The sequence below is a fragment of the Protopterus annectens genome, chromosome 4.part0, assembly GCF_019279795.1.
Source record: "Protopterus annectens isolate FY-2018-M chromosome 4.part0, PAN1.0, whole genome shotgun sequence".
Lineage (NCBI taxonomy): Eukaryota > Metazoa > Chordata > Ceratodontiformes > Protopteridae > Protopterus > Protopterus annectens.
In genome coordinates, this window is record NC_056733.1 from 1,869,459,010 (window position 1) to 1,869,531,098 (window position 72,089).

The following is a 72,089-nucleotide window of genomic DNA, read 5'->3' on the forward strand; positions in this document are numbered from 1 at the left end:
ACCACCACATTGCCACTGTGGTCAGAAAGTTCTTCTATGTGGAACATCTCATCAGTAAGGGTTTTGCATTCAGGAAGAAAGAGGTCATTGTCTCCATCTACTCTTTCCTCATAAGGCCAGTCATTGAGTACAATGCCCTGTTTGGCATGTATCTCACTAAACACCTGCAACAACTGAAGAGGCTGCAAAAGTACCTCACAAAGAGGATCCTAGGCCTTAAAAATGTGTCCTATATGGACAAACTAAAAAAACTCCAACTATTTTCTGTCTCATATCACCTACTCAGAGGCGATCTCTGCTTGACTTACAAAGCCATGTCTGACCGAGCTCTGTTAAAAATGCTACATCTGAAGAAATCCCAATCACTCCAGAGACCTCTACCTCATTACCACAATCAACAGAACATGCTGGAGGGACAGGTTCATAACCTAGAGACTGCCCATACTATGGAATAGACTTCCCGTACATGTCAAGCAGAGCACCTTACTGGCCCTCTTCAAGACAAATCTTGATGAGTGGATGAGAAATAGAAAATTCCCCCCAGAGATCACTCCAGTGGCTTTACTTGACAGAGGCTCTGGGAACTAAGGTCAGGTGGCACAATGCTAGGGTAATCCTATGGGCTAGGCTTGTAAAGGCCCCCAGGGCCATTAGCCTAGTACACAGCTATGAACTTATGTCTCAATAATATATACACAGTAAAAAGGTATACGATGAAGTAGGAAAGTCAATACACAAGTCAAACTAAGAGGTGTCATTTGATCTGCAGACAATTTATGCAAGAGCACTGGAATTATATAACATCAGCTTACAATAAAGTACAGAACAAGTTTAATTGAGAAAGAAATTTATAGCATTAGATTTTATGATATGCCAGTGTGTAAGTGTTAAACCAGCTAAGATAGAGGAGGGATGTAAGGAGGCAGGGAGATCAGTAGCAGCAGAAGACTGAGAGTCAGAGATAGAACAGACGAGGAAGATGAAATGGGTGAAGCATTACTGAAGAAGTTTGATTATAAAGACATAGTGGTTGTTGGGGGAAAGTGGGAAGGAGTTGCATTGTTAGTTGTTCTGGTTTAGCAAAGTTAGTATGCATAGGTAGGGATTACTTGTGAAAGCAGGAAGTAGTGTGTCGGTGGAGGAGGGTGGATGTACTTATCCAGGAGGTAGGCATGGGGCATAGCCATTTCAGTGTTAGATTTTTTTTTAGTTTCAATTTAAAAGATATTACATTATTTATTTATTTTAGCTGGTTGGGAAGGCTATTGCATTTTTTAAGATGTGGCTGGAGTGATGTGAGTAGCCTGCAGTATTTTTTTTTTATTTGGATAGGGTAAGTAAAGCTGCCTCTGTGGAGTGAAGGGGTCTGTTAGAAGAGTAATGCTGGATGATGTGATGTAGGTTTGGCTATTTGTCTGGTCAGTATGCTAGTCTGTGTATCGTTAGCAAATGAGATTGTTTGAGTGTGTGCCATAGTCCTAACAATTGCAATTGTTTAAGTGTCATGCAGTGGTGGGCTCAGTATGGCTGATGGCAAACTTGGCGACTTTATTGCTGCACTGCAATTTAGCAGATTTAAGATTAGTGAATAGTGGGAAAGCATAGAAAAAGCTTGGAAGTGGATAAGACCCTTGCAGTATTTACCCTATTAAGTCTAAAAGGTAGGGTTTAATTCTGTATAGAGTACCTAATTTCTGATGAGTTCTCTGTTACTTGAAAGATGTGTTGACTGAATGTCAAGTGTTCATGTATTATAATGCCAAGTAGTTTGTTATTATTTTTGATGCTATTGAGAAATGGGACTTTTGAGAACAGAATTGTTTATGGGTAAATAACATTAATTTAGTTATCTTTAAATTTAGGAAGAGATTATTGTTCTCAAGCCAGTTTTCAACAGATAAGAAGGATCGCTGAGTTAATTATTGGAGCGAGGATAATGTTTTTGAGGAGCAGATTAGTGAGGAGTCATCAGCATATTATCTGACTGAAGCATAATTGGTGGCTGTGTGCAGTTCTTCAAGGAATAGGTTGAAATGTAAGAGGCCTAATATGCATCCTTGTGGGACACCCATGGAGAAAGGTAGGAAGGGGGAATAGTCTTGTTGTTTTTTAATGGCTTCCTGTCTGTTGAATAAGTAGTTGTAGAACCAGTTAAGTGTGGGCTGGGTTAGACCTATTGAGGATAGTTTATATAGTAGCTTTTGGTGATGGATTGTACCAAAGTATTTTGAAGTCTAAAAACAAAGTGGATACCAAATATCCTGACTTTTTGTTCTGATTAACTGCTTCAGTGGATTTTTATAAAGCTGAACTACTATTATGGTTTGGGCAAAATCAGTGCCAAGTTGGAGCTAGGATATTATCAGAGATGCATATTATTAGCTATTTATGGATGCATTTCTCTAGGATTTTTGATAGTGGTGAAATTGTAGGTATACGTCTGTAATTTGCTAGGCCAGTGGATAAGCCACCTTTGTGTAAGGGTAAAACAAAGCATTTTTGCCATAATTCTGACACATTAACTGTAGCAGTTAATGAGGATAAAGATAGGATAGGCAATAGCTTCAGCTGCAGTTTTAATATATTCTATGAATAGGTTATCCAGAGCTATGGTGGTAAGTCTCAATTTCGTTGTGTTTTTTTTTTGGTGACAGAAGTTGTTACTGGTTTGACAGTAAAGTGAGACGGTGGGTGTAGCTTTGAAAGGCAGGGTGGAGTGGGTCATACCTCTCAACCTGTTAGAGCAAGAAATCTGGACAAAGCCATAAATAAAAGTGGGACAAAGGCCAAAAATAGGGACACTTTTTAAATATTGCTCTTAACAAACGTAGAAAATTGAAAGAATGACAGGTTTTGCATTAACATGAATTTTCTGGGGGGAGGGGGTATGAAGTCTGAAACTCAGATGTCTGTCATTATTTTCTAACTTCAATCTTTAATGATTTGCCACTAGTCTGCCAGAAAAACACAATTTTATAAAAAATGGACCAAAATATGAGGCAAAAATCTGGACATTCTTCAGAAATCTATACAGTTGAGAGGTATGGTAGTGGGTTTTGTAGGTTTTTATGAGTAAAGTGACTGGATGAAATGTTGGTTGAATCAGATTAACTATACTATCATTATTGAGGGGTTGGCTCTATGATTTTACTAAGGTTTAATAGATTATTTATTGAAGACCAGAAAAGTTTAGGGTTGTGTTTAGTCATGTGTTGTAGAGTGGTGCAGTATGTTCTCTTGTGCTTTTCGGTAAAAGTTTTGGCTAGGTTCCATAAATGTCTGTAGTGTTGAAAGCTATCTGGAGTTTTATTGTAGACCCATATTTCCCAAGCCTTATCCCTTGATTCTATGACCACCTTGGTGTTCTTACTTAGCTATGGGTCTGGTTTAGCTTTTACTCTTTTCGATCATATGGGGCATACTAGTTTAAGATGTTTAAGAAGGTTATATTGAATTGGTTAACAGCATCATCCAGTGGAAGGTATTTAAGTATGCTCTAGTTATAAGTGTGCAAGGGTATTATTGAAGGTTTCAGCATGGACTTGTGACTTCTGACTTTGCTGTAGTGGTATTTGTTGGGAGGTTGCCTGCTGCACCTGATAGCATATGTAGGAAGATGGTCGCTTACTGTGTAAGGTACAGTACACTGGAAGTTAGTGTATTAGGCAAAGATGTTAGGGCCCAATCTAATATAGTCACCCTGATGTTGTTTTACTGATACCAAGTTGGGGTATTGATCATCTGTGTGAATGTGTGCTGCTATCTAAAGCTAGTTGGATTGTTTGTGGTTAGTGTAAGGCAACCGATATTTATGAACCCCATGATGACTGTCTCCTGTTGTATGTGATGGGAGAACCAGTACAGGATAATCTCAAGAGCACAGACATTACAACCTGGTGGAATATATAATCCAGCTATGACTGTGGACTTACGGCTATTGATTTTAAATTATGAGGTAATTAGTTCTGAATGCTGGGGTAACTAAGTGGGATGGTGACATATCCAGGATGCTTTTGCATATTACTGCTACTCCACCTGCTTTCTTATTTTTCAGTCTAACTTTTGTATGTTGTAATATGGAAGTAGAATATGTTCATCTCTGATGGCTGGTTTTAGCCAGGTTTCTGTGGCTAGCAGGATATGAGGAGACTGTACAGATATCCAAGCATGTACTTCTGGGAATTTGTTTTAGATAGTCTGCATACTGATGTAGTAGAATTTTGGTTCACTATACTTGCTTAGTGCTGTTGGCAGATGGCATGGTAGTGGGAGTAGCTTGTTGCTTTGTTGTGGTGGGAGTGATTAGCTTAGGTTTGGATATATGTTCTCAAATAGTTTTATGCTGAGGAAAGTGTGCAGCTGGAGGGGTTAGAAATTTGCACTTATATTTTTGTTTTATCTGCATTTTTTTGGATATGTGGGTTACAATGTGTATAGTTCTTTTTAAGAAATGGAAATAAGAGGTACTAAAAAGATTTACTGAGATACGAAATATATGGATTTGAACCTAATGGGTGGAGGTTAGATTGTTGTACAATTTTAAGATTAGGCGTGGGTTTGTTTGGTAGGATGTGATGTGTGGCAATACGGAAATTGTGGCGAGTAGTAGGAGGTGTAGGAATGTCATGACTCTGGGTATGGGCTATAAGTAGAGTGGAGAGATTGTCTAGTTTCTTAATTTGGGACTGAAGGCAGTGAAGAAATGTTGGTTAACAGAAGAAGTGTAGGGATTGTAGTGTTTGATAAAATATTTATATCATGGTCATTTTTTTTATTTGTAGTTAAATATTATGTTTATTGACAATCTTATTTTTGTATGTAAGGGAGGATTAATGGAGGTTGAATTATTTTTTGAATGGTTACAAAATAGCAGATTTGGGTTTTCTTTTGATAGCCTACAGGTGGGTAGAAAAATTGCATTTCTGGACATTAATTTAACTTTAAGTGATGATAATAAACTATTGACATCGGTCCATAGAAAGTTAGAAGATGGTGGTAAATATTTAGAAGGCAGTAGCTGCCATCCTCCCCATACTATTGCATCGCTTCTATATGGTGAATGTTTAAGATTAAGAAGACTATATAATAATGACCATGATTTTAATATAGAAGTCAAAAGAATGTGTTTAATGCTTGAATGTAGGGATTATAACAAAGATGTGTTACAGTTAGCAGTGAATAAGGTCATTGCTAAATCTTGTGTTTCCCTCTTAAGAAATTTTGGGTCATTAAATATGGTAGAATCTGGTAATAAAATAATGAATGAAGAAGTCATGAGAAAATTTTATTTTGTCACTATATATAGTGTTTTTAGTGTTTTTAGTTCCATTATTATTAATTTAGTTAAATATTATTAGAGCTATTTATTTAAGTTTAGAGATTTAGCTAGTATACTAGGTACATCATATAAAAGGGGTAGAAATTTAAGGGACATTTTATTACATAACAATTTTCAGTTGCCTGTTTTGAATTCTATTTTACTGTGTACCTCTCTCATTTGAGGGGTACCTTTTCTTGTGGTCATTGTAATATGTGTGTTTATGTTCTCAGGACTTTTTCTTCGATCAATGGTCATACTTTTTGTCCCTTAGAGAGATTTAGTTGTGATACTGAAGGTATTATCTATGCCTTACAATGTCCATGTGGTCTTGTTGGGTCTATATTAGATAATCAAACTATCAAAAGTTCGACTGTCATATGGTCGACACCATATGATCGAACTGTTAAAAGTTTGAACATCTAATAAAAAAAATAAACTACACAAATAACCTACTTGCACATTTTAAGCAGGGGGCAAGCCTCCCTGCACCCCACATACCCCCTGCTCTTTAAATATACCAACTCTGAGATTGCACTACAGTGCAGAAAAGGGAAACCTTCCCATTCCACGCTGTATGGAGATCTCCATTAAAACGTTCAAACTTTCAAAAATTCGATCATATGGTGTTGACCATATGACACTCGAACTTTTGAAAGTTCGATTATCTAATATAGATCTTGTTTATATAGGTGAAAGCAAGATACATTTTAAAACTAGACTACAGGAACATGTAAGGAATATTAAAAAAGCAGAGAGATGAAAGTCCTGTGGTAAAGCACTTTATTGAATTTCATAACTCTAATCCTGATGGCTTTTTAAAAGCCACTATTTTAGAAAAGGTTCCTCTTGGTTTTCATTCTGAAAATGTCTATAAAAAAAGACTATTGTATAAAGAAAGTATTTTTATTTTAAGGTTGGGTATTCTGTCTCCCTCAGGTCTTAACTTGGAATGTAATTGGAAGCTGCTGATTTCGTTTTTTTAAGTTTTGATTGGATGATTGGTTAATTATTGTATACATTTAAGTAGATGTGCTGTTTGTTATTTTATACTACTTGAAGGCTTTGCAGAAGTGCTGGAGAGATTAAAGCATGTGCTTTACATGGTTCCTGCCTGTTTTTTTTTTTTTTTTGCCCATATATTTTTTATTTTTTTGTTTGTAGTTGTTTTGCATTTATTTGTTTCTATGGCAAGTGAGCCTTCATTAAACATACCGTGTATATTTAGAGAAGAAATGCTATATAATTCTCAATGGATGTTAGATAACTGTTATCCACAAAGATACTTCAGGTGCTGGTTTGTCTGCTGGTATGACTGGACATGGTAATGGTATTTCCAGCTTTCTTAGTTTTATGGATAGACTTGAACAAGAGTGGAGAGTAAGACTGAATAATACGTTTCTATCAGTTGGTGAGTGTACACACCTCTCCTTGCCTGGTGAATCAGGAGCTTTGATGGATAAACTGGAACATCTCCTCCATAAGGAAACGGCTACATACTTTAACATCCTAGGCTTACAAAGGTACGTGGATCTGGACATTTCACCCAGAGGTTTGAGGGCTTTCAAAACCCCTTCCACTCAGTTTAATATGACAGATGAAATTGATAAAAACTTTTCTAATAGATGATTGGCAGCCACACATCAGTGTGCGATAGAGTGGGTGTCTATTCTGCTTGAACGTGATCATATTAAGCAGAATAAGATTAGGGGTGATGTTAAAGCCATGTACAATGAATTATCCAAGTTATTAACACCAGGGAACTTGGAATTACAATTGTCAGATATCAATGAAAAATGTAAAAAGTATGAGAATGAACTGATTGACTGTAAGATCACTAAATTAAAATGTGACTTGAGAGATTATGAAGGGGGGTGTTTTCTGTGGCAGAAAAGGGATTGTACAAGTCAACAAGAGAACTCTTCCCCTTTAAAAAAATCATTTAACTCTTCTAGAGGCGTCTCCTTTGCATCTGATGTATCAGACATTTCTGTTGAATGGGAAAAAAATGACAAACAGCTTCCGCACTTACCAGCACCACAAGATCCTTCTAAATTAGCTAAAAATTTTCAGAGAGACCAAAGAAGACCAGAGAAAGTCTATAATGATCAAAAGAGAGGGTGATTTCAACCAGAGGCGAATAATTCAAGGGATGGTACATGACAATATAAAAGAAGTAAATGGTACTGATTTGTCTGTGGACTCTGTAGTATGTAATATTTCAGGCCTAGTTTTAACAGATATTCAGTTAAAAGTATTAAGTTATGGCCTGAAATATATTCCTACTGTTGTACCTCGTTTGTATGAACTGAAATGTGATGTTTTTAGATTATGTCATAAATTGCATTTCATACAATTTTTGCTAAAGATAGGGAAGTGTGTTCATATAGTGAATGTTTAGATGAACTTAATATTAATGAAAGTGATGATGATAGTTTTCATTCCTGCTTTTCTGACCCAAGGGAAGACATTGATGCAGATATTAATGTTAATGCTTACAGTCTTTTTGACACTAGCAAAATTGTTTATAAATGTGATTTTATCCCTCCATATAGACATGAAGGGATAAACCATTTTTTGCAGATATTAAATTTTGCAGTAGAATGTGCTTAGAATGATTTTATGTATAACAAACATAAAATTGAATATAATTTAACAGTGCTGGAGTGGAAGGAGATACAACGTTTGGCTAGAAATGATAAAATTGTAATTAAGACTTCAGATAAAGGGGGCAAGATAGTGATTATGAATGTCCAGCAATATCTTTATATGTGTATGTCAGATTTACATGATGATAAAACATACAAAAAAAAAGCTGTATGAGTGAGTATAAGAAAGCCATATCTGATTTTGAGATGTTGACTCATAAATGATTTAGATTAGGTTATTTTTCCTGTGTTGATTTGGATAAAATATTCAGTTGAAACAATGGTGAGCTGGCAACTTTCTACTGTTTACCCAAAATTCACAAGGATAAATTTAACCCTCCTGGTAGACCAACAGTTTCCACTCGAAAATATTTTTATCAAATTTGTTTAAGTTTCTGTTACCTCATGTGATTAAATTACCTTCATGTATTAGAGAAAGTACTGATTTTTTAGATAAACTGATTTTGAATGGTCTAATGATATATTTTTTATTACTGTAGATGTATGTAGTCTTTATACAAATATTCAATATAAATTTGGTCTAGAATCAGTTAAATATTTTGTGGGTGATACCCTAGATCTAATTATGTTTTGGAATTGTTGTATTTTTGTTTAACCAATATTGTTTTTTTATGTTTAACAATCAAGTTTATAAACAGATTCAAGGTAGGGCCATGGGGACATCCTTTGCCCCCATGTATGCTAATTTGACGATGGATTTACATGAGTTAGAATATTTATATCATGGTGATTTTTTTTAAATTTTGTAGTTAATATTATCAGTTTATTGACAATCTTATTTTTGTATGTAAGGGAGGATTAATGGAGGTTTATTTTTGAATGGTTACAAAACAGCAGATTTGGGTTTTCTTTTGATACCCTACAGGTGGGTAGAAAATTTGTATTTCTGGACATTAATTTAACTTTAAGTGATGATAATAAACCATTGACATTGGTCCATAGAAAATTAGAAGATGACAGTAAATATTTAGAAGGCAGTTGCTGCCATCCTCCCTGTACTATTGCATTTCTTCTGTATAGTAAATGTTTAAGATTAAGAAGACTACATAATAATGACCATGATTTTAATATAGAGGTCCAAAGAATGTGTTTATAATGTTTGAATCCAGGGGTTATAACAAAAATTTGCTACAGTTGGCAGTGAATAAGGTGATTGCCAAATCTTGTGTTTCCCTCTTAAGAAATTTTGGGTCATTAAATATGGTAGAATCTGGTAACAAAATAATGAAAGACCAAGTCATGAGAAAAATTTATTTTGTCACTATATATGCTGTTTTTAGTTCCATTATTATTAATTTAGTTAAATATTACTGAAGCTATTTATTCAAGTTTAGAGATTTAGCTAGTATACTTCCACCTTGTTTAGCTATATCATATAAAAGGGGTAGAAATTTAAGGGACATTTCAGTGCATAACTATTTTCAGTTACCTGTGTTGAATTCTACTTTAACTGTGTACCCCTCTCATTTGAGGGGTACTTTTTTCTTGTGGTCATTGCAATATGTGTTTTTACGTTGTCAGTACTTTTTCTTTGATCAATGGCCATACTTTTTGTCCCTTGGACATATTTAGTTGTGATACTGAAGGTATTATCTATGCCTTACAATGTCCATGTGGTCTTGTTTATATAGGTGAAAGCAAGAGAAAAATTAAACCTAGACTACAGGAACATGTAAGGAATATTAAAAACAGAAAGATGAAAGTCCTGTGGAAAAACACTTTATTGAATTTCATAACTCTATTCCAGATGGCTTAAAAGCCACTATTTTAGAAAAGGTTCCTGATGGTTTTCATTCTGAAAATGTATATAAAAAAGACTATTGTATAAAGAAAGTATTTTTATTTTAAAGTTTGGTACTCTGTATTCCTCGGGTCTTAATTTGGAATGTAATTGGAAGCTGCTGATTTGATTTTTTTTTTTAGTTCTGATTGGATGATTGGTTAAATATTGTATATATTTAAGTAGATGTACTCCTTGAATGCTTTGCTGAAGCACTGGAGAGATTAAAGCGTGTATTTTAGACGGTTCCTGTCTGTTGTTTTTTGCCTATATATATATATATATATATATATATATATATATATACATACATATCATCATCATGATATATATATATATATATATATATATATATATATATATATATATATATTTTTTTTTTTTGTAGTTGTTTTGCATTGTAGTGTTTGATGATGCTTTACAAGGAAGCAATTATTGAGCAGAGGTGTGAAGAGCATACCTCTCAAATGGCTAGAACGTCCAAATTTTTACCTCGCATTTTTGGTTTGTTCCTCATAGAATCTGTGGTTTTCTAACAAATCATTGAGGATTGAAGCTATTAATTAATAACAAACATTTGAGTTTCAGACTTCATAGCCTTCAGAAAAATGCATGTTAATGTAAAACCTGTCATCCTGTCACAGCAAAGTTTCAAATCTGTCCCTGATTTTTGGCCTTTGTCTCCGCATTATTTTTGATTTCGTCCAAAATTCTTGAAATTGATAGGTATGGTGAAGAGGAGGATGGGTGGAGCTAGTTAAGTATAAATAAGGTCATGTGAGGGTAGGTGGCACATAGGGCAGGGTAAAGGAATGGAGAGGGGCAACTCCAGAGTCAGCAAGATTAGTTGTTCTGAAAAAATCAATCTGTTAGCAGAAAACTACTGTCATGCATGCTCTTGGTTACATTCTTTTACAATGACAATTTAGAATGCATGATCTGGAAATGAAAGTTGTAACTACATCAGTAAACGTTTAGGGAAGCAAGTAGCTGCTATGCAAATGAAAAGGGCTCATTCAAAGCAGATTTAAAACTGCCCACTAGGGCACAATGTTTTTGTGAAGAATGTACTAATGAGAATTTATCTGAAGTAGATGCAGGCAAGAATTAAGATCTCAAATTTCTGAGAGGGTCAGGAAAACAAGTTTTGCTTTCGTATGGCTGTTTATCACGCTGCTTACCAGGGGTCAGGACTGGCCTGTTGCATAAGAACATGTCCCGGGAAACAGTGGGCTACTTGAAATAGATTTTGTTAAGGGAGATTTAGTCTTTCTCCTTCCAGCTGGACAGTTATGATCATTACATAAGTTACAAACCAAGACTGTAATAGCTTATGATACACAAACTGAATTGCCTTAACCCTACATTAACTTTGTTTTCTTTTTGCCATCAATCACCGTGATTGTTCAGACTTAAACTGGATAGGTTTCTTCTGAAGTGACTTTTTTGTATTATTTTAGTCACCATTCATTAGGACACTGTTCCTGCACTTGTGTATTAGTGTACTCTGGAGTTTCAACATTTAGAGGAAAGAGGAGGAAGAAAGCATGACTTGGCTACTAAAAGAATTAATCAAAATTAGGATGAAATTATAAATTCTGTTAAAACAGACAGAGGATAATCAATTGATAAGCCCAATAAAAAGAGAAGTGCAGCCTTAATACTGGACCCTGTCACCCCCAGTGGTTTTTAATATGTACCTTGTAGGTGGACAGGGGTATTGTTTGTAAGTGGTAACAGTCAATCAATCTGTTATCCTATGAAAACTTCAAGAACATCTGTGCTTTATTAAGTCTAAGCATTATAGTTTTATCTATAACAGCAAAAGCATGCATCCATAAGTCCTACTGAACTTGAAATAGCATCAGAATTAGGTGTTCCTTTACTGAAATACAGCCCAAACTAAACAATGCACTGCAAAATAATACAAAACAGAGATACAAACTGCACACCTTTGTGTGAAACTACATTCCTAAGCAGCACAATATCTAATTGAAAAAATAAACAGAAAGCAATGCAGAAGTAGTGACATACCAAACCTACCCAACTGCTTAACAACGTAGTACTGCATTACTATTAAACACACTGCTACTTGGTATGTGATTTCACCACATTTGTAGCAGGTTAGTTTTCATTCAACATGTACTTGACAATGAACAAAAGATTGCAGTGATAAGTCAGTAACAGCTACTCTGTCTCACTACCAGGTATCGGAAATTTACTATACTTCATATTTCATCAGAATTACTTCACATTAGAATAAATCAGAAACAGTGATTGTGCTTACATTATGGAGTGAAATCAGCTGGAAGGTAGAGACCCTTTAACCCCTATATGCCATGGTAATTTGAATATGGCACCTGTTCGAGTAAATGGGGCTACACACTGCTGAAAGAATAGAATAATTATCCTGCCACTTCCAATTCAGTCACTCAGCCATGCAGTATTTATTTGCAGGGGTGGATCACACCTTAAAAACTTTCAGAAGAGAGATGTTTCCATTTCCCTGCTCTAACGGCAGCAACAACCATGGACGCCTCCTCTCTGTGGTTGGGTGGGGTGCATTTCTAGTGGAGGATGGCCCAAGGCACTTGGAATCAGAGGACAATCTTCACATCCATGTTTGGTAAATGAGAGTGGATTTCCTAGTTTTGCAGGAAATTTCAGGGCCTTCTTCTTCTGGGTGAGATTTCTGCTCAACATATTGGGTACTTTGATATTTGAACAAACAAGTGTGAATCAAATCGTACCGACTTTGGCGAGAAGCCATGAAAGTTTGGCAATTGGCATCTGCCTCACTCAGTTTTCTGATAGCAACACACATTCAGGGAAAAACAACTATCTTGTGGACAGGCTCAGCAGATTCATAATGATGTTTTACAAGTGGGAGCAATGAGAATAACTTTGGCCTTGCACTCCTGGCTTTCTGAATTTTTGTTATCAGAGGAAATGGTCGAAAAAGCATAAAAGAGACGTATGGACCAATTGTGGATTAGAGTGTCTTTCACTGTCTCTGTGGAGGGATAAGGGCACAATAACTGCTACACTTTTTTTTGGGTAGAAAGCAGAAAGATCAGTGTAAGGTTGGCCCCAGTGACTGAAAATCTGCTTTGCCACTGTTTGATTGAGGAACTACTCATGGGGAAAAAATAGACCTACTCAGTTTGTCTGCCAGAACACTGGAAGTACCAAGGATGTGTGCTGTGATTGGAAAACATTGCCCACTGCCACACTGTCATGGCTTCCTGGCACAGTAGATATGAATGGACTCCTTTCTGCTTGCTGATGTACCTGAAAGGCCTGCAAGCTAGTAGGTCTGCCCTCATTTCCAAGAGACTGCTGAGAAGACTAGTCTTTGTCACTTAACAATATCCTTGAATAGTCTTCCCTTCAAAATGCCCCCATCCTAGAATGGAAGCTTCCGTGGTCACCGTGGCTACTGGGGGCAGTGGGAAGAAAGGTTGACTCCATGAAACTATAGGGGAGGTCAACCACCAACTGATGTTTCCTGCATATTGCTGTGAGACATATTGGTGCATGGGGGGATGAAACATCAAGGAAAATTGAGCAGAAAATGTCCACTGTAAGACTCTCATGAAATATCCTGCTTGAGGAACTAGTATGATCAAAGTAGCCATCAAGCCCAAAAGCTGGAAAATAGTCTCACTGGGGGGCATGGATGGTGAAAGACCTCTGATGCTACCTGATGCAGGGATGATATTCTGGATTGCAGGAGAGTTGCTATTTGAGTATTTGTGTCCAGGTCCCATCTGATAAACTCAATTGATTGTGTTGGTGTTCGCGGACTTTTGGAAAGATTGACAGTAATTTCCAAATGTGGAGCAAGACAGAGCAAGAGGTCCTGGCACTGGAGAAGTAGATCATTGGTTGGTGCAATAAGGAGATAATCATCCAAACAAGAAACCCTTGCAGCCTGAGGTACACTGGAACCACTACCATGAATTTGGGGAACACCCTGGGGACTGTGGTGAGGCCAAAAGGCAGTGTTCTGAATTAAAAGTAATTGGCTCCCAGATGGAAATGGAGAAATCTCCTGGGCTGCTTTGTTATCTTGATATAATAGTATGCACCCTGGAGATCCATGGAGTACATCCAGTCATCCTTCCTCAGGAGAAGACGAATGGACTGAACAGTGACCATCTGGAATTTTGTCATTTTTTTATGAACTGATTGAGATGGCTTAGGTCCAAAATAGGCCTTAGGTCCCTTGTTTTTTTCTGAACCAAAAAGAACCTCGAATAGACTCTGGACCCTGATTGTTCTTGGAATACCTGCTAAATGACTCTCTTTCTCGCAGCTATGCTATTTCTGCTGCTGCTAAATCCATTTGACTGAGTGGAATGTCAGTCATTTTTTTCTTTTCCTGAGGAGGGGAAGCAAAGGGAATAATGTGGTCTCTGGTGATGATCCTCTGCAACCAGGGATCTTGACTGATGGCCTGCCAGGCTTGGGGGTGCAGAGATAAGTGCCCCCGGCTGACTGCAGAGTGTGGCAGTTGGGCAACTGTTCAGGAGCACTGGTAGAGTTTCTCAATGAAAGGACAGCTAGACCCTGATTTTGAGGTTTGCCTGTCTCTCTGGAGTGACATTCATTAAAGTTACCCCCCCCCCCCCTCTGCCCTGGAGGAGGTGGAGTCTGTCTGCAGAAGCATCCTGACCATAACCCTGGGATTTTTGGAACCATAGCTTTTCCCCCTCCCTTTTGGTTTTGGGAAAAGGTCCTTTGTGGGTTGGAAAAGCATATGCTAATGACAGACATGATCTTCCCTTCCTGCTCATTTCTGGTAAGTGTTTCCTTCTTTAGATCTGAACAGTCAGACTGTCAAAGAGGGCATTAATGAAGGATGTCTTGAAGGCTTTTGCTAATTTGCATAGGTGCATACACAAATTTTGAGATATTGGGGATGGTTTGTTTACAGTTGTTTAAATATAACAAAAATCTGCAATGGACATGATATGTTGTTGCACCCAAACTTTGCCTGTATGAGTTAAATCTTGAATAATATGATAAAGAACAGTGGTTTAAGTGATAACGGACAAGGGACAACCTTGTCTAGTCCCACTTAGTATCTTAGTTGGAAGAGAAATATTCCTACTGACCTCTAGACAAGTAGATGCACATTCATATAGAGTGCTGAGGGCATTAAAATCATTTTCAGGAAAGACACACTTTGACTGTTTCATAAAAGGAAAATAGGAGGCATCTAGAGCAAATACTCCCTTAGTTATATTATTACTTTACATAAAGGTTCTAACAATTGTCTTGTTGGTTTCTTTCCTTAACTCTCAACTGAAATCATGAAATCCTTTGACCAACCACTCTCCTACTGTTGTACAGTGTTTATCAAATGGATCATTGCTGCCTGATGAGCATGCTATATAGGTAGATTACCATGGCTTAGACTGACTGGGAAAAGGAAGAATAAGGGTCCAGAAGCTCCTGGAGAATGGCCTTAACAAAAATTGTCCTAAACCTGGAAATGGATGTCTAGTTTACATTGCTTTGTAAAAGTGTGTGTGTACAGAGAACCAAGTTGCTGCTTCTAGAACACTTCTAGAAACCAAAACTTTCCAAAAAAACACAGATGAAGCCAAGGCCTTGATAGAATGAGCCTGCCTTGAATTTTTTGGTTGGGTGAATATAACAAAAGGTAAAGAAGCAATGAGGCAGCCACTTGGAAATAGACTGCTTTGCACAGGTTGCCATTTTTTTTATTTTCTCAAGAAATGAACAGCTTATCAAAGTTCCTATTTTTTTTTTTTTTTTTTATCAGAATAGCATCTGAGTTGTTTGTGGACTTCCAGGGTACATAGCCTTTCTCCCTCCCTTTTAGGTTCTGGGAAGATGACAGAAGTCTGAATGAAAAACACGGGACTAGATCTAGATACAAATCTTTTTTTTTTTCTGTTGACGAAAGCTCTTTGAACTGATGTCCAAGAAGCACTCCCAGGAAAACAATCCTGTGAGAAGGAGTCAGATAGGACTTCTGAAATGTTCTCTTAGAATCCCAGTCTGTGTGGGAGATAACTTACCCAAGCAAGTGGTTCATGTCACTTTTAAAAAGACTCTGCAAAGATAAGCAAGTCAACCTACTAAGGAAAAATGTGAATACCTTTCAGCCTGCAGTAAGCTATCACAAGAGCTTGACACTTTGTGAATACCCTTACAGCAGTCAATAGATCAACAGGCAATTCAGAGAACTGATAATGTGATCCAGACACATAAAACTTTAAAAAGACATCTGAAACATGGCTCTACAGGAATGTGATGATATGCATTTTTTAAATCTAAGGTAACCAGAAAACTCAAATGAGGAATATTGGGTAACAAGCTGAAGTGACAACAATATGAACTGGGGCACTATCTCACACAAGTTCATAAAGGAAAGATCCAGAACTAGTCTACAAGAATCTTATTTCTTTGGCACCAGAAACATCCTTGAATAAAACCCTTGTCCCAGGAGGGACAGCTTCTATCACCATCTGAGATAGGATATGCTGACTGAGGGAAAAGAAGAGTTTAGTTTGGCAGGTGAGGGGAAATTGCTTGGAAAGGAGGGAGAGACTCTCACTGTCATTGGTTGCCTTAATGGATTACTTTCAGAACTCATCTGGCTGACACTATATGTTTACCAAAGAGGGAAATGGAGGTTTAGACTTTCTGGAAGGATTACGGGATTTCCAGGATGGGAGTGGGAAGGGAAGTCTTGCAAATAGTCAGCCAGACTTATTAGACTGTCCTTTGTCATGGGGGTTCCAGATTTCTTTTTGGAACCACCCCGCCATTGCTCTTTTGTTTGCTTACCAGCAGCTTGCAGGGTCTATTTATTTTGCTTTTTTTTTTAAAGAAGGTTATAGAAGTAGCAGTATATCCCTTGAATAACTTTGAGAAGGAGGGCTTAAAAATATGAATGATCACTTGAATCAGCATACCTCTCTTATAACACTTTTAAGGACCTCTAGAGCAGAAGGTCCAAAAATGATGTTGCTATCCAAGGGAGAATTCATAGATTTGTTTTTGACATTATCTGAGAGGTTTTGAGAGCACAACCAGTAAATCTTGTCATAACGGTTTCAATGGTAGTAGCCCTGGAAGTGACATCAACAGAATTATATGCACAGTTCAAACTGTGGGTAGCCACTTGAGACAAAGAAGCAACCAAATTATACAAATCAGATTTCTCATCAGAATAGGATGCTGATGCCAAAATATTCCTCATATTCTCTAAAGAAAACTCTGTGATCCAAGGGTGAAGGGACTAACAAGAAACAGAGTACAAAAGATAAGTCCACACAAAATCACTAGCAAATCTAGAAGTCTCTCTCTCTCTGATGCATTCCCTCTGGGAGGAATAAAAATGCCTTGCTGAAGTTTCAAGTAGTTAATTCAGTTAAGCAGGTAGATGGATGTGTGTTTGGGCCTATAGTATCTTGCCGAAAGACATGTTCAGTGAACCCATCTTCAACGGCAAATAAACAGCAAATGCTGAAATCAGTGAAAGGCCACATCAGTGACTTTTTCCCAGAGGAAAAAAGTGTTTGGCCATCATCGGGGAGTTGCTGTTTTCCCCACTGTAGTGCGATCATGGAGTTGCTATATTTAGTTAGGGGGTGGGGGGGCACAGCCCCCCCATTTTGTAGGGTTCGAAGGTTTGTGTGGTGTTTAGTAGGCCAAGCATTTTTTTCCCTGGGAAAAAAGTCACTGATGTGGCCTTTTGTTGATTTCAGTGTTCGCTGTTTGCCGATGAAGACGCGTTCGCTTAACACGTCTTTTAGCAAGATAATATAGACTTGTGTGACCTTGTTATGCTACATGGATTATATCCTGCCAAGGATATATATCTTGCCAGCCAGTTTGCAAAGCTTCAGGGTACCTTTCACCCCCAAACTATTACTAAGCTTGAGGTGAGCTGAATAAAAAGATGGGTTTGGGTGCCAAGCCATTCTGACCTTTTATGCCAACAAAGGTAGGGAGGTTGAGTTTTAACAAAGGCTATCCTTTTTTCTTACCTTCACAATAAATGAAAAATTTTGTTTTGTCAAGACAGTACCTGAGTTGTCCATGTACCTTGTGACACTCGTGCACTGGCCCAGCAACCAAGGAGCTTCAATCCTCACCACTAACACCAGTGAGGGGCGTCCATATAGGGAAAGTATAATAAATACACACACAGTAAAGTACAATTTCCCTTAAGAGCACATAGACATCACAGTCAGTCTGGAGCTGGTTTCTCTCCTTCTCTCCAGGTCCCCAATAAGACTCCCCACTGGCACAGCTGTAGGGTCCAGATCTCAGCCTAGTGGGCAAGCAAAAATCTCCAGCACCCTCTCTGTCCAACCAGTGCTTTGTGTCCCTGCCCAAGTAGCTGACACACACAAACTTTGAGATAAGAGTTTATACAACCACACATACACTCCTGGGGAAGGCTGGCACAGGTTCTACAACTGTGCCCCTTTTCTGCCCAGTCTAAAAGGTAGTACCAGCTGCCACCACCCACTAATATTTATCAGCTACTCAAAGGCTCTTAAAAGGGTGTCCAATTATTACTGTGCAATATTATTATCCAAATGGTAAGTGTGACCTAACAGTCAAGACTTATTTGGAGTGACTTGATACAGCATCACTATATACATGCAATGTACTCTTAGAGCTTAAATTAACTCTACATAAAACAGCCACAGTTGAAAAGTTTAAAAATATTTAATAATAATAAATAAAAACACAAGACAATACTTCTTACTACACAGTGCTAGTCAAGAGTTCAGAGATCACAGATAAATACTTAAAATAACACAGTAGACAAGTTCTGACATCACAGAAAAACACTTCTAATCTTCCTAATCCCTAGCTATTTCTAAGAGAAAAAACACAGTTCTAAATAACTTACATCTAGAGCAAAGCAGTGCTGGTGATGTTGGATGTTCTCAAGACAAAATGCTCTGAGCTCTCTGATTCTCTCTCTTTAAATTGATAACAGCTGCTTCACATGACATCATTCTTCACACTTCTCTACTGTTCCCAGGCTAACAGAAACTACATTTACATTCTTTACACCTGGTCAGAAAACAGAGCAATAAGGGACATTTATACATGCAAATTCTAGCTATTAACTCCGGTCTTAAAACAATAGGCAGGATGCCTCCCTCTAGACATACTGGCTCCGAATTTTGACATCAAATAATTGACTTATCTCCTTTTTTACAGCAGAGTGCACTGTTGTTACATTTTTGCAGTTCAATATCCAATGCAGTCTTTTCACATTTAAGAGAACAAGCTTGTGGCTTACATTAATAATTACAAGTGACAGAATTATCTACAAAATTCTATCTGGCTAGGCTGGCAGTCTTCACCTATCTTTGCATACCTTCTCCCTAATTTTTTGCATTACTGAATGAAGCCAGGGAGATAAATGGCTTGGATCAAAGTAAACAGATACCACTTTTGGTATAAAAGAAGGATTAGTTCTCAAAGAAACCTTGTCGCCATGGAAAATGAGATAGGGTTTACTCACCATAAGAGCACACAACTCAGATACTCTTCTTGTAGAGGTCAGAGCAATTACTAAGAAAGTTTCCCATGTTAATAACCTTAAGTCAGCCAGATTAGCTGGTTCAAACAGAACAAATGCTGATTTCTCTAAAAAATTATGATCCCAAGGAGGGGCATGTGTTTTCTTGGAGGCCTCTTATGCAAAACGTCTTTCAAAAACATTTTGAAAAGAGAATGCGTTGAAGGAGGAGGAGTCATGGGCAGACATGCTGAAATGGCTGATAAATTAACCTTGAAGGAGGAGTTATAGAGGCTCTAGGATAGTAACTCACACAAATATTGTAAAACCAGACATATTAGTTCTGAATAGGTGCTGGTTATGTTTTTGACACCAACTAGAAAACCTTTTCCGTTTGCTAATATATGATTTTCTAGTAGCACATTCTCTTGCATCCATTAGTACCTGCAGCATGTCCTCAGAAAGCAGCTGCCTAAATAAGACCCTATCATCTAAGCAGTTAGTTCATTGGGGTTGGGGTGTATCAAACAACCTTGATCTTGTGTGCATCAATCCATTCTGTGAGGAAACTTGAGGTAATTGCCACTGACAATTTCCGAAAGAAGGGAGAACCACTGTTACATCGGCCAGAAGGGAGTTACCACAATGATCTTGGGAAAGTACTTCTGAATCTTCATCGATATCAGTGGAAAGGGTAGAAAAGCATACAGGGACATTCCTGTTCAAGGAAAGGAAAAGGCATCTTGTCTTCCAGGCATTCTTGCATGGAGTTGTGGAGCAGAATCTTGCCAGCTGATTGTTCAGAGAAGAAGCAAACAGGTTTACTGTGGCCTAATGGTTAAAGTGTTTGCCTTCCAAACACAAGGTGTAGGGTTTGAGTCTCACAAGGGACAATTGGCTAGGCTTAAAATGGCTCGCAAGGGCAGTTAGCTTAGTACTAATCTATGAACCTATGAACTTCTCACAGATGCTTCAAATCTTGGAAGATCCCATGATCTACTTTCCATTTGTGAGGGTCTGCCCTTATCTTACTCAAGCATATCTGCAACACAGGAATGTAGGATGCCTGTAGAATTAGACTGTGAAGCTAAATCCCAAGCTAACATGGCTAGTTTGTAAAGGGCTTACAACCTGGTCCCCCACTTGCCTGCTGATTGATAAAGTGCATTAAATAAATAAAATAACAGAGAGTTTTACCTTTTAGTCTTGAGTCAAGAATAATGCTTCAGGATGTGTAAAGTACTGGTTTATTCCATACAAACAGTGCTGGGAGACTGCATACTCAAAATTTCATATCAGTCTCAAAACAAAGAATAACATAACATTTATTAACCAGGTAGTGTCCGACTGGGCAAGTAGCCCATTTTCAGTGAAGACCCGGGGAGAAAAGCTTCAGTAAGAATGCATAGAAGTAAAACTACAACATTAATAAAAACTAAAAAAGAAACAGAAGAATACTACATACAATAAAATGAAATAAACATAGTACAATTAATTCAATTTAATTCAAGGGCATATTGATACAGAGGAAATTAAATAAGAAAATTTAGAACATTTGACCATAGGTTTTTGAATCAAGAATCGTTGAGCAGTAGGTCATCATTTCTTGGTTGGATGAGTATAAAAGTGAAACTGACTTGGAGCATTGTACAATTACATATGCTATACAATAAAGATGTGTCACTGAGTAACATAAATCTTTATAGAAGTGACATAGAAAATAAGTTGAATAGTAAAAACATCCTGAGCTGAGTTTATCCTGGTGAACAGCATGTGCAGAGCCAGTTATCTTTGAGATATTCCTTTAGCTTTATTTTGAAGGAAGAATAGCAGTGCGTGGTTTCTATGCTTAGAGGGAGAGCATTCTAGGACTTAGCTATTTTATTAGAGTGGAGGGAGTTTCCATGGTAGTTGTGAGACTGTGCAATTTTGAGCAGTGGCTTATCAGAAGACCTAAGGGACCTGGTGTTTACCTGTAGTTGGAGTAGGGTGAAAATTGCTGGGCAGTTATTTGGGTTATGAATGACTTTGTGGGTTGAAGAAAGTTGGTTGAGTGTTAGCAGGATGGGAAGTTCTAGCCATCAGAGTTGTTGAAGAGTGGTACAATGATGGGTTTTGTGGGAATGATTCACAGCAAACTTTGCTATTTTATTATAGCAGGACTCAAGATTATGAAGGTCAGTTTTGTGTAAGTTTGTGAATGTGTGCAAGCAGTAGAGAAGGGTAGACAGTAGTTGCGATCTAGCAGTGGCTAATCTGGCTTGGGGTGTTAGGTAGGGTTTGGCTCTATATTTTAGCATGGACATTTTTGATGGTTTGGGAGATGTAACCATCAAATTTTAGCCTGTTGTCTATTGTCATACCTAGAACCTTGGCCTGATTTGTAGTCTCAGTTATAGTACTGTTGGCTGATTGTATGCTCAGGGGAGGGCAGTTGTGTTTGTTAGGTTTGTTGGAGAAAATAAACTTAGTCTTATTTGGGTTTAGTATGAGCTGGTGTTTTGATAGATATGTTTCAATTTCCTGGAATGATTTTTGCATCTTATTCTGTAGCTCTAGTGAGGAAGGGGTAGAGCAGATAAGGGATGTGTCACCTGTGTACTGTATGATTGAGGCATGTTTGGTTGCTGAAATTAGATTATTAGTAAATAAGATGGAGAGCAGGGGGCCAAGTATGGATCCTTGGGGTACACCTGTTGATACTGACAGTAGTGGGGAGAGTGTTTTCCCATTTAGTAGCCTGTTGATGGTTAGATAAACAGCTGAGAAACCATGTTAGGAATGTTGAACTAAGATTGTGTGAGGGCAGTTTATTAAGTAGTAGTTGATGGGAGATGGTGTCAAAAGCTTTTGACATGTCCAAGAAAATAGCAGATACTAGTAGTCCTGTGTTCGTAAGGTGATGGATAGTGTTGGAGAAGGTTATTAAGGCTGTGTTTGTGCTGTGCTTGGGTCTAAAGCCATGCTGGGTTTCAGATAGAAGGTTATTAGTGGTAAGGTGGTTCAGCAGTTGCTGATGAATGCATTCCTCTAGGATTTTTGCTATGGGTGGGAGGATAGCAATGGGGTGGTAGTTTGAGATATCTCTAGAGGGGCCACCTTTGTGAAGGGGGATGATGTATCAGACTTTCCAAAGTTGAGGAACTTGTTCAGAGACTGAGTGATTGATTAGTATGGACACAGAGTAGGCAATGGATGGAGGTGCAACTTTTAGGAACTCATTTGGTAGTTGGTCGGCTGTGAGGCAGCATGGTTTTAGTTTGCCTAGGAGCTTTTTGACATAGGAAGTTTGAATAGCTTTAAATGAAGAGAATTTAGTAGGGCTAGAGTCTGTGGGGGGGTTGTGAGTGGTAAATTTTGGTGGCTATCTAGGAGGTTTGTGATTGAGTTAATGAAGTTTGTATTAACTCATTAACCCCGAGTACCTTCTCATGGCGCCTGTGTGCTTAACACCGAGCGCACCATGAGAAGTTACTCATTTCAAGCCGTTACCCCCGAGTGCTTCCTGAAGCGCGAGAAACTGTAGTGCACATTTGTAGTTGAACCTAATGTAAAACACACTGAAATTGTAACTGAACATGTAAATTACATTATATAGTTACAATTCAGTGTGTTTTCACATTAAGTTCACATTAAAGTTTTACTTGTAAATCTGTTTAAAAGGTTGTTTTTAAAGCAAGTGGTGGCAGCCAATCGGATTCTTGCAATCCGAACCACCACTTGCATACCAGCTCCACCCCCAACCTAATTTCTTTTTTATCCAAATAAATAGAGGGTCCAGCTACAGGTATTTATTTTCCTTTTTTTTTTTAGACTTTACTCGCTACTGGATCCCTCTAGTGTATTTGTGCACTCACGGAGATCGCCAGAGATAGCCATTGATGCTCACCGGTATGTGTGTGAAATGTGTTAGCCTTATGTCTAGATTGTTTAGTCAATTTATAACAGTTGTAATAGTTTATCGTTTGATACGGCGGGATGGGTGCTTGGTTAAAGTTAGAATGTTGGGGTAAGTTGTGTGGGTATACTTGTATTGTTTGTTAAAGTAGTAACTTTTGTAGAAAAGTAGCCTTGTTATGTTAGTTTTGTTCCCCTATACCAGGCACATAGTTTTGTAGTCACTGTAGGTATGTCTTTTTTAGAATGTGTCTAAGCGCTATAATGTCAAGTTAGTGTAAGTCCGTTTTCAAACCCGATGTAGCAACATAAAATAAGTTTAGTCTATTTCTTTGACTTGTTTATGGGAATGGAGCGAAACTGAGCGTGTTGCACAGTGTTATCCAAATAAATAGAGGGTCCAGCTACAGGTATTTATTTTCCTTTTTTTTTTTAGACTTTACTCGCTACTGGATCCCTCTAGTGTATTTGTGCACTCACGGAGATCGCCAGAGATAGCCATTGATGCTCACCGGTATGTGTGTGAAATGTGTTAGCCTTATGTCTAGATTGTTTAGTCAATTTATAACAGTTGTAATAGTTTATCGTTTGATACGGCGGGATGGGTGCTTGGTTACAGTTAGAATGTTGGGGTAAGTTGTGTGGGTATACTTGTATTGTTTGTTAAAGTAGTAACTTTTGTAGAAAAGTAGCCTTGTTATGTTAGTTTTGTTCCCCTATACCAGGCACATAGTTTTGTAGTCACTGTAGGTATGTCTTTTTTAGAATGTGTCTAAGCGCTATAATGTCAAGTTAGTGTAAGTCCGTTTTCAAACCTGATGTAGCAACATAAAATAAGTTTAGTCTATTTCTTTGACTTGTTTATGGGAATGGAGCGAAACTGAGCATGTTGCACAGATCGTAACCTTATGGCTGTAATTTTCTAGCTTCATTCCCTATTAATTCTGAATGAAGCACTTGTATTTATGATAAGTTAGGTCAGCAAACGTTATGCTATCCGCTTATATGTGGTATTTTTAAAAATGATTGCTAGACGTCGGCCGTGGTTCATCATGTGTGCGTACACCGTTTTCTTACTAAGTTAGGTCAGCAAACGTTATGCTATCCGCTTATATGTGGTATTTTTAAAAATGATTGCTAGACGTCGGCCGTGGTTCATCATGTGTGCGTACACCATTTTCTTACAATCACACTTAATCTCTCTGGACAAAAACGGAAATCGTAGCATAAAGGTACAACATTGGAGACAGGTTTTAAATATTTAATTTTATAGACATAGGAAGTGGCCACAGTAATGAATATTACACAAGTGCGCATTTTCTGAGAAGTATGAAATCCGAACCGTAAATGTATCTAATGTAATGACTTCATTCTTAATGATTTTCCAGGAAACAATATTCATGAGGTACAGACCAAACATGACTAAACCAGGGTAGTTTAGGTATGTAGAGACTGTGCTTTTTAATTGCTGTAGTGCAGTACTTTGTTTCAGCAAGTCAAAGTCTACAAAGGGGTCAATTGTTTAGCTCTCTGCACTTTTGAAGGCGACCGTCGGTTTTGTCACGGGCTAGAATGATCAAGTCATATTCCGGTGGCGGTGATGTAATGTAGCGGAGGGAAGCAACTGAATGGCCAATAAGAACAGACAAACAGTAAGTTGCTATACACAATTTTAACAGCCTGCCAACTGTAATAGAACCATGCCACCTTTAAAAAACACATGGTTGTTTACAGATGTGCCCATGTGTGGCACAGCAGATATCATTGTTATCAGTCTTCCAGAAAGGTTGCATATGCCAGCAAGGGCTTAGGAAGTTCGAGTTTTAAAATAATTGCCCTGAGGGTACCCTTGTGAATGGAAAACACATCTGCTACCCATTGCAAAGAACAACTTGAAACGAGATCTGTGCTTCAATTTAAAGCAAAACAATTTCAAAACCAATCTTAAGCAGTATTGGCTGTTTGAAATGGGCACCAAACCGCCAAGTCAGTTCGAAATTGGTAAATCTGTTTTGCTTGAGTAAGTTATGAATGAAATTTGTCCTTCCATAAATACAGTGTAAGGGATTTAATATGTGGGACCTACTTGATGCATACAAGATATGATTTTCCCACATCCCATTCTTCTTATAAAACACTGTTCTAACATGTTGTTCTTCTGGGCTTGTGGCATTCATGTGTTACTACTCAGCTAACTGCCCTTGCGGGCAATTTTAATCCCAGCCAGTTATCCCATTTGAATCAACTAAGCCCATTGGAGTTTAGAGTCACCTACAGCTTTCCAACATATATTTATATGTATATATGTGTGTGTTTAATTTAATTTAATGAAGAGGGCTCCAGCATTCTGTGTACTGCTCTTCTTTTAGCCAATAATCTCTTCCTTTTATTGTAAAGCTTGTTGATATTAAAGCTTTACAGGGGTGGGGGGTTATTTTTTGGTATGCCCTTCTCTTGTACCCTTTCTTTCCGTTTCCTCCAAGAATGTATACCTAGTTCCAGTTCCCGTTTTGCTAAGTCATTCAGCTGTAGTCTTTGGTCTTTGTACAATTTTGCTAGCCTTTCTCTGGACACCTGCAACTCTAGTTCCCCCTTGTAGAGATGTAAGCCCCAAAGTTATGCCCAACATTACTGACACAATCCCACCAGTTATTTCTTGGGGGGGGGTAATAACTTCTTTACTTCATAGAGAATGTACCTAGCTTTATAGAAGTTAAAGGCAAGGTAGTATAATGCAAACGGTGAAATATGAAGAGAGAAAAGCTGGCTTGTATATTCAGAGAGAAAGCGGAGGGGGTGGGATAGAAGTAAGGAAGTGAGTGGAAGAGACAGTAAGGAGATGTAAGATATGAAGAGGTATTTGTTAACGTTAGGGATCATAGGAGGTTATTAGGCTAATGGTCCTGGGGCCCTTACAAGCCTAGCCAAGAGTTTGTTATCTAAAAATGAACCTTTCTCAGCACCTGTCACTCCTGTCAATGGGGGACAAAAGTGAAACCCCTGGGACAAGTTTGTGGTTTCCCATCCACTCATCAAGGTTGTACTTGAGGTACTATGACATGTATGGCAAGTCTATTGCAGAGATGGGGCAGCCGCTGGGAGATGAACCTCTCTCTCCTGTAGGTTTTGTTGATGTCTCACATTAGATTTAGGCCTATGGAGTGGGTAATGTGAGAGTAGTTAGACTTATGGATATGGAGCATCTCTAGTAGGCAGGGTCCGATACTGCCTTATAGGTGAGACATGGATCACCTCTGAGCAATCTGTATGATACCGCTGGAGGCCATGGATTCTCCTTGTGGGGTATTTCTGTGGCCTTTACAGTTGGTGCATGTGTTTGGAGAGGTGTACAACAAACAGGACATTATACTACATTATAGGTCTAATGAGGGTGGAGTACAGAGAGGTAGTATTTTTTTATTATTTTTTCACTGGATGCAATCCCTTTTACTTATGATATGAACCAAGTAGTAGGCTTTGCTGCCCGCAGCTGCCACATGATGGTTGAATGTGAGATTGTTGTCAACCTGAGTACCCAGGTCTCTCACCACAGGTTGTGTGCTTAGGGGATTCTGCTGATGTGGTAATCAGTAGGGGTGTGTTTTTGCCAAATGGTATGACTATGCATTTTTTTTTTGCCTTTATAACTTTGTAGCTGTGAGACTCTCTTTGCAGTATGTGTCATTTGGGGAGTCAGGGACCGCACCCAACATAGTCGTCTGCAAACTTGGTCAGTCACAGGCCCTTGGTCATTGACTCGACTTCTGAAAAGTAGATGCCAAACAGTAGGTGTCCAGGTGGCGGTGCCTATTTTGACCTTGTGGGTCCTATTTGTGAACCACCCATCTGACAAGATGCGTATCAACACCAAGTTGTTAGCTTTTCAGTGATGCCCAAGTGGGGGATTGTGTCAAAGGCCTTGGTCAGGTCAAGGTAAGCTTTATGTACTGACTTTCCCTCATCCAGGGCCTTGGTGATAGTCTCAAAGAAGTCAATTAGGTTCAGTTGGCAAGATCAACCTACATTCATCCTGCAGTGTCTCATCTGTAATCCAATATGCAGGTGACTCTACTCTCTTATCTATCTTCAGTACTATCTCTGAACTACACACACTGACACACAATTCCTTTTAACTCTGTTAAAAAATGGCTCAAACAATCAACTAATCCTTAACCCTAAAAAAACTTAACTCCTTCTCTTCCTACCTATTCTAAACCAACCACTCTCTTCACATCACTGCCTCTCAGTAAACAAACTTCAGTGGCTGGAATTTTCGCACATTCTCCTACATTTGCAACTTCACACTACCTTTTCCATACTCAACAACCTCTCTGCCTGGCCCGCTCTTGCCTCCCATGTTACATTTTACCCCCCCAGCCTCTCCGGAGTGCATTTTCTCTCAGTTTATAAACCCAAAAGGAATATTAGCAAACTACTCTGTCTCACTAAATTGGAACACACTCCCTCTCCATACTTGCTCCAACCTTTCCTTTCCCTGCTACTACTAAACTTAAAATGATGCCGTTGCCTTGACCACACACAGTCAATTTGAAAGATAAACAGCAGTGGCAAGAAAAAAAGAAGAGATGGTATTGACTTTAAAACTATTTTGTGTGTTGCATGAGACTTATACTGACAATATAGCATTGCATTTGTGGGGGGTGTGTTTTACCCGAAGCAAATCTTGGTTAGAAATTTATACCCACTGTTCTGCCAACGTCTTACATGTTGAAAATTGATATGTTCAGCTTTACAAGAAAGTTGCAATTGATTTATTATTTTAATCAAGAGTCTAAAAGGGTATTTGTTGATGTATGAAATATTTCAGGAGACAGTTTTGAGGAAATGTGTTTTTCTTGTGATTCTAGTTTTATGTGATGATTCTAATGCTTATTGTCTATTAGATACTTCTGATGTATGTAAAAGCAACTTTAATCCTACCTTTTTGAATGAGAATATAAAAGTTTTCCCGCTATGCTTAACTTTGCTGTTGAAGGTGTATGTAAGAATTTTTGTGCTGATAGAAATATTTCTTTTAATCCGACTACAGCTCAATGGCTAGCATTAAAAAATATGAATCATTGACGTGGCTTGGTGGTTAAACCCTCGGATACAGGTGATAAAATTGTGCTTATCCACTTTACTCAGTATAAGAAAATGTGTGATGACGATGAAAGTGTGCATAGAAAAGTGATGAGTAATGAGTATGACGAAGCATTGAGGGACTTTCATGATTTAATCCATAAGGGTTTTAGGTTACTTTACTCAGTATAAGAAAATGTGTGATGATGATGAAAGTGTGCATAGAAAAGTAATGAGTATGACAAAGCATTCAGGGACTTTCATGATTTAATCCATAAGAGTTTTAGGTTAGGATATTTTTCCAAGGAAGACGTGGAAAGGAATTTTACTACACAAGGTTGCTCTATAGCTAGATTTTATTGCCTTCCAAAAATGCATAAGAATGCCACCCCAGGTTGCCCTATAGTGGCTGCAACTAACTATTTTTTACATAATGTGGGTTTATTACTTTATAAATACTTGTTGAAACCTGTCATAAAATTAGAATCATATATTTGTGGTTCCTTTGGCTTTTTTAGAAAAATTAAGTCGTTTGAATGGAATACAAAGAACTATTTGCTTGTTATGGATGTAACGAGCCTATATACACATTAGTCACCCATTGGGTATAGAGTTCGTATTTTATTTTTTGGGGGGATAACCCATTAGTTAACTATTAATAATAGTATATTTTTTTTAATTGGAAAACTAGCTACATTCCCACAAGATTGCACGCAAAGAACATTTGGAAATAAGTCTGATTTCTAGGTGAGTGATGTGTAGTTGGTGAGAGCTGGTATGTGCACATTAAACTGCATAGGTCATGTGGCAAATGTTTGATTTTTACAGCTTGTGTATACTCGTCTCTACAGCTTTCGGCAAGGGAGCATCTCAACGTTTCAGGAGATGTGCACATTTCCCTCTGCATTTTCATGTTTTGTGTTTTATTGTTATGTTATGCACTTTGTTTTTATTTCATTCTTGACACACACACACACACACACACTGAAAAGTCAGCATTAGACTAGATTTTGTTTTCGTTTGGACTGGAAATTGCTTAGCAGATAACCTGGACATTATATGATTGACTTCAATACTTGGCTTAGTTTCTGGTGTGTTTCCAGGGGTATTCAATATTGGTCAGCATGGGAGTACAAGGGTATCAGACCATATTACTTAGCAAATGATGGTCTGCACCTGTGTTCGTGTATTTGATATTTACTGTTTATTCCACAGGATTTTGTGATGTAGACAAACAGTTGTAATACGACTCATACCTCATTGCTTGGTATGCTGCTAACAAGTAGGTGGGAGGATGGGCTCAATAATTTTTATACTGTTTTTGCTGAGTTATTGAATGGCAGAAGACAAGCTATCTAGTTTATTTCTGCTTGTCATATTATTATTAATATGATTATAGTGAGTAGTTGCCTGAGTGAGACGTTTATTACAGAGTGACTACTGACAGCATGGAGCTACCATATTTTTATGCATTTCTCCTGGCTTTGTCAGTCATGTGTGGAAATTAGGTGGAATTTAGGTGAGAGGAAGGGCACAGTAATATGTAAGTGTTATACTATTTGAGTGACTATGGCCTTATAACAGATTATGACTGTGTTGCATAACACCTGCAGAAGGTAATATAATGAATGCCAGCAATTATCACCTGTGTCTGGCCATGCATAACTTTGCAAGTCATTAGCACAGTGCAGTTACAATATAGTACTGAGTCATTGTCACTTTTCAGGTCAAACTGTCAGCAGCTGTCACTGTTATTCACATAAGTAGAAGTCGTCATCACATTGATGAATGCACAACTCACATTTGGCTCTTTCTCCACTTGCAGTGATTGCAATACACCCCCACCCCTCCACCCCTCCACACTACTTTCATTTATGTCATGTATACAATTTCAAGACATGTAAGCAGTCTAGGAGGAAAAATGTAGACATTACATCTTCAATTGCTGTTTTTTTCATGAGAAAGTGGCTGTAATAAGAGGATTTGTGGTGTACTGTATGATGAATTGGAATATATATATTATTGACTGCCTTGCATCCTCTCATTTGACAGAAAATCATAAATTGTTTGTAACTATAAGGCAATGACAATATCCAACCTCATATGTTGTATTTCTTTGCGACTATTCTGCACTGCTGTGGTAAAATATTTCCTGTGCTTTTGAACTATGAAGTCATTCTGTTGAGTTACTGATTATAGTCTTGCTCTTTTATTTAGCATTAAATATATTGATACCTCCCTTTGTGGGTGAGATACCAGAGGCATATTTCACCTGTTAGACTATTTGCATATCTGTTTGGTGAGCTACCCAGGGTGTCAAGTAGCTGGGGACATATATATATATGTATGTGTGTATGTAGATATATATAGATGGAGATATAAATATATAGATATGTGTGTGTGTATGTATGTATGTATGTATATAATATATATATATATATATATATATATATATATATATATATATATATATATATATTTATATATATTTATTTATATATATAGAGAGAGAGATAGGTGCATTGCTTTTCACGTGCCTCTGTGCAGGTATATTACATCAGAATGTTGTATATCATTGTGTTTTTCAGGTGTGATTTCAAGTGTAAAGCATGTATGAAGGTCAGGACAGCAATTAGTGAGTTACTTCAGTCCCTCATCCCATAGGTCCACTGCTGAATGGGCACATGTAAAGAGAAAAGGCAGAGGTAAGGCAGACTGCTGACACTGAAGGAGGTCATGAGACCATAGTGGTATCAGCAGTCTGAGTGGGCAGCCGGCACAGCTATGAGACACTACAGATAACCAACATTTGGAGCCCCATGCCTGTCCTTGGCGTATTAGTGGAGCGGTGGTCCTTACCCTGGCTTTTTCTCTTTACATGTGCCCTGGCTGGACACCCTTGTCAGTGTCTACCCATGCTTTATTTCAGATAACATAAGACTGTCTTCTGCTGTTCTGAGAGTCACTGGAAGGGAAGATGTTCACTGGTTCAGAAGGGATGGCATTCACCTAACTGAGGAGGGCATTGCGTTCTTCTTGACCAACCTCCACAATGGCATGAGGAGAGCCATGCATGATTGTGAGAAGAATGGAAAACACCCATGACCAAGTCAGACCAGTATAGTAAGTAAAACACTATTATGAAATGTGTTGTGTAAAATTAATTTCTCTGAGCTTGGCAAATAACTGTTATGGAAATTATGATTTTTTTTTCATTTTTTGGTAAATAACTTTGCAAGGGAGCATCTGAATGTGCCAAGTAATATCTCATTTTGAAGACAGTATTGCTGGTTCTAATATGGTAAAATAATTGTGCCAGTATGTTTGACACATGTGCAGATATCAAAGTTTGTCTGAGACTTATGGTTATGGAAATTATGATTTTTTTCATATTTTGGTAAATAACTTTGCAAGGGAGCATCTGAATGTGCCAAGTAATATCTCATTTTGAAGACAGTATTGCTGGTTCTAACATGGTAAAATAATTGTGCCTGTATGTTTGACACATGTGCAGATATCAAAGTTTGTTTTGGACTTAGGTTATGGAAATTATGATTTTTTTCATATTTTGGTAAATAACTTTGCAAGGGAGCATCTGAATGTGCTAAGTAATACCTCATTTTGAAAAGATTATTTATAGTTCTAACATGGTAAAAGAATGGTACCTGTATGTTGTACTCATAGGCAGATATTAAAGTTTGTTTCCGACTTAGGTTATGGAAATTATGATTTTTTTCATATTTTGGTAAATAACATTGCAAGGGGGCACCACATTGTGTGAAGTAATGCATCATTTTGAAGACAGTGTTACTCCTTACATCATGGTAAAATAACTGTGTCTAGGCACTGTACACACATACAGATATCACAGTTTGTTTAGTCTTGTACGAATATGAAAATTATACATTTACAATACTTCTCTTTATTATGCCCATATCTTTGCGAGGGAGCATAGTAATCACACAAATGATGCATCATTTTGAAGCTGACATTCAGATGCACAACGTCTACACTGATATGTAGGCTTTGCCTGTTACAGGTGATGAGATATTATGCTTTGTTTATTTATCAATTATGAGAAATAATATACTAATCATATTTCTGTGAATATCTCATGAAAGGAGTGGCACACAGTTATGGTTAAAGTATCATTTTAAAGCTGACATTCATACTAACAAATTAAATTCATATTGTATGGGTCTGCATGGTACATAGACCAAGATATTGTGCTTTGCTTTTCCAAAAAATTAAAAAAATTGCACAATATCAACATTCCTTGTCAAATATTTCATTATGATTTTGATATGCACTATCAGCATTTACACTGTTGGAAAGGTCAGTGTCTGCTGAACAACTTTTGCGTTTACATTTTTAGTGTAGCTCTTATAGTTAAAGAGTTATGAGCATTTGTTTTCTGTATAGTATTACAAATGGATTTTCTGAAAATGAGCTCAGGCTGCTCTGTTGTTCCTATGGTGGAATTCAGCAGGCAGCTTTTCCTGAGCTGCTCTGGAGTGAATGAGTTAAGTTGAGAGCATAAGGGTTCAATGGTATTTGATGTGGAAGGAATGAGGGTGGAGTTTTTTTCCAGGGTTGAGGAAGTGGTTGATCATTTGCCAGAATTTCTGTGGGTTATGCAGGTATTTTTGTTGAGAGGTTTGGTAGTAATGTTTCTTATCACTGTAGATTTGTTTCTTAGCTTGGTTTCTTAATTGCTGATAGGCTGTGAAGTTGTTATTGTTTTTAGAAGATAGGTAAATGGTCCTGTCTCTGTCTCTTTTTTTGATTAGTAGCTTAGTGTCTTGAGAAAGCCATGGTAATTGTTTAGATTTGATGCAGACTTTTCGTGTGTGTGTGTGGGGGGGGGGGGGGGGGCTAGACTATCTAGTATTCGAAGAAATGTGTTGTTAAATAATTCAACTGCAAGGGCAAGATTTAGTTTTATTAATGGTGACCGATCGCAGTGTTGTAGTAGTTGGTTGAATAGATCAGGGGAGAAGTGTTTCTTACCGCGAATGTATTTGAAGGAGTTAGTGTACTGACTATGAACTGTTTTCCTAAGCAGATATGTGGGGGCATGGTCACTAAGGTTTATAGGTAGGCAGCCGGCTTTATAACCTAGGTTTGGTTTGTTAGTTAATATACAATCAAGCAGAGACTCCTTTTTTAAGTGTTTGTGTGGGGAAGTTTACAACTTAACAGAATTTGTAGAGGTTGATAAAGTTGGAAGGGCAGTTAGAGGAGCATGTGAGCCAATCAAGATTGAAGTCACCTAAGATGATTGTTTTGTGATTGAATGCAGAGACAGACAAAGATAGTAGAAGTTCAATTATGGGAAGATTGTTCCCAGGGGGCAAATAGGTAGCTATGATTATCATGGTTTTATGGAGGTTTGTGTGCAGATGGGTGATGAGGATTTCTGCATTGGGGATGCTGGGTGGTGGAGGGTTTAGATTTTCTACTTTTAGAAAGTCTTTAAACATAACTGCTACACCATCACCTCTTTTGCCTATTCTGTTCTGTCTGATTGCATTATAACCATTGCATGTAATTTCAGAGTCTTTGATGTGGGGCTTTAACCAGGTTTCTGTTATAACTGCAATGTCGGGGGAGTAAGGTGGCAAGGATAGTGTGGAATTCAGAAATTTTATTTACAAGGCTTCTGAGATTAAAGTTGGTTATTAGCAGGTCAGATTTGGAGACTGTAGGTAGAGTGAAAGGAGTGTTAGTTTTGGAGAGAAGTTGGTTAGGAGAATGTGTGAGAGTTTTGGGGAGGAGTGATGGAGTTTGGGGAGAATCTTTAGAAGGGCCGGGGTTGGGGTGGATGTCAGATAGTAGTTTAATATGTGTAAGGGAGTGCAGTAGTAGGTTTTTTAGTTTGGTGATTGCCTGGTGGTATCTGAATGTGGGTAGTTGAGGGCTTGAGGATTATATTTGCTTGAAGAAATATAGCAGAGAGGAGGAGGTGCTGTATAACTGTGGGCAGATGTTGCTATATGGTGTAGGTGCCTGTTGGTAGGATGTCAAAGTTTGAGATAAGGGGGAATGGTAAATTATGATATCATTAGCAGGATTAGTAGCATTGTAGACAAGGTAGAGAAGGCCTGCTAGAATACAGCAGAAGTAGTATGAGAAGTAGTGATGCATAGTAAGAGGTGTAGTGGAGGAAGAGGTGGGAGTTGTTAATCCAGGTATAGGCAAAGAGGTCAAAAAATGATGCTAGAGTCAAATAGATAGTGGGAGTGGTTGGAGGATTGAGCAGAGTTGGATGTGAAAGGGAGGAGGTGGTGAGGGTGTGGTTAGACAGGTGTGACAGGAAGGGGTGTGGTATGGTTAGGTATAAATATAATTAATGTGGGGATGGGTGGGAATGGGGGTAGGGGAGCAGAGTGAGCCCGAGCATAGCGAGGGTGAATGGAATGGGATGAAACCTGGTCCTAAAACTAAAACTTGAGCCAAAAAAAGCAATCAGCCTCAGGAAAGACCAGATAAAATGTATTTCACAGTTATGTTTTGTTTAGAATGACCTCAGGGACTATGCCAATTGAATGCACTAGAGACTAAATGTGCGTTCATGAGGAGAAAATAGGTGTGTATATATGCCAATTCAAAGAAACTAAGCACGGTTGTCCCAAGGACAACCAACTAGAAGTATTTGCACTAGAGCTAACACAATCAAATGGGTATGTTGGGTGTGGGAATTTGAGATTAAAAGTGTAGGCTGAGACCTCAAGAGAATAGCAGGCTCAACGAGTGTGCACGCCACTGTGGAGGTAATTACAAAATGCCACAATACTTGTTGGAGTAGCTGTTAACAAATCAAAATAATTTCTGCCTTTGCACCCTCGTGCTTTTCATTTAGAACTTCACATGAACACTTGACTAATTTGTTTTTGTTTTATTTATGCATAGTCCACCTGGTCTCAGAATCTGTCCTTCAATCTTGCAACATTTAGTAACAGTACACACTGTCTTTTACAGACATCTTTGTTATGGATGCATTTCCCAACCTGAGAAGGTCAGAGCTTACAAAAGATTCTTGGCACATTGTTTTCTTTCCTCCTTCCATTACATTCTGAAACCAGACTCTTTTGAACATAGTAACATTCCTTAACTCCTTCAGCACTTACTTTGCCTTCAACTTTCTGTCAGTGCACTACAATGTAATAATGAGAAGTGAATGTAGCTGTAATGCATTTGAAATATAAAGCTACAACTTATGTGAAACTGCATTGTGTATAATCATGGATATGTATTACATTATATTTTCAATGTAAACAAATATTTTACTCATTTGTGAAGAAACTTCAAGTTAAAATGCACTTTGTGAAGAATAACCATGAGGCAATATATTTTTTCATAACAGATATCCCCATTTGACACTACCAGTGTCACATGACACACAATTACATTTTGATTTTCCTTAACTCAATAAAATATGTTTCAGCATCCTAGTATTCATCATCTGCAGTGATTGAATTTTCATTTACCTTAAGTTATCAGATATTTTTATGTGGCATTTTGTGTGCACTTGAGGTTAAGCAGTTTATAATTACAGCCTTTAGAAAGTACAGTTGTGTATACTTACCCTAAATGTAGATGTTTGAGTGTATTCACTGTTGCAGTCATCACTTGTGGGTTACCCCTGATGGGTAGCCCTCAGTTGGCCCGAATACCAGAGTCAAGCTTTTCCCCTGTGCTGGCTGCTGTCACTTGTGGACTGATGTCAGGTCATCAGTGTTATAAAGGAGAGCAGTTGGTGCCATTACATCAGTTTTTCTTGCCCTAACCTGTAGGACCCCCTTGAAGGAAATGTTATAAAGAGCCCCTGGTGGCCCAAGGGCACAAGAATGACAGTTAATCTCCAAAAAGGATAAGATTAAGGGGGGAGGTGGGAGGGAAAATAGGACTGCAACAGTGAATACACTCGAACATCTACATTTATGGTAAGTGCATGCAACTGTACTATGTTCTTCGTGTTTCACTGTTGCAGTCATCACTTGTGGGAGGAATCCCAAAGCTCAGTAAGGGGAGGATGGAATTATGAAATTCCTAGGACTGAGCTAGTATGCCTTGCAGGACTGCAGAGGCAAAGCCTGTCCAAACCCTGGAGAACAGAGGCAGGTGTTAGTGTTTGGTGAAGGTGTGGACCGAGGTTCAACCGGCAACTTCCAGGATGTCCCTGGTGGGTACTCCTCTAAGGAAGCCAGTGGAAGTAGAGGCTGTCCTAGTGGAATGTGTTCTGATAGATTTAGGAGGAGCTTTTCCATGAAAAGTGTAGCAGAATTGTATGCAGTGAGATAACCATTTTGAAATGGTCTGTTTGGAGAGAGGCTTCTCCTCTTTCCCTGGGATGAAGCCAACCAACATTTGATCCATCTTCCTATTGAACTTTGTTCTATCCAGGTAGTATCTTAACTGCCTGTGCACATCCAGTGTGTGCATAATTCTCTCCCCTTTATTCTGAGGGTTGGAAAAAAGGTGGGGAGATGTATAGGTTGGTTTAGGGTCAAATCTGATACTACCTTTGGCATGAATGAGGGATTAGTCCTGAGAGACACCCTGTCTGCATGGATGATAATGAAGGGTTCAGAGGCCATGAGTGTTTGTAGTTCTGACTCCCTAATAGCTGAAGTAATAGCCAAGAGGAAGGCAGTCTTCCAGGAAAGGTGCTTTAGGTCTGCTGATTCAGCTAGTTCAAAGGGAGGGGAATGTCAGTTTTTTCTAAGACATAGTTTAGGTCCCAGGCTGGAGTGTGTGCCCTTCTAGGGGGTCTAATGTTAGATACACCTCTGAGGAATTGCTTAATCAAAGGGTGAGAGAAGACAGGCTGCTCAGCATGAAAGTGTGCTGCAATGGCTGACGAGTGGATTTTAATGGGGGAAAAGGAGAGGCCCTTGTTAAGTAGCTCTGCTAGGTAGTCCAGAATAAGTGGGTGGGAGCTGCTGTGACCTTTTGATAGGCACCAGGAGTTTAATTTTTTCCATTTCTCTGAGTAAGATTTCCTGGTGCTGGGCCTTCTGGCTTCCTTAACAATGTCTAGGACCTGCTTGCTCAATTGTGGGTTATTCCCAGTCCCTGGGGGGATAAGCCATGCAGAAAATTTGAGAGTGTGCAAGTTTGGGCGCAGAATTTTCCCTCTGGCTTGTGTCAGGGGGTCTGCAGTTAAAGGCAGGGGTCTGTAAGTCTCCTTGGTCAGCCTGAGCAGCAATGGGTATCAATGTTGCCTGGGTCAATCTGGTGCTATAAGGGTGGCTTTTTGTCCTTCCTGCCTTATTTTGAGCAGTACCATTGGGAGTAAGGGCAGGGGGTGGAATGCATAAATGAATAGATTGGTCCATTGGAATGAGAGAGCATCCACCTTCCAAACTAGGGGGTGGAACTCCCTGATGCAGAATTTGTGCAGCTGATTGTTGTGTTGTGAGGTGAAGAGGTCCATCTCTGGTGTGCCCCAGGCCTGGGTGATTTGGAGGAATGTCCTGTTTTGGAATTTCCACTTGTGGGGGTCTAAGTAGTTTCTGCTTAGATAGTCTGCTAGGGTGTTGTTTACACCTGGGATGTACTGGGCTATCGGGTGTAGGCCCAAGGAGGAGGCTGTCTCCCAGAGGCTCATGGCTAGTCAGCAGACAGGGTAGGAGTGTGTCCCCCAGTGCTTGTTGATGTACCACATGACTGTGGCATTGTCTGTTTTTATGAGGAGGACTCCTGGTTTTAGGTGGTTTTGGAAGGATGTGATAGCCTTGTGAACTGCCATCATTTCCTTTAGGTTGATGTGCCAGTGAAGGTGCCTGAGGTCCCAAGAGCCTTGGGTGCACTGGGTGTCTAAATGACCACCCCAAGATAGGTCTGAGGCATCTGTGATGATAGTCTGGCCTTGAGGAAGGTAGGTGAAGGGAAGGCCCTTGTTCTGAGTGCAGGCCTCTGTCCACCAAAGAAACTTGTTCCTTATGCATGAAATGAGGGGGAGGGTGGTCTCCATAGGCTGAGAGTGTTGGCACCAAAGGTTCTTTAGGTACCACTGGAGTTTCCTCATATGCAGCCTGGCCAGGGGAATCATCAGAATGCAGGATGACATGTAACCCAGTGCTTGCAGAATTTTCCTTGCTGTGAGTTTTTTTTTTTCTGAGACCTAGCTGGGAGAAGTAATTTGGCAGAAAGCATTGTTTTTCCGGTGAGAGGAAGCCTGTTTGGGAGGCTGTGTCTAGGAGTGCGCCCAAGAAGGTGATCTGCCTAGAGGGGTTTAGGTTTGATTTTTTTTCCTGTTGACAGTGAACCCTACAGGGGTTAGGGTTGTTTGTACAATGAACAGGTCCTGTACTAACTTTTCATTGTTGTCTGCCTGGATTAGGCAGTCATCCAGATAAGGGTAAATCTGGATATTTTGCTGTCTGCAGAAAGCAACCACTGGGGCCAAGCATTTTGTGAAGACCCTGGGAGCTGTAGATAAGCCAAAGGGTAGCACAGAGAACTGAAAGTGTTTGAACCTGCTCTGAAGCGTAGATATTTTCTGCAAGACTCCCTTATGGATATATGAAGGTAGGCATCCTTTAGGTCTAGGGTGGCTAGCCATGCATTTTTGTTCAGCATTGGTAAAGGGTTTTAAAGAGTTAGCATTTTGAATTTTGGGACCTCTAGGAAGGTGTTTAGAGTGGATGGGTCGAGGATGGATCACCAAGAGCCTTCTTTTCTTGACACTAGGAACAGTCTGGAGTAAAAACCTTTTCCTGCTTGCTCCTGTGGCACAGGCTCCACTGCCCCTTGAGCATGGTGTATGTGCACTTGTTTTAATGCTTCTGCTCACTGATTTGGAGGTGGATTTTGGTAACCTCTTAAGGTTGGCACTTGTTGGAAGGTAAATTTGTAGTCCTGAAAAATGATTTTTAATACCCACTAGTCCTTTGTTACAGACAGCCAATTTTGTAAAGGGATAACCTTCCTCCTAACCTCTGATGGGAAGGGGAGTGGGAGTTATTGCAAGTTCTTATAGTAGTGAGTGGACGTAAAACTCCCTACTGTGGGAGTGGTGGAGGGCCACTGCTTAGTCCTTCACTGGCCTTGGTTTTGTGGTCTAACTGGTCTGTCTCTGCAAGGCCTCCCTTGAACCTGTCTATTGGTGTCTGGGAAAGAACAGTGCTTTGAGGGACAGTTTTTGCTGAATCTGGGAGGTTGAACTTGGAGGAAGTATTTAACTGTTTGCATAGATTTAGCTTTATCCTCCATCTTTTTGATCACCTCCTCTGCTTTTGATCCAAAGAAGTGGTCTTTATCCAGGGGGCATCAAGTAATTTTGATTTTCCATGATCAGGTAGTGGCTGTTCTTTTAGCTATGCGTGCCTCCTAATGACTGAACTTGCCACAGTGGCCCTACTTGAGACTTCTACGGCATCAAATCTGCAGTGCAGGGAGTGTTTTTAGCTACTTGAGAAGTACAGTGCAGAAGATCTGCTAACTCTTTGGAAGTATTAGTGACGGGTAAAAATTAAATTTTTTGTTTCATAAGTTTCAAGGTGTGCTGTTGATATTTTAGCATGTGGAACTAACAGTTTAGAGCTCTAATAGCTAAGGTTGTGGAGGTGTACACTTTCTTACCCCATCTGTCTAGAGCTCTTGAGTCCTTGTCAGAGGGAATTGGGTTTTTAGATGAGATAGCCTTGGCCCCTATGGGCACCTGTGTGATGACCTCTGGGTCTGCCACAGGGTCCCTTTGAGCCCCTGTGTGATGACCTCTGGGTCTGCTGCAGGGGTTTTAAACACGTACTTATGTGAATCAGGCACCCTGTAGTACCTGTCAGGTTTTCTAGGAGCAGGAGGTAGGGCATCAGGGGTGTTGGCAGATTCACTGAAAACATCATCCACCATGTCCAGAATAGGCGGGATGGCCAAGGGTCTGTGCTGAGGAAGATCTAGAAACTCTCTCACTCTCTCACACTCTTTTCTTACACTGAGGATAATCTTGGGCTTTCCAGTGGAAATGCTCTCTGAGAGTGTGCAGGGTTTCCCCAAATGGGGGAAAAAGATCCTCGGGGAGGGGGGAGACAGAAGGAACAGATTCCTCTGCATCAGAGTCCTCAAAGGAGGTGAGAGGTTGTTGTTCCTCATCTGAATCCAGGTAGTCTGAAATTTCAGAAGACAGACCATGATGCTTTGCCAGAGATGGTCTGCACCTGTCGCCCCTGGGATTCAGTTTTCTGGCTAAGGCTCTTGCCACCCCTATAGTGCCTTTTTCAGGCAAAGTTCAAAGGACCAAACCACCACCATAACAGGTACAAGCATGCAAATTCTGAAGGTAATGCTACTCAATGCTAGAAGTCTAAACCTCAAAATGCACTTTCTCGAGGCACTCCTAAAAATGGAGAACATCGATATCTGTGCAGTAACTGAGACCTGGTTCAAGGCTCCAGAGAGCACCCCTGCAATACCAGGCTACAACTCTTACCACACTTTTCGGCCACCAAACCAGGACCGAAACACTAAAGATGGAGGAGTGTCCATATTCACCAAGGATATTCACAACACCAGCCTAGTTGCCCAACACAATGCATCTGAAATTCTCCAGGTGCAACTAACACTAGGTAAGACTGCAATCCAAACTGTAGCTTGCTACAGATCCCCCACTATGCCCCAAGATTCTCACTACACCTTTCTAAACATACTGGAAAATATTAAGATACAACCAAACACCCTAATACTGGGTGATTTCAACTACCCTGCCATTAACTGGGAAAACTACTCATGTACCAACACCTTTGCCCAACGATTCTTGGAATTCATAAATTCCAGCACCCTGGATCAACTAATCCACAGTCCCACCAGGAGCTCCAATATCCTAGACCTGGTCATTACCAACATGGGAAATTGATGCTCCACACCTATGGTCACCCCCTCATTGGTCAGGTCTGACCATAAGCTAATCACCCTTAATATCCACAGCCCTCCCCCCTCAGTAAGGAAACCTCCATAAAAAACTTCTCCAAAGCCAACTTCATGCTACTCAAGTCAGAAGTGACAAACTTCATGACATCCATGCAGACGGGAACTGAAAGTTCGACTGCTGAATCCTACACTAAGGCACTGTATGAGCACATCCACTCATGCATGAATCGTGCCATCCCAAATAGAACCAAGATGCTCTCCTCCAAAAAAAGTAAGCCAATCTGGTGGTCCCCTGCCATAAACAAACTTTACAACAAAAGGAAGAAACTGTTGCAGAAAAGAGGAAAATCCCTGGATGCAAAAAAACTCTCTTACCAGCCTAAGCAAGAAGCTAAGATCCCTCATAAAATCCTCCAAAGCCAATTATGAAAATAAAATTGCCAAAGATTCCAAAGACAACCGCAAGGCATTCTATAACTATGTCAAGAATCTAAATGGCAGTGCTCAGATCTGCTCTGAGCTACAACAGAATGGCATTAAATATACTGATCCCAAGGATATTGCCAAAATCCTGGCAGATCAATTCAGTGCCAACTTCACCCCCCCCACCCCCTAAACGGCCCATCTCAATAACAAAGGATTGCCAAATTCTGGTAATAACAGCCACACAGGTAAAAAACGCACTCTCCAAAGCTAAGGATACAGCATCCATGGGACCAGATGACATCCCGGGCTGTGTACTACTTGAACTACAAAATGAACTGGCACCTCACCTAAGTGTCATATTTAATCATAGCCTCTCCTCAGGCTTCGTGCCCACTGAGTGGTGCACAGTCACAGTTATCTCACTCCACAAGGGGGGATCCACCTTGGATCCCAGGAACTACCACCCCATCAGTCTGATGAGCCTGATCTGCAAGGCCATTGAATGTATTACCATGGAACTTATAAATAAAGACATTGGCAACCTTCAAACACTGGACCCCACCCAGTTTGGGTTCATTACGGGCTGATCTTGTCTCCTGAACCTGATTGACTTCTTCAAATCAGTCTCCAGAGCCATGGACAAGGGTAAGGCAGTCCACACAGCCTATCAGGATCTCGCCAAGGCCTTTGACACAATCCCCCACTCTGAAATCATAGATAGACTTACTAAGCTGGGCATTAATCCCTACGTCACTCAATGGGTTGCCGACTGGCTTACTGACAGAACCCACACTGTAAAAGTAGATGACTCCAAATCCAGCTCCAGACATGTGACAAGTGGAGTACCTCAGGGTTCAGTCCTGGGACCGCTCTTGTTTGGCATCTACTTATCTGAAGTACAGGCCAACACTAAGGGACTCTGGCTAACAAAGTTTGCAGATGTAAAGGACGTCAGGACACCTGGTACAAAAGGAGGCAGCCAACGCCACTTCCTCAGTCTTTCTTGCCATAACAGTCAGAAGCCCCCAGAAAACAAGGCTTAAACCAAAAGCCACTTTAGCAAATAACACCAAATTTAGCTTTAGCCTGTGCCTTAAGAAAGGAGAACAGGAGAGGACCAAAAGGGGGAAGGAGGGAGGGAAACCAGGACTGCAACAGTGAATACACTCGAACATCTACATTTATGGTAAGTGCACACAACTGTACTATGTTCATCGTGTTTCACTTTTGCAGTCCTAACCAATGGGTTGATTACCAAAGCCCAGAGAAAACGGGGCAGGAACCAACAGAATCAAGGATTGGAAATAATTCCCTGCAGAAAGTACCGTTGTGTACACTTACCATAAATGTAGATGTTCGAGTGTATTCATTGTTACAGTCATCACATTTGGGTTATCTGCTTGCAGTAGCCCTCAGTCAGCCTAATTATCAAAGTCTTGGGTCCTGCTTCAGTTGCTGTCTCATCTTCCATGACGTCAGGTAGTCAGGGTTATAAAGCATGCAGCAGATGCCATTAGATAAGTTTTTCTTGCCCCAGATGTCAGGTGCCCCCATAATGGGAAGCAAATATATATACAAGGTTACACCTCCAACAAAAAAGCAAATACACCAAAAAGCTTTAAGCATAGTAAACAAGAGTAGAGGTATAGCCAATAGAATTCACTGGGCTGGAGGGAGGGTAACTAGGACTGCAACAGTGAATACACTTGAACATCTGCATTTATGGTAAGTGTACACAACTGTACTATGTTCTTTGTGTTTCATTGTTGCAGTCATCACATTTGGGTAGATTTCCAAAGCTAATGATGGGAGGAGGAAATTAGATAGCATTAGGACCAGCTATAAGGCCCTGCAAGACTGCAGTGGCAAAGCCATCTCTGGATTTAGAGAAAATTGGCAAATGGTAATGCTTGGTGAAGGTATGTACAGAACTCCAGGTAGCAGCTTCTAGGATGTCCCTGGTAGGGACACCTCTGAGAAAGTCTGTAGAGGTAAATGCAACCCTGGTTGAATGCAGTCTTATCCCCTGTGGGGTAGGTTTTCCATGGTGCTTATAGCAGAAATGAATGCAATGGCCTATCCATTTAGAAATGGTTTGCTTTGAAATGGCCTTCCCCTCTGCCCCTGCAGCAAATGCAACCAGCAGCTGTTTTCAGCAGATTTCCTGAGAGGTTTAGTCCTAAGTAAAATCTAAGTTGTCTGTGCACATCTAAGGAGTGCAGTATTCGTTCCCCTTTGTTCTGTGGATTAGAAAAGAAGGTTGGCAAATGAATGGACTGATTAAGGGCCAAACTGGATACCACCTTGGGCATGAAGGAGGGATTGGTCCTGAGGGACACCCTGACCACATGAAAGATAATGAAAGGCTCCACTGCCATGAGGGCCTGTAATTCAGACACCTTTCTTGCTGATGTGATGGCTAAAAGGAAGGCTGTTTTCCAAGAAAGAAATTTCAACTCTGCATTTGCCGCTGGCTCAAAAGGAGGTAGAGTGAGTTTTTCCAATACAAAGTTAAGGTCCCAGGCTGGAGTAGGGGCTCCCCTGGGTGGTCTAAAGTATTTGGCCCCTCTAAGGAACTGTTTCAGCAGTGGATGAAAGAAGAGGGGTGGTTTTGTGTTGTAATGAGCTGAAATGGCTGAGGCATGAATTTTGATGGAGGAAAAGGAAAGGCCCTTGTGAAGCATCTCAGTTAAGTATTGAAGAATCTGAGGTAAATTAGGTACTGCTGTGCCCATCTCCTGAGTTTGGTTGCAGGAACAGAATCTTTTTCATTTTTCAGCATAGGATTTTCTAGTACTAGGCTTCCTTGCCTCCAGAATGACATCCAACACTTGCTTACTGAGGGATGGTAGCGGAGAGATCAGGTAATTAGCCAGGCTGCCAGGTTCAGGGTTTGAAGCTGTGGGTGCAGAATCTGGCCCTCCTGCTGGGACAGCAGAGCAGGGGTCTGAGGCAGGTGCAATGGTGCCAGCAGTGACACACTGCACAAAAGGGGGTACCAGTGTTGGCGTGGCCAGTCTGGTGCAAACAGTATTGTCCTTGGTTTGTCCTATTTGATCTTTAGTAGTACCTTGGAGAGGAGAGGCAGAGGGGGAAAGGCATAAACTGATAGTTTTTTCCAGGTGAAGGACAGGGCATCCACTTTCCAAGCTTGTTTGTGGGGAGTACTTGTGCAGAATTTGTGCAATTGGTAGTTCTGGGGGAGGCAAACAGGTCTATCTCTGGGCTCCCCCATTTGTTTCTCAACATGTTGAATATCTTTGGTTCCAGTTTCCACTCGTGGGTCCATGAGATTTCTGCTTAGTTCGTCTGCCAGTGTATTCAGCTTTCTTGGCAGGAATTGAGCCTGTAGGTGCACTTGGTAGCTCAAGGCTGTGTTCCACAGAGCAATGGCTTGTCTGCAGAGAGGGTATGAGTGGGTTCCCCCCTGCTTGTTTATGTACCACATAACAGTGGTGTTGTCCGTCTTTACCATTAATTGTCCTTGAAGAATGTGGTCCTTGAAGGCTGTCAGAGCATTCTGTATAGCTAACATTTCTTTTTGATTGATATGCAGGTGCATTTGACTTGGGTTCTATTTGCCCTGAATGCACTTCCCTGCAAAGTGAGCCCCCCATGCATAGTCTGATGCATCTGTTGTTAGGGTTTGGGCGGCAGGGGGTAGAGTGAATGGCAGTCCCTTATTTTGGTGGCAGGCCTCTGCCCACCAAAGGAACTCTATCTGTAGACAAGTTATGATAGGAATCATTGCTTGTAGATCCTGAGAAAGTTGACACCATAGGCTTTTAGATACTATTGTAGTTTCCTCATATGCAGTCTTGCGTATGGAATTAGGGATCACCAAAAATGTGTTTAGGATAGAGAGGTCCAGGATAGCATGCCAGGAGTTGTCTTTTCTGGGCATCAGGAAAAGTCATGAGTAGAAACCTTGTCCCCTTTCCTCTTCTGGAACAGGTTGAATAGCCCTGATACTTACCAGAGAGAGAGAACTTGCTTTTGAGCCTTTGCCCACTGATTTATGGGTAGATCTGGCCAACCATGTGGGGTTGGTAAGGAGTGGAAGTGGAATCTGTATCCTTGGGAAACTATATTTTAAACCCATTTGTCCTGGGTAATGAGCTCCCAATTTTTTGCCTGCATGGCATTCTTCCCCCTAAAGAAACAGTCAGTTGTTCAGGGCTTGGAAGTTTTAAAGTTAAGTCATTGAGACAGTTTACCATAGGGGGAGTCTTACTACTCCCTGCTTTGGGAGTGGGAACTCCCCACTGCTTAGTCCTGTGAGTACCTTGGGACTGAAGCCTGGGTGTTCTGCTGGTTCTGGGTTTGGACTGAGAAGGCCTGGAAGAGGCAGGAAAGGACCAATTCTTAGAAGGCCAATGCCTACTAAATCTGGGAGGCTGTACTTGCAGGAAATCTTTAACAGTTTGCATAAATTTAGCTTTTTCCTCCATCTTTTTAAGTACTTCTTCTGCTTTGTTGCCAAACAGGCGGTCTTGGTATAAGGGAGCATCCAGCAATTTAGCTTTAACATGATCTGGCAAAGACTGCTTCTTAAGCCAAGCATGCCTTCTAAGTACAGACCCAGTGACAGCAGCCCTGCAAGATGCTTCTAATGAATCAGAACCACATTGCAAGTATGTTTTCCAACTTGTTCAGCAGAATGCATTAAATCCTGTAAATCTTTATTTTCAGCACAGTCAGGAATCAACATCATTTTCTGTTTATGCACTCCAGTAATATGCCGTTGATACTTTAACATATGAAACTGGCAGTTTAAGGCCCTAATGGCCAAGGTTTCAGAAGTGTATACCTTCTTACCCCATCTATTCAGTGCCCTGGAATCTCTATCAGAGGGAGTAGGATTTTTGGCAGTAGTAGCCTTAATGCCCTTGGGCCCCTGTGAAATGGTCTCAGGATCCGCAGTAGGATTTTTAAAGAGGAACTTGTGAGAGTCAGGGACCCTGTAATACCTATCAGGTTTTCTGGGAGCAGGAGGTGAAGAATCAGGGGCCAAGCTAGATTCCGAGAAGGCATCATCAACAATGTCCAGTACAGGGGGATAGCTAAAGTCCTGTGTTGGGGCAGGAGTAAGAAATCCCTAAGCCTCTTTTTAGAGTCAGATTAATCCTGGCTTTCCCAGTGAAAATGCTCCCTAAGAGTATGCAAGGTTTCACCAAAAGAGAAATCATCTGGAGGGGAAGCAGAGGGAATGGAGTCCTCTGCATCAGAATCCTCATAGGTAGATAAGGGTAAATCCTGGTCATCAGAGGAAACAGAAATTTCAGAGTCCTGATGAGAAGAATCATAAGGAAATTCAGTCCTAGGTCTCTTAGAGGGGGAAGGGTGGCTTCCCCTGATTAAAGTAATAAGGTCTTCAGCCATTCTTATCATTTGTATTTTAGGCATAGAGGCCTGACCATGCAGTCTGGGCATCTGTTTTTTAAGCATGGATCAAGTGTTAGGCCTTGAAGAAGAAGATGGCATCAGTTTAATATGCAAGTCAGTAGACCTGAATACACCCTCAGAAGCTGGAGTCTGCAAAGCGGCTCCGGACCCATCTAAGGTGGAGACATCCAGGTTCCACAGTTCAAGAAGCATCTTGTGGCATACCAAACTCCGAATGGGTCTCAGTAGAGGCCTGCAAATCTGAAGTAGCAGGTATCAGGGACTGCAAAAGCACCTCACTGAGTACTGGCGAACTGGTGACTAGCATTGGAGAAGTGTCGTTGGCAGCTTTGGACCTATGCGGTCTGTCTCTGTCTTTATCTTTGCATTTTTTCGGAATGTCGGTAGTCGGGTGGATTACCGAAGCCATTTCTGGATAATTGAACCGAGTACCAAAATATTTAGAAGTGTAAATAAACCGATGATGAATAGTTCATTGTTTAAATAAGACACAAAACTGACAGCAAGGTACGTCGTGGTCTGGGCCTAAGCAAGGAATGCAGTAAGAATGAAAATCTTTATGAGGTATTTGCTTTCAACAAGAAATACAATTATTAACTTTTACTGACAACGGTTTAGAGCAAGAAAAAGTTTCCCCAACAGGGTACTTAGATTAGTTGAAGACTTCGGTTCTGAAACTCGAAAACGAAAATTTCAGGAGTTGGCCGACCGGCACTTGTGAACTGCTTCTGCTTCGGGCACCACACGGCAAGAAAGACTGATGTAACGGCATTGGCAGCATGCTTTATACCCCTGACTACCTGACGTCATGGAAGATGAGACAGCAACAGACACAGGATCCAAGACTTTGATAATCAGGCCGACTGAGGGCTAATGCAAGCAGGTAACCCATATGTGATGACTGCAACAGTGAAACACAAAGAACATCAGCAGTGGCAAACCCTGTCCTGGCTCTAGAAAACAAATGCAGATTATAATGCTTTGTGAACGTGTGAACAGAAGACCATGTGGCAGCCTCCAAAATGTCTTTAGTAGTGACACCCCTTAAAAAGGCTGCAGAAGTGGAAGCTGCTCTAGTTGAGTGGGTCCTAACCACTTGAGGAGGAACCTTGCCATGAAAGGAATAACAAAAGGTAATATAATGTGCAATCCACTTGGAAATGGTTTGCTTAGAAATATCCTTGCCCTGGGCTCCAGGGGCAAAACTGACCAATAACTGTGCTGATTTCTGAAGGTCTTTAGTCCTGTCCCGGTATAACCTGAGCTGTCTGTGCACATCAAGAGAGTGTAGGATCCTTTCACCTCTATTTTGAGGATTCGGAAAGAAGGTAGGAACATATATGGACTGATTAAGAGTCAGGCTAGAAACCACCTTAAGCATAAAGGAGGGGTTTGGTTCTCAGAGAGACCCTATCTGCATGAAAAATAAGGAAAGGCTCCACAGCCATCAAAGCTTGCAGCTCCAAAACCATCCTTGCTGAAGTTATAGCCAAGAGGAAGGCAGTCTTCCAGGAGAGAAACTTTAAATCTGCAGTGGCAGCTGGTTCAAAAGCAGGAAGACTGAGTTTCTCTAGAACAAAATTAAGATCCCAGGCTGGAGTAGGTGACCTCACGGGAGGTTTTAAGTTGCAAGCACCTCTAAGAAACATCTTCATCAAGGGATGAGAGAAAATGGGTTGCTCAAAAGAACAAATAGCAAAAATGGCTGAAGCATGGCTCTTGATAGAGGAAAAAGAAAGACCACCCTGAAGCAAATCAGCCAGGTATTCCAGGATCAGAGGAAAGGTAGGCTGAGAAGAAGATTATCCTCTAGCCTGCATCCAATGAGAGAATCTTACCCATTTGCCAGCATAGGACTTCCTGGTGCTAGGCCTTCTGGCCTCCCTCAGCACATCAACCACCTGCTGGGAAAGGGAAGAAGAAAATGGAGGATTCATACAATGAGCCATGCTGACAAATGTAGAGACTGAAGATGAGGATATAGAATGTGTCCCCCTTCTTGAACCAAAAGATCTGACTTCAGAGGAAGATGCCAAGGAGGAAGTTGGGAGAGACTGCGAAGCATTGGATACCAATGCTGTCTGGGCCAGTCTGGAGCTATGAGAATAGTCCTTGGTCATTCGTCCTGATCTTCAGTAATACTCTGGGAAGAAGAGGAAGAGAAGGAAAGGCATAAACTGACAGCAGCGTCCAAGGGAAGGACAGAGCATCCATTCTCCGGGCTCTGCTGTAATGCTGTCTGGTGCACAAAAGAGGGAGAAGATGGTTGTCTGGGGAGGAGAAAAAATCCACCTGCGGTGTGCCCCAACGTTGAATAATGCTGTAAAAGACTACTCTGTTCAGCTGCCACTCATGAGGATCCAGGGTTTGTCTGCTCAACTGGTCTCCCAAAACATTGAGCCTTCCTGGAAGAAATTGAGCTAGGAGATGTAGGCCCAGAGATGTTGCTATGGACCAAAGATTCATGCTCTGTCTGCACAGGGGGTAAGAATGAGTCCCTCCATGATTGTTGATGTGCCACATGACTGTGGTGTTGTCTGTTCTGATGAACAGGGTCCCTGGAGAAAGAAGATGCTTGAAAGCTAGTAAGGCTTGCTGAACTGCTATCAACTCCTTTAGATTTATGTGCAGGTGCATCTGCTGAGCATTCCAATGTCTCTGTATGCATCTGCCATCCAGGTGTGCTCCTCATGCTTAGTCCGATGCACCTGTGGTAAGAACTTGAGTGGCAGGAGGTGGATGAAAAGGCATGCCTTTGTTTTGTAGACAGGCTGTCGCCCACCATAGAAACTCCACCTGCAGATATGAAAGCAGAGGAATCATCATATCCAGGTCCTCTGAGTGTTGACACCAAAGGTTCTTGATGCACCAAAGGTTCTTGATGTGGAATCATGAGAATGCAAGAGGCCATGTATCCCAGAGCTTGCAGGTATTTCCTTGCAGGGAGCTGGGACAGGCTTGCCAAGTCCTTGAAGTAAACTGAAAGAGTTGTCTGCTTCTCCTGGGTGAGATATATCATCTGGGCGCCTCTGTTCAGACTCACTGCCAGGAATGTTATCTCCTTGGATGGTACCAGTTTTGATTTTTACTCGTTGAGAATTAACCCAGGGAAGAGAGAAGAGTCTTTACGAATTCTAGATCCATTAATAGATGTTCCTGAGAATTTGCTTGAATTAGGCAGTCGTCCAAGTATGGATAAATCTGAATTTTCTTCTGCCTGCAAAAAGCAATGAATGGAGCCAGGCACTTTGTGAAAACTCTGGGAGCAGTAGATAAGCCAAAGGGCAGTGCAGAGAATTGATAATGTTGCTTGCCCACCCGAAATGAAGGTAGTGCCTGCAACTTTCCCTGATAGGGATGTGCAAATAAGCTTCTTTGAGATCCAAAGTCACCAGCCAGGAATCATTCTCTAACATTGTCAGCAACTGATGCAGAGTGAGTATCTTGAACTTTGGAATTAACAAGAGTTCAGAATGGACAGATCTAGGATAGGACACCAAGTGCCTTCTTTGTTTGGAATTAGGAAAAGTCTGGAATAGAAACCCTGGTCTACCTGCTGAGCAGGAACTGATTCTATTGCTCTCAAAAGAAACAGAGACAAAATATGTTTTTTTACTTCTGCCCTTTGGTTTGGAGGAGCATCCAGGAATCCTTTGGGAACTGGAAAGGTGTGGAAAGAAAACTTGTGCCCTAGGATACAGTCCTAAGTACCCATTTGTCATCCGTGATAGTGGCCCAGACATTTGCAAAAAGGGCCAACCTTCCCCCTAAAGGACTCTCCAGGTAGGCAAGAACAGGCAAAAGTTGGATAAAATCATTGAAAGTGCTTTGATTGAGATGCAGGCTTAGAACTTCCAGCCTTGGAAGTGGATTCCTGCCAATGCTTAGACCTTTGAGGGGTAGCCACATGCCCTCTAGAAGATTTGTAACCTCTAGTCCTAGAACGGTTCTGTTTGCTGGTATCAGGAAATGAGCAACTCTTAGAAGGGTAATTCCTGCTAAAGCGAGGAGGTTGAACTTGCAGAAAATCCTTAGCAGTTTGCATAGACTTGGCCTTATCCTCCATCTTCTTGAGCACTTCCTCTGCTTTGCTGCCAAAAAGATTGTCCTTATGCAAAGGTACATCTAAAAGCTTAGCCTTGACAGGCTCTGGAAGGGGCTGTTCCCTGAGCCAAGCATGCCTTCGAATAACAGATCTAGTAGCTGTAGCCCTGCAGGAGGCTTCTAGAATGTCAAAACCACAATGTAAAGAATGTTTAGTGACAAGACTGGCAGAATTCAGCAAATCCTGCATATCCTTACTCTCCGCCAAAAGAGCTACACTTGCTAGCCTAGACTTAATAGCCTCCAAGGTGTGCTGCTGGTACTTCAGCATATGAAAAAGACAATTAGTAGACCTGTTAGCAAGGGTGGCAGAGGTATAAACTTTTTTACCCCACCTATCTAGGTTCCTAGATTCCCTGTCAGAAGGCACAGGATTTTTGGTAACAGTGGCCTTAACTCCTTTAGGGGCCTTGAGAAATAACCTCAGGATCAGCCAAAGGATTCCTGAAAAGAAACAGATGAGAATCAGGAACTCTATAGTACCTGTCAGATTTCCTGGGAGCAGTTGTGTACACTTACCATAAATGTAGATGTTCGAGTATATTCACTGTTGCAGTCATTACATTTGGGTAATCTGCTGGCAGGTTGCCCTCAGGCAGCCTGATTAACAAAGTCTTGGGTCCTCGTCGGTTGCTGTCCCTTCTTCCATGACGTCAGGTCATCAGAGGTATAAAACATGCAGCCGACACCATTACATCAGTTTTTCTTGCCCCAGATGTCAAAAAATATACCTCCAAACAATACACCAAAAGGCTTTTAAGCATAGTAAAGGAAATGAGAGGTATAGTAAGAGAAAAACAGGGGACTGGAGGGTGTGTAACCAAGACTGCAACAGTGAATACACTCAAACATCTACATTTATGGTAAGTGTACACAACTGCACTATGTTCTTCATGTTTCACTGTTGCAGTCATTACATTTGGGTAGAATCCCAAAGCTATGGTTGGGAGGATGGATTTATACAGCATTAGGAGCAGCTATAAGGCCCTGCAGGACAGCAGTGACAAAGCCAGCTCTGGATTTAGAGAAGTGGGGTAGATGGTAATTTTGTGAACGTATGAACTGAGCTCCAGGTAGCAGCTTCTAGAATGTCTCTGGTAGGAACCCTTGAGAAAGGCTGCAGAAGTAGATGCAGCCCTGGTGGAATGAGATCTGATCCCCTTGGGGATAGGTTTACCATGGTGCATATAGCAGAAACGAATACAATGGCTTATAGATTTGGAAATAATCTGCTTTGAAATAGCCTTTCCCTCTGCCCTTGCAGCAAATGCCACCAATAGTTGTTCAGATTTTCTTAGAGATTTTGTCCTGTTTAAGTAGAATCTAAGTTGTCTGTGTACATCCACTCACCTTTGTTCTGTGGGTTGGGAAAGAAAGTTGGCAAATGAATGGTCTGATTAAGAGCCACACTGGATACCACCTTAGGCATAAAAGATGCATTGGTCCTGAGAGCCACCCTGTCTGGATGAAAAATAATGAAAGGCTCCACTGCCATAAGAGCCTGTAATTCTGAAATCCTTCTAGCTGAAGTGACTGCTAAAAGGAAAGCTGTTTTCCAAGAGAGAAATTTTAGGTCTGCAGTAGCAGCTGGCCCAAAAGGAGGGAGAGTGAGTTTTTCCAAAACAAAATTGAGGTCCCATGCAGGAGTTGTTGCTCTCCTGGGAGGTCTTAAATTTTTGGCCCCTCTGAGATACTGCTTTAGCAGAGGATGACAGAAGAGGGAGGTTCTGTGTCGTAATGAGCCGAGATGGCAGAGGCATGGATTTTATTGAAGAAAAGATAGGCCCTTGTCAAGCATCTCAGTCAAGTATTGTAAAATCTGAGGGATATTTGGTTTTGCTGTGTCCGTTCCTTGTGCTTGGTTCCAAGCAGAGAATCTCTTCCATTTATCAGCATAAGATGTACTAGGCCTCCTGGCTTCCAAAATGACATCCATCACAGATTTACTGAGAGGTGTTGTTTGAATAATTAAATGATCAGCCATGCTGCAAGGTTCAGAGTTTGGAGCTGAGTGTGCAGAATTTGATTGTTCTGCTGAGACAGCAGATGAGGGATTTGAGGCAAGTACCAAGGAGGAAGTTGAGACATATTCCTTAGAATTTGGTACCAGTGCTGGGGGGGGGGGGGGGGGCAGTCCGGAGCAATCAGGATCATTTTTGGTTTTTCCTGTCTGACCTTTAGTAAGGCCTTGGAGAGAAGAGGCAGAGGGGGAAAGGCATAGACTGATAGGTTTTTCCAACTGAAGGATAGGGCATCCACTTTCCATGCTTGTCTGTGATAAGTCCTTGTGCAGAATTTGTCCAGTTGATAATTTTGGAGAGAGGAAAATAGATCTATGTCTGGGCTCCCCCATTTCTGTGTTACCATGCTGAAGATTTGTGGATCCAGTTTCCACTCGTGCGGGTCCATAAGATTTCTGCTTAGGTCGTCTGCCAGAGTATTTTATTTTCCTGGCAGGAATTGAGCTTAAAGATGTACTTGGTAAATCAAAGCTGTGTTCCACAATGCCATGGCTAGTCTGCAAAGGGGGTAGGAATGTGTACCCCCTGCTTGTTTATGTACCACATAACCGTGGTGTTGTCCATCTTTATCAGTAGTTGTCCTGGATGAAGTAAGTCCTTGAAGGCTGTCAGAGCATTCTGAACAGCTAGCATCTCTTTCTGGTTGATAAGCAGATGAATTTGTTTTGGGCTCCATATGCCCTGAATGCATCTCCCACCAGGTGGGCCCCAAGCATAGTCTGATGCATCTGTAGTTAGGGTTTGGGTGGCAGGGGTAGAGTGAATGACAGCCCCTTGTTTTGGTGACATGTCTCTGCCCACTAAAGAAACTCCTGTTGTAGGCAGGTAATGAGAGGAATCACTGTTTCCAGACTGTTACAATGTTGACTTCATAAACTTTTTAGGTACCATTGAAGTTTCCTCATATGCAGTCCTGCATATGGAATTAGTAGAATGCAGGATGCCATGAACCCCAAAGCCTGCAGAATTTGTCTTGCAGATAACTGGGTTTTTGTTGCCATCTGTTTGAAGTAGGTTGTCAGTTGCCTTTGTTTATCTGGCATAAGGTAAGCCATCTGGGCAGTTGAATTCAAGCTTGCACCCAGGAATGTAATTTTTTGAGAGGGTACCAGTTGGGATTTCTTTTCGTTTATTGAGTACCCTAGGCAAGTTAGAAGCCTTTTCACAAATGCCAGATGTTGAAGAAGAATGTCCTTGTTCTCTGCTTGAATGAGACAGTCGTCTAGGTAAGGATAAATTTGTATGCTTCTTTGTCTGCAAAATGCAATTACTGGTGCCAGGCACTTTGTAAAGACCTTGGGTGCAGTAGATAAGCCAAAGGGCAGTGCAGAGAATTGGTAATGCAAAAAAACCTGCCTTGAAGCGGAGGTATCTTCTGCACAATTCCCTTATTGGGATATGCAGGTATGCCTCTTTTAAGTCTAGAGTCACTAACCAAGTGTTCCTGCCCAGCATAGGCAGTAGCTGTTGTAAAGTCAGCATTTTGAATTTTGGAGTGTCCAGGAACGTGTTCAAAATCGATAAGTCCAGTATTGGACACCAGGCATTGTCTTTTCTGGGTACCAGGAAAAGTCTTGAATAAAAATCTTGTCCTTTTTCCTTTTCTGATACTGGTTGAATAGTCCCCATATCCATGAGGGATGTAACTTGTTTCTGAGCCTCTGCCCATTGATTTTGTGGCAGATCTGGCTAACCGTTTGGAATTGGCAAAGTATGGAAATGAAATCTGTACCCCTGGGATACTATGTTTAATACCCATTTGTCGTGGGTATTTAACTGCCAATTTTGAGCATGAAGTGCTAATTTTCCCCCCAAAGGGGCTGCCAAAAGATAAGTGCTTGGTGAAGGTAGAGGGACGTCATTGAGACTGCTTACTGTAGGGTTGTGCTTTGTTTCCTCCAGATTTGGAGGTGGAGGCACCCCATTGCTTTGACCTGTAAGAACCCTGTGATTGGTATCTAGAGCCTTTTGAGTGCCTGGATTTGCCTTGAGAGGCTCTGTTGGACACAGGAAAGGACCAATTTTTAGTAGGCCAGTGCCTACTGAACCTGGGTGGCTGCACTTGTAAGAAATATTTTACAGTTTGCATAGATTTAGCTTTGTCTTCAGTTTTCTTTAAAACCTCTTCTGCCTTATTACCAAACAGAGTATCAAGCTGTAAAGGGGCATCCAAAACTTTAGCTTTAACATGATCAAGCAGATTTTGCTACTTGAGCCAGGCATGCCTTCTAATCACAGATCCAGTAACTGCGGCCCTGCAAGAGGCCTCCAAGGAATCAAAACCACATTGCAAAGTATGTTTTACAACCTGTTCTGCTGCATGCCATAATTCCTGTAATTCTTTATTTTCCACACAATCAGTTGTTCTTTTTCAATAAGCCCATAACATGCTGTTGATATTTAAGCATATGAAACTGGCAGTTTAAGACCCTAATTGCCAAGGTTGCAGATGTATAAATCTTCTTTGCCCATCTATCCAGCACCCTGGAATCTCTATCAGAGGGGGTACGATTTTTGGCTGTAGAGGCCTTTACACCTTTGGGACCCTGTGAGATAGTCTCAGGATCCGCAGCAGGATTTTTGAATAGAAATTTGTGGGATTCAGGAACCCTGTAATATCTGTCTGGCTTACTAGGAGCCGGAGGTAGGGAATCAGGAGCCATGCTTGATTCTGAAAACACATCATCAACAATGTCTAATACAAGAGGTATTGCCAAAGGCCTATGCTGAGGAAAAAGAAGGAAATCCCTAAGCCTCTTTTTTGATTCAGAGAAATCCTGACTCTCCCAATGAAAATGTTCCCTTAAAGCATGCAAGGTTTCTCCAAAAGAATAATCCTCAGGAGGAGATGCAGATGGGATGGATTCTTCTACATCTGAATCCTCATAGGGTGGAATAGAAAATTCCTGATCAGAAGAGGAATCAGAAGAAATGGAAACCTGATCTGAAGATTCATAATCAGTGTCTTGCCTAGGCCTCTTAGCAGGGGGGGTTGGGAACCCCTGATCAAGGTAATTAAGTCCTCAGCCATTTTGATCTTCTGTATTTTAGGCAAAGGGGCCTGAGCACGTGGCTCATGTGTCATTTTTTTAGCCTAAGAAGATGTTTTTGATCTTGTTTTTGAAGCTGGCGGTTTTATATAAAAATATTGAGGCCTGAAAACACCCTCAGAAGCCAGTACCTGCTTAGCGGCTCTGGACCCATCCAAGGGAGAGACATTCGCAGGTTCAATACTCTGAGAATCTCGCGGCATACTGGACTATGCATGGGTCTCGGTAGAGGCCTGTGACTCAAAAGTAGCAGGTATCAGGGGATGCGAAAGCACCTCACTGAGTACCGGTGAACCGGCGACTGGCTTAGGAGAAGCTTCGTCGTCGGTTTTGGACCCCGACGGTCTGTCTCTGTCTTTTTCTTTGCGTTTTTTTGTGAACTCCGGTAGTCGGAATGCTAACCAATGACATTTCAGGGTAATTAAATCTGGATTCAAAATATTTTGAAGCAAAAATATACTGACGCTTAATAGTGAGTTGGTTAAATCTAGCACAAAACCGACAGCAAGGCACGTTATGATCTGGGCTTAGGCAAGGAATACAGTACAAATGAAAATCCTTATGAGGTATTTGCTTCCCACAAGTAATGCAATTATTAACTTTTACTGACATCGGTAAGGAGCAAGAAAAAGTTTTCCCAATGGAGTACTTAGCTTTAGTTGAAGACTTTGGTTCTGAAACTCGAATACGAAAATTTCAGGAGTCGTCCGACCGGCACTTGCGAACTGCTTCTGCTTCGGGCACTGCGTGGCGAGAAAGACTGAATAAAATGGTGTCAGCTGCATGTTTTATACCCCTGACGACCTGACGTCATGGAAGAGGAGACAGCAACCAACGCAGGACCCAAGACTTTGTTATTCAGGCTGACTGAAGGCAACCTGCCAGCAGATTACCCAAATGTAATGACTGCAACAGTGAAACATGAAGAACATCCCTTTTACAAACGCCAGATGCTTTAGAAGAATGTCCTTGTTTTCTTGCCTGAAATAGACAATCGTCCAGGTATGGATAAATTTGAATATTTCTTTACCTGCAAAATGCAATTACTGGAGCCAGGCACTTTGTGAAGATCCTGGGCGCAGTAGATAAGCCAAAGGGCAGTGCAGAGAACTGGTAATGCAAGTAGCCTGCTTTGAAGCGGAAGTATCTTCTGCAAGATTCCCTGATTGGGATATGTAGGTAAGCCTCTTTTAAGTCTAGAGTTACCAACCAGGCATCTTTGCCCAGCATAGGTAGTAACTGTTGAAGAGTTAGCATCTTGAATTTTGGAATGTCCAGAAATGTATTTAGAGTGGATAAGTCCAGAATTGGACACCATGATTTGCTTTTCTGGGTACCAGGAAAAGTCTTGAATAGAAACCTTGTCCTTTTTCCTCTTCTGGTACTGGTTGAATAGCCCCCATATTCATGAGGGACAGAACTTGTTTCTGGGCCTCTGCCCAGTGATTTGGGGGCAGATCTGGCCATCCGTTTGGGATTGGCAACTTGTGGAAATGAAATCTGTATCCCTGGGATACTTTATTTAAAACCCATTTGCCCTGGGTAATAAGTTGCCAGTTTCATGCATGAAGTGCCAGTTTTCCCCCCAAATGGGTGGCTAAAAGATAAGTGCTTGTTGATTGTAGAGGAAAGTCATTGAGACTGTTTACCATAGGGAGGTGCCTTGTTGCTTCCAGATTTGGAGGTGGAGGCACCCCATTGTTTTGTTCTAAAAGTTCCTTGTGACTGAAACCTGGAGCCTTTGGAATGTCTGGATTTGACTTGAGCAGCTCTTGAGGGAACTGGAAAGGACCAGTTCTTAGTAGGCCAGTGCCTACTAAATCTTGGAGGCTGCACTTGTAAGAAATCTTTCACAGTTTGCATAGATTTAGCTTTATCTTCCATCTTTAACACTTCTTCAGCCTTATTACCAAAGAGACGGTCCTGTTGTAAAGGAGCATCCAACAATTTTGCTTTAACATGGTCAGGCAGAGTTTGCTCTTTGAGCCAAGCATGCCTTCTTAGCACAGATCCAGTTACAGCAGCCCTGCAAGAGGCCTCCAAGGAATCAAAACCACATTGCAAAGTATGTTTTCCAACTTGTTCAGCTGAATGTAATAAATCGTGCAAATCTTTATTTTCCACATAGTCAGATATTAACATCATTTTCTGTTTAAGTAGTCCCATGACATGCTGTTGATATTTAAGCATATGAAATTGACAGTTTAAAGCCCTAATTGCCAAGGTTGCAGACGTGTAAACCTTCTTACCCCATCTATCCAGCACCCTGGAATCTCTATCAGAAGGGGTAGGATTTTTAGCAGTAGAGGCCTTAACACCCTTGGGACCCTGAGAAATGGTTTCAGGATCAGCAGTAGGGTTTTTGAAAAGGAATTTGTGGGAGTCAGAAACCCTATAGTATCTGTCTGGCTTACTAGGAAACGGAGGCAGAGAATCAGGAGTCATACTAGATTCTGAAAAAACATCATCAACAATGTCCAGAACAGGAGGTATAGCCAAAGGCCTATGCTGAGGAAGAAGAAGAAAATCCCTAAGTCTCTTTTTAGATTCAGAGAAATCCTGACTTTCCCAGTGGAAATGTTCCCTTAAGGTATGTAAAGTTTCTCCAAAAGAGAAATCCTCAGGGGGAGAAGCAGAAGGGATGGAATCTTCTGCATCAGAGTTCTCATAAGTAGGTATAGATAAATCCTGTTCAGTAGAAGAATCAGAAGAAATAGAATCCTGATCTGAAGATTCATAATCAGTGCCTTGCCTAGGCCTCTTAGCAGGAGGGGGTTGGGTACCCCTGTTCAAGGTAATTAAATCTTCAGCCATTTTGATCATTTGTTTTTTAGGCATTGGGGCCTGCACACGTGGCCCAAGCATTGGCTTTTTAGACATAGAATTAGATTTTGGCCTTAGTTTTGAAGATGGTGTCAGTTTAATATACAAATCTTTAGGCCTGAAAACACCCTCAGAAGCCGGTGCCTGCACAGCGGCTCTGGACCCATCTAAGGTCGAGACATCCATGGGTTCAATACTTAAAACATCTCATGGCATACCGGACTCCAAATTGGTCTCAGTAGAAGCCTGCGAATCAAAAGTAGCGGGTATCAGGGGCTGCAAAAGCGGCTGGCTTAGGAGAAGCGTTGTCATCAGTTTTGGACCTTGACGGTCTGTCTCTGTCTTTTTCTTTGCATTTTTTAGGTATTCCAGTAGTCGGATTGCTAACAGACGTCATTTCTGGATAGTTAAATCGTGAGCCAAAATATTTAGAAGCAAAAATATACCGACGTTTAATAGTGCGTTGATTAAATCTAGCACAAAACCGACAGCAAAGTACGTTATGATCAGGGTCTAGGCAAGGAATACAGTACAAATGAAAATCCTTATGAGGTATTTGCTTCCCACAAGTAATGCAATTATTAACTTTTACTGACCGGTTAGGAGCAAGAAAAAGTTTCCCCAACGGGGTACTTAGCTTTTAGTTGAAGACTTCGACTCTGAAACTCGAAAACAAAAATTTCAGGGGTCGGCTGACCAGCACTTGTGAACTGCTTCTGCTTTGGGCACCACTCGGCAAGAAAGACTGATGTAATGGTGTCGGCTGCATGTTTTATACCCCTGATGACCTGACATCATGGAAGAAGGGACAGCAACCGACGCAGGACCCAAGACTTTGTTAATCAGGCCGACTGAGGGCAACCCGCCAGCAGATTACCCAAATGTAATGCCTGCAACAGTGAAAGACGAAGAACATCTGAATTAGGAGTCAAGGAATTTTCCAGAAAAACATCATCAACCACTTCCAACACTGGGGGAATAGCCAGAGGCTTATGCTGAAGTAAATCCAAAAACTCCCTAATCCTTTTCTTAGATTGGGGATAATCCTGACTTTCCCATTTAAAATGCTCCCTGAAAGTATTCAAAGTATCACCAAAAGAGAAATCCTTTGGGGGAGAAGCAGAAGGGATGGACTCTTCTGTATCATAATCCTCAAAAGGAGAAAAAGCCTGAGAAACTTCCTCTTTGTCAGCAGAAATGCTAGAAGAATCAGAACCAGAAAAAGACAAAGCCTCAAGAGAAAAATCCCTACTCCTTTTAGGAGGAGGAGGCTGTGAACCCCTAATAATAGTCAAAAGATCATTAGCCAGGTTAACCACTTGGGATTGAGGGGAACGAGAAGGAACTGGAGCCTGCTTTTTCACAGGTTTACAACTGGAAGATTTACCTGCAAGCTTGAAGGACTCGAGAGGCCTGGCAACCGCAGAAGTTGCAGAAGAGGTCGTCGGTATGAGCTTGCTGTCTGAACGAGGAATGGAGGCCTCAGACACCGGCATCAGCTTATCAGCTTAGCAGGTCTGGATCCAGCTGAAGAGGTGACAGGCAAAAGGTCAGATGACAAAATGGAGGCCAGAGGCCTGGGGAACTCTGAAATGGTCTCAACCGAGACCTGCGGTTGAAAATCCGTGGATTGCAGGGGCTGCAAAGACGCCTCACTGGCTACCGCATGACTGCCGACCATCCTAACATCATTCGAGGACTTAACCTTCTGAAGCCTGTCCTGGTCCATATCCTTACATTTTTTGGGTACATGCGAAGCCTGAAGACCAGCGGATGCCATATCAACAAACTTAGGCCAAACTCCAAAATGTTTAGCAAAAAACGTAGCCCGACGACGAATAGTACGTGGATTAAAGGAGGCACAAAGATCACAATTAGGAAAGTACAGTTTTGTACCTACCATAAATGTAGATGTTCGAGTGCTAATACAGCTGCAGTAATCAAAGATGGGTTTTCAGCCATCAGGCAGTCCCTCGGTCGGCCGAATTCCAAAGTCTTGGTCAGGCGTCAGTTGTCGCCTACTCTTTTGACGCCAGGAAGGCCAGAGTATATAAGACACAGCCGACGCCATGTTCTTCAGTCTTTCTTGCCCCAGATGTCAGGTGCCCCCAAAAGGAAGGCAATACATAAGTAAAGCTTATCCACATATGCAAGCAATGCAATGTAATGCAAAATCAGTGTAAGCAAGCAAATAAAACATAGCAGGATAACCCAGTCAGGAGGTATGAAGAGGTTGTTAGGCCCCATGCCCTTACCAAGAGGGGAAGGAGGAAGGGAAACCTGTACTGCAGCTGTATTAGCACTCGAACATCTACATTTATGGTAGGTACAAAACTGTACTATGTTCATCGTGCATACAGCTGCAGTAATCACAGATGGGTAGAGTCCCAAAGCTATGCAGAGGGTGGTAGGTACTATGAGGAACTGGGTTGAGCCAGAATGCCCTGCAAAACAGCAGTGGTGAAGCCTGCTCTTGTTCTGGAGTATAAGGGCAGGTGGTAGTGTTTTGTGAAGGTATGTACAGAGCTCCAAGTGTCTGCCTCCAGAATATCCTTAGTAGGCACACCTCTGAGGAAGGCTGTAGAGGTGGCTGTGGCCCTGGTGGAGTGAGATCTGATACCAGTAGGGACAGATTTCCCATGATAAGAGTAACAAAATCGTATACAGTGGCCAATCCACTTGGAAATGGTCTGTTTGGTAACTGGTTTCCCTTGAGCCCCTACGGCATAGGACACAAAAAGTTGTTCTGATTTCCTGAAGGACTTTGTTCTGTCCAAATAGTAACGTAGCTGCCTATGGATGTCTAAAGAGTGAAGCAGCCTTTCCCCTTTGTTTTGAGGGTTAGGATAAAAGGTAGGTAGGTGTATGGCTTGGTTTAAGGCTACCCTGGATACCACTTTTGGCATAAAGGATGGATTAGTACGAAGGGAAACCCTATCCTGATGGAAGATGAGGAAGGGCTGCACCGCCATGAGGGCCTGTAGTTCAGAAACCCTACGAGCTGAAGTGATGGCCAGAAGGAAAGCTGTTTTCCAGGACAAATACTGCAGATCTGTTGAGGCAGCAGGTTCAAAAGGAGGCAATGTTAATTTTTCTAGTATGTAATTAAGGTCCCAGGCTGGTATTGGTTGCTTCCTTGGAGGTCTTATATTCTTAGCCCCTCTGAGGAACTGCCGTAAGAGAGGGTGAGAGAATAAAGGAGGATCCGTGTTGAATTCTGCAGAAATGGCTGAGGCGTGCATTTTAATGGAAGAAAATGAAAGTCCACTGTTCAGCAGTTCTGCTAGGTATTGTAAAACCTGCGGCAAGTTCAATTTTCTAGGGTCCTGTCTTCTTTTTTCATTCCAGCAGCAAAACCGCTTCCATTTTGCGGAGTAAGCTTTTCTTGTGGATGGTCTTCTGGCCTCCAAAATGACATCCTGCACCTCCTTGGAGAGTAGCATCTGATGTGGTGTTAAGGAATTTTCCACGCAGCGAGATTGAGTGTTTTCAGCTGACTGTAAAGGGTTTTGTAGCTGTTCTGTGTCAGCAGAAGCAGTATTAGAGGCAGGGACTAGGGAGGAGTATGTGTTAGGCTCCTCAGGAGTGGATACCAGTGTTGCCTTGGCCAGTCTGGAGCAATCAGTATCATCCTCGGTTTGTCTGTTCTTGCTTTCAAAAGCACCTTGGGCAGAAGAGGCAGAGGTGGGAATGCATAAACTGTCCATGTTGCCCAACTGAATGAAAGGGCGTCCACTTTCCAGGCCTTTGGATGGAAGGTCCTTGAACAAAACTTTTTCAATTGATGGTTCCTGTGGGAGGCAAAAAGATCTATGTCTGGCCTCCCCCACGCTTGGATTATCTCCGTAAACACCTGTGGATGCAGCTTCCATTCGTGTGGATCTGTCATATTCCTGCTCAGAGTGTCTGCCAGTGTGTTTTCCAGTCCTGGCAAGTACTGTGCTTGAAGCTCGATTTGTCTTTCCAGAGCCAAGTTCCAAAGAGTCATGGCTAGTCTGCACAAGGGGTATGAGTGTGTTCCTCCTTGTTTGTTTATGTACCACATTACTGTGGTGTTGTCTGTTCTTATCAGTAGTTGTCCTGGATGCAGGAAGTCCTTGAAAGCTGTAATTGCATTTATTACTGCTAGCATTTCTTTTTGATTGATGTGAAGGTGCTTTTCCTTTTGGGACCATCTGCCCTGAATGCACCTGTCCTTCATGTGCGCCCCCCCAGGTGTAATCTGAGGCGTCTGTGGTTATGACTTGTTTTGCTTGAGGCTTGCAGAATGGAAGGCCTGTGTTTACTTGACATGCTTGGGCCCACCACAGAAATTCCTTTTGTAGACATGGAATTACTGGTATAATTGCTTCCAAGCTGTGACTGTGTTGAGACCATAGATTTTTTAGGTACCATTGAAGTTTCCTCATATGCAGCTTTGCACATGGGATTAGAAGAATGCAAGATGCCATGAAACCCAGAGCCTGCAGGATTTTCCTTGCAGTAAGCCTGGTACTTTTTGCTAGTGTTTTGTAGTACTGAGATAATTGCCCTTGTTTTTTGGACGCAAGGTATGCCATCTGGGTGTTTGTGTCCAAGCTGGCACCCAGGAAGGTTATTTTCTGAGATGGTGTTAGCCTTGATTTCTCCTTGTTGATGGTGTATCCCAGAGAAAGCAGTAACCGTGTCACATATGCCAGATGTTCCAGTAGTATTTGTTTGCTGTTCGCTTGGATCAGGCAGTCGTCCAGATAAGGGTAAATTTGTATCCCTTGAAGTCTGCAATAGGCAATCACTGATGCCAGGCACTTTGTGAATACTCTGGGCGCAGTAGATAAGCCAAAGGGCAATGCAGAGAATTGATAGTGGATTGAACCTGCAAGAAATCTGAGGTATCTTCTGCAGCTTTGTCTGATTGGGACATGCAGGTATGCCTCCTTGAGGTCCAATGTTACCAGCCAAAACTCCTTGCCCAGCATGGGAAGAAGTTGCTGTAATGTGAGCATCTTGAATTTTGGTACGAATAGAAATGTGTTTAGGATGGATAAGTCCAGAATGGGTCTCCAGTCGGTTCCTTTTCTTGGTACCAAGAAGAGTCTTGAATAAAAACCTTGACCTTGTTGGTGCCTAGGTACCTTTTGTATAGCTCTCATGTTTAGGAGCTTTGAAATTTGCAGTTGTGCCTCTACCCTTTGATTTTGTGGTAGGTTTGGCATGCCTCTCATTTTTGGAAGAGTGTGAAATTGAAATTTGTAGCCTCTGTTTATAATGTCCAGAATCCATTTGTCTGTTGTGACAATATGCCAATTGCTTGCAAATAATGCTAGTTTCCCTCCCAAAGGTGCTGCCAGCTGAGACTTGCTTGGCATGGAAATGAGGGAGTCATTGGGTTTGCTTCCTGTATTGTTGTGCACTGTCTTCACCACCTCTTGGTGCTGGAGATTGCCATTGTCTGCCTCTATATGATCCTTGTGACTGCCCTCTGCCCCTTGTGCGTCTGTATCTACCTCTTTGGGGCTTGTCAGTGGCTGGAAAAGACCAGTTTTTTGAAGGCCAATTCCTGCTAAACCGTGGTGGCTGGACCTGTAAGAAGGCTTTGACAGTTTGCATAGATTTGGCTTTTTCTTCCATTTTTCGTAGTATATCCTCAGCATTAGTACCAAAAGTACATCCTTTTGTAAAGGAGCATCAAGAAGTTTAGCTTTCACATGATCAGGCAAATTTTGTTCCCTAAGCCAGGCCTGTCTGCGAATGACTGATCCTGTAGCAGCCGCTCTACTGGAGGCCTCTAGGGCATCATAACCACATTGTAAGGTGTGTTTACCCACTTGTTCCGCACTATGCATCATATCCTGTAACTCTTTTAAATCTGGTTGTTCAGATTGAGACATTTTGTTTTTTAATTGTGATAACAGGAACTGTTGATATTTAATCATATGAAACTGGCAGTTTAAGGCCCTCATGGCTAGGGTGGCCGAGGTATATACCTTCTTACCCCACCTTTCTAGAGATCTAGATTCCCTTTCTGCAGGCAGTGGATTCTTGGCAGTGGAGGCCTTTAATCCCTTAGGGCCTTGTGAAATGGTTTCAGGGTCAGCATTATGGCCTTTGTAAAGAAATTGGTGAGAACTGGGTACTCTGTAGTATCTATCAGGTTTTACTGGTGCAGGAGGCAGAGAATCAGGATTAAGACAAGCCTCCGAATAGACATCATCCAGTACCTCCAAAACAGGGGGTATAGCCAGAGGTCTGTACTGAGGTAACCAAAGAAATTCCCTAAGTCTTTTCTTGGAATCTGAAAAGTCCTGGCCTTCCCAATGGAAGTGTTCCCTCAAGGTGTGCAAGGTTTCCTCAAAAGAAAAATCCTCAGGGGGAGATACCGAAGGAATGGACTGTTCTGCATCCGAATCCTCAAAAGGGGAGTAAGAGTGTTCCTCTGCATCAGAATGCTCTGATAAAATGGATCCCTGATCAGAAGAGGGGGATTCTTCCTCCACTCTGGTCTCTTGTCAGGAGGGGGCTGAGAACCTCTGATGAGAGTTATTAGAGCCTCAGCCATTTTAAGCATCTGTTTCTTAGGCATGGGTCCAGGAGATGGGCCTTGAGCAGCAGGCCTAGTGTGATGCCTGGCTGTTTTGGATTTAGTAAAGGCCTTAATAGAAAAAGAAGATGAAGGCCTAAATACACCATGGGTGGAGGTGGATCTGTCCACATTAGTAGGCTCGACATAAGCCGGGGCTTCTGTTGTAGTCTGGGAAAGGGCCGATGACCCAGCGGTCTCGGGTATAGAAGACACCGCCAAAGGAGCGTCGTCGGTAGTCAGGGACTGCAAAGGCGTCTCACTGAGAACCGGACCACGTGTAGCCTGTTTCGGCGTGGTGTCGGTGGAGACCGCGGGCCTCGCGTGTTGGTCCTTTTCCTTGCATTTTTTGGATAAAACGGTAGTCGGAGTGTCCGACGACATTTTATAGTCAAAAGCTCTACCGAAAAAGTGTTGGGCGAACTCCGCCCGACGCTTGATAGTGCGTTTATTGAAGGTAGCGCAAAAGCGACAGCCCGAGACGTCGTGGTCTGGGCCCAAACAAGGTATGCAAAGGGAATGGAAATCCTTATGCGGTATTTGCTTCCCACAAGAAATACAATTATTAACTTTTTCTGACATCGGTCTGAGGCAAGAAAAGTTTCAACGGGTACTTAGCTTTAATGAAGACTTCGGTTCCAAATATTTTCGTAAATCAGGAGCTGGCCGACCGGCACTTGCGAACTGCTTCTGCTTCGGGCACCGCGCGGCAAAAGACTGAAGAACATGGCGTCGGCTGTGTCTTATATACTCTGGCCTTCCTGATGTCAAAAGAGTAGGTGACGACAACCAACGCCGGACCAAGACTTTGGAATTCGGCCGACCGAGGGACCGCCTGACGGCTGAAAACCCATCTGTGATTACTGCAGCTGTATGCATGATGAACAGCATCATGGTCAAGGCCTAAACAAGTAATACAATGGGAATGAAAATCTCTATGGGGAATCTGCTTTCCACAGGTAAGACAATTATTAACCTTTTCTGACATTCGTTAAGGCAAGAAAAGAGGATCTAACGGGTACTTAGCTATAGTAGATTTCAACTCTGTAGTCGGAAATGAAAAATGGTAAACTGCCGACTGGCACTCGTGCAAGAAATGCTTCTGCTTCGGGCTCCGCGGCAAGGAAGACTGAGGAAGTGACGTTAGCTGCTTCCTTTTGTATTGGATGTCCTGATGTCATTTACAACCGACGACAGCCAATGTTATATTTTACTTACCTTTGGTATTCTGGCCGATCGAGGGCTACCGGGAGCCAGATAACCCATTGGTTAGGACTGCAACAGTGAAACACGATGAACATCTGGCAATTTAAAGCCCTGATGGCAAGAGTTGCAGAGGTATATACCTTCTTACTCCATCCATCTAAAGCCCTAGAATCCCTGTCCGGAGTGGTAGGGTTTTTGGCTGTAGTAGCCTTAATACATTTAAGTCCCTGGGAAATGGTCTCTGGATCCGCAGTAGGATTTTTAGAGAAATTTGTGAGAGTCAGGTACTCTGTAGTAGGACCTGGAGTAGGAGGTCTAGGAGCTGGAGGAAAAGTATCAGGGCTAAGACTTGATTCCATGAAGACATCATCTACAATATCCAGGACAGTGGGTATAGCTAGAGGCATGTGCTGAGGCAAGTCTAAAAATTCCTTGAGTCTCTTTTTTGACTGTGGGTAGTCCTGGCATTCCCAGCAGAAATTCTCCCTTAGGGTATGTAAGGTTTCACCGAAAGAAAAGTCCTCTGAAGTGGAGGCAGAGGGAATGGAATCCTCTGCATCAGAATCCTCATAGGTGGATAAGAGTATTTCCTGGTAATCAGAGGGTTCAGAGTCATCGGACTCATGGTCCGTAGAATCAGAAGCCACATCAATTCTTTGTCTTTTACAGGGGAAAGGCTGGCTTCCCCTAATTAAAGAAATAAGGTCTTCAGCCATTCTAAGCAATTGTTTCTGAGGCATGGGAGTTTGAGAATGCACTTTGGACATTGGTTTCCTAGGCGTAGTGTGAACTCTGGGCCTGAGAAATTTGGTTGTTTTAGTCAAAAATGAAGTAGTCAGTTTAATATGAACAGCGGAAGCCTGAATACACCCTCAGAAGCTGGTGCCTGCATAGCAGCTCCACACCCATCCAAGGTAGAGACATCCACAGGTTCCATAGTCGAAGAAGCATCTTGTGGCATACCGGACTCCGAATGGTTCTCAGTAGAGGCCTGCGAATCTGTAGAAGTGGGTATCAGGGGCTGAAAAAGCATCTCACTGAGTACCAGCGGACTGGTGACTAGCTTAACAGAAGTGTTGTCGGCAGTTTTGGACCTATGCGGTCTGTCTCTGTCTTTATCCTTACGTTTTTTCAGAAGATCAGTAGTCAGATGGCTTAACGAAGCCATTTCAGAATAGGGAGAATGACAGCGAAAGAATTTAGCAACAAAGATAGCCTGACGACGAATAATTCAGGTGTTGAACAAGGCACAAAACCAACAGCGAGGAACATTGTGGTCTGGCCTTAACAGGTGACGCAGTAAGAATAAAAATCTCTGTGAGGTATTTGCTTTCTACAGGAAAGACAATTGTTAACTTTTTCTGACATTGGTTAGAGCACGAAAAAAGGATCCCCAACGGGGTGCTTAGCTTAGAAGACTTCAGGTTTGAAACACAAAAAACAAAAATTTTAGGTAGTGGCCGACCGGCACTTGCAAACTGCTTCTGGCACCCACGCAACAGGAAAAGCTGATGTAATAGCATCGGTTGCATGTTTTATACCCCCGACGACCTGACGTCATGGAATAGGCGACAGCATCCGACGCAGAAATCCCAAGACTCTGGTATTCGGGCCAACTGAGGGCTACCTGCAGGCAGATATCCCAGGTGTGATGACTGCAACAGTGGAACACGAAGAACATCCTCTTTGATAGACAGCTGTTACCTTCTCCTTATTCAACCTAGTGAGTGGGACATCAGTGTGCTTCACTATCGAGTCACCTATGATTAGTGTACTGGGAAAGCTGTTTTGCCTCAGGGGCTTAGGTTGAGGGGCACACTGTGTAGGTGAGCTGTGTGTCTTGTGGTTTGTGCTGTGTTGTGGTGGTCGAGTGCTTCCCTTGGAGGTCTCTGCTGTTTGGGTAGATTTCTATTGAGAGCCTCCATGAAGGTGGGTGTTTGGTTTGTGTTTTTTTGTGAGAGCTGTGATGGTGGGTGTTCTGGAGGGTTATGTGTTGCATGTGGTGTGGTGCAGGTGCTGACCTTCTTCTCTTGACCAGCTATTCCAATCTTGGCATGAGAGTGCATGGCTTCCAATTTGGATATACAAGTGCATCTCTCACAAGTCAGTGTTCGGAGGTAAGAGGAGAGGATTGTCTGTGTACATGATGCAGTTGTTACACTGCCTCAGAATGCCCAAGTTCACCAGGTTAATAGGAGAAAACACAGGGAACTGACCTTTAGACATGCGTGGAGGGATGGTCATTATGACTCTAAGTACTGTAACTGTTTCCTTATATATTCCTTTTACAGGAAAAATGTCACTCAAGGTGTCTTGAGTCTGTACAGAGCACTGCCAAACACTTGAGGAGAAATGAATACATAGATCGTGAAATTTTAAGGATGAAGTATTTAGGCAGATATTCTGAAGATAGAAAGACATCAAGCAGTACCTACTGAAAAATAAAGAATTAGCTTGTCAAGAATGATGCAAAGAGGGGAGTCGTATGAATGGCTACTGCCTGGCTACTACTAATGCTGGTCTCAGCATAGCTTTACTCTGTTGGGCTACAATACTCCTTTGCTTCTTCTCTCACAAGAAGCAAAATGTTAGCACCATTCCCAAGAAGAGAAGCAGACCACGGCCTGTTTGATGATCCACAGTCTTGTCCCAGATGATGCAAGGGTCTGCAGGCTTGTAGCCTTTTTCTGGTAGATGCCTCAAATAGCAACCAGACCAATTGGGTATGTTAAGCACAGACACTCACTCTCCAACCAGAAAGAGTCAGGAATCAATGTACTCTGCTCCTACTCTCACCAGGATCAGAATATAAGCACAGACTCCAAGCTGTCACCTATAAAGCAGTTAAGCTTTTTGGTGATCAACAGTCTCCAGGAAATAATGTAACTGCACTCTTTCTCCCACCAGGAGAAAAAAGAAGCACTAATATCAAGATGATTACTGAGAGGCAGAATGTGGACCCTCCAATAACTGGTGGTCTTGCAATAGATGCTTAAAGGTAAGACAAAAAAAAATGGATTATCTTAAACACTGCAGTGTGCACTAGAGGCGTTAGATGTGAAAGTAGATAAAGTACAGTTGTGTACACTTACTATAAATGTAGATGTTCAAGTGTATTCACTGTTGCAGTCATCACACTTGGGTTATCTGCCTGCAGGTAGCCCTCAGTCGGCCCAAATACCAGAGTCTTAATATTTCTGTGTCAGATGCTGTCACTTCTTCCATGACGTAAGGTCGTCAGGGGTATAAAACAGGCAGCAGATTCCCTTACATTAGTTTTTCTTGCCCGGAATATCACAAGCCCCCAAATAGGGAGCTGGTATATGGTGGGGAACACCACCAGTAAAAAGTAAATACCAATGCCATTAGGAATGACCATAGAGAGGAGAGGTAGAAAGATAGAGAAAGCCAGGAGGCTGGAAGGAGGAAAACCAGGACTGCAACAGTGAATACACTCAAACATCTACATTTTTGGTAAGTATACACAACTGTACTATGTTCTTCGTGTTTCACTGTTGCAGTCATCACACTTGGGTTGATTTCCAAAGCTGAGGAAGGGTGGAGGCAGCCAAGAAGTGTTAGGGCTGGCTAGTGGGCCTTGCAAGACTGCTGTAGCAAATCCAGCCATGGATTTAGAAAAGATAGGTATGTGATAATGCTTGGTGAAGGTGTGTACACAATGCCAGGTTGCAGCTTCCAGAATGTCCCTGGTAGGACTCCCCTGAGAAATGCTGTAGAGGTGAAGTAGCCCTCGTGGAATGTGGTCTGATCACCTGTGGGGTAGGTTTTCCATGGTGCTTGTAGCAGAAATGGATGCAGTGTGCTATCCACTTGGAAATGGTTTGTTTTGAAATCCCATTACCCTCTGCCCCTGTAGTAAAGCTGACTAGCAGCTGGTCAAATTTTCTGAAAGGCTTAGTCCTGTCAAGGTAGAACCTGAGCTGTCTGTGCAGGTCCAATACCTAATGTCTAACTGTGCTTGTGCAATCGATTAATGCAATTAATGCTTAGTGATTGGTTAGTGATTAATACTTTGTGATTAATGATTAGTGCTTGTGCTATCAATTAATGCAAAGGCTACTAGTATTTTCTTCTCATTCTACCTTCAATCTTTTGCTAAGGATAAAAGCCTTATGCAGGGTGTACCGTGTCTTTGCGCTACTTGTGTACTCGCAGTGGTAACCTTGCAATCAGCTACCTTCAATCTAACTTCCCAGGGCCAGAATTGTCCCTTCCTTGCTACTTTTTAGTAGATACAGATAAACAGATACAGCGCTACTTTTAGTAGATATAGATAAACAGATACAGCGCTACTTGTACTGTCGCAGTGAGCATTCCAACAGGTAATAGCTTCCAACTTCCCCAGGGCCAGAATTGTCCCTTCCTCTCTATATTTAGAAGATACAGATAAACAGTTACAGCGCTACTAGTGCTCGCACTGAGCATTCCAACAGGTAATAGCTTCCAACCTAATTTACAAATAGGCGAGTTTCACGCCTTTTTTTCCACATCTCAGTAGCTAGAAAGCTACAATTACATTACTTGGGTAATCACAGTGGTCACCTTACAGATTGCTGCTATTAATTTTATTCTTACTGTGTGCTAGAATCACACCTTTCTGTTTCTTTATGCACTTATAGTTTGGTAATTGACCATTTTGAATGCGTAGCGGATACTATTGCATTACGCTTGGTCTGCAAGGACCTGAATTTAAGCTCTGCACAGCTACAGTATTTACCACTGTAAACTGTTTAGCTTTTATCCATAGTTTTGACCCTTCCCAAGATCTTTTATTTTCCATACAGCGTGCTTACCTCAGAGGCATGCCTAGAGCTGCATCTTAGGTTATTTATTCAAACACACACTCGCCTTGGACTAAGTTAGTCCATACCTCTACATACAACTCTACACCTTTTTTTCCCTAGCGCTCTGTTCCCCCTATTCCTTCTAGCGGATTGTAGCACACAATTTAAAAGCAATACATTTATAGCAAAGTTTAACAACAATACATTAAGCAAAAATACAAGTAGCTGCTCTTCATGTTTCTATACCCGCTGAATGCATTAACGTCAGTTTGTTTTTCACTTTTTGTCTGTTTCACAGTAGCCATTTAAGTTTTTCATCTCCTGCGCTGAATAGTTTGTTTAATGAGTTTTCTGATAACTACTGCCTCTGGTTTTTAAAAGTCTTGTTTTTACCATTATGGAATGTGTTTAATTGGAACTGTTGGTTCATAGCTCTACACTTTGTCGTTTATCATATTACATCTGCAATACTTAGAATATTCATATAAGACATAACGTTTAGAGCTGTTAAAATGTGTTAGCATAACTAATTTAGCTTAACG